Genomic DNA, 72,089 nt, shown 5'->3' on the forward strand with positions numbered 1-72,089 from the left:
GTTTGTACCAGGATAAACTGAAAAATTCGTGCAAGTCAAGTCATGCAAGTTCTTTGTAGCTTTTACTGAAAGTCAGCCACAATCCACTGCTTTTGACAGGCAATGTTTTGTATGCTCAGAAAGTTATATTTTCCTTTATAATTGCAGTGTCTGGGTGCATCTGCTAACCTGAGACATTACAATGCACATTGTTATTTTTGTAAACGTTCACAACACTGTTTTTCACCAACAGTGGATGACTTGAAGTAACTGGCACTTTCCCTCTTAGGTGTATCATGTGTAACTGACAGTACATGCAACCTGTAATCAGTTCCTATCTTAGGCAACATAAATTAGTTCCACAGCTAATTGAAACTGATGACAACGACTCACCAATGGAAAATACATACTTTTCAGAAGAGTAACCAAACAAGTACATGATCAGAAAAGAACATTTTGTAAGTTTCCTGTTTTTCTACACCACTCACTATCTTCCCTCCAACCGAGAAATACCATCTTCATGTATTTCAGCAAAAGTCAGCTCAGACTCCCTGATGTAATGTACAACACAAGCAACTTATGCCAAAAAGGCTTCCTACAAAATCTGCGGTCCGGCAGTATAAAACTCATTAAAGGAAAATATTTAGAGTCAGAGGATGAGAAAAGTATTTTTTCTGTGTGTAGTTTAATACTCAGATGGGGTGCTTTTCCCATTACCCAAATTGTTATGGAGACCCCTCAGCACTATACTGTGATTGAATGAAAGGAGGGCACTGAGGAGTGTAGAAAAATGGCTATACTCAAGGGAAAAGGAAAAAAGATGTAAAAGAAAAAAAAGTAAAAAAAGTGAGAAAACACATTCTTCAAGAAAAGTGCTATCTAAAGCTTGTCATGTAAAAGTCAAATGCTGTAATGTGTAGGCTCATAATAATCAGCACAGGATCACAAAATACTAGAAAGGTCCAGGAAAACTCTAGGGAAATCAAATCAGGTAGCTCCATGAAGCTCACAGAGAAACAGAAATGGGGTGGACGATAAATAAACCAGAGAAGGCTGTGAGACAGATAAATTTCCTGGGATATGGAGTTCCTGCTTGAGGACACTCATACTATGCAGTATCTGTGGGCTGCTTTCTGTTGAGGGAGATGTAGTGTTACGCATGCATGTGAAATGACAGAGTAACTGACATTTAAAAATATTCATGATAAGATGAGAGAAATTATGGATTTTCTGCGGAAAATGCCTTGTGGAGGAATCTAATCTAAAAGAACTAGATTTTGGCTGCACCTTGCATATAGGAAATAGTCTGGAAAAGGTGGACTTCATGGGAGGCCTACCCACTGCATCATGTAAACTAACTGAGGGATAATGGGAGGAAAAAAAAAAAACAACAGCAGAATTTGATGGGGTTTTGTATACATTTTACTGCTGGTACATCTGACTAAAAATCATGAAGAATACTAACAGGGATGCTTCTGGTACCATAGACCAATTGAATCCAATAGAAATAGACAATAGACAATAACGTGTTGTCTATATGTTAGACAGCTATTCTTGAGCAAAGCAATTGAAGTAGGCTTATGAACCTCAGCCTGAAAATCTCTGAAGGAAAAGTATTTTGCTCACTGCCAGGAGGCAAATGACTGGGTTCCAGTTATGAAAAACAGCCAGCAGCTCCTACTCAGGGCTATTGCACTGTCTCAAACCAGCAGTCACATCCACCTCCTTATGGTATTCTGTATACAAAGTAATTATATAGGATCTCCCAGTATGATAACAGATTTTGATGCACTTAATAGGGGACCTAACAGAGTAAAAATGCAGGTTTTAAACCAGCTGTTTTCACTTTTTACTCTTTCAGTTTTGATTTATTCTCTGGAGACTTTTGAGATACCTGGAAGGCACCTCTTAAGGACTCAAGTAATTTAACTTCTTCTGTCAAAGCTTATTGATAGACAATGCTGGGCTTTTATTTTACACAAAGATTATTTCATGTCAGGAAGTACTGGTCTAGTTCTCATGTAATCAGAGTACCATTTTTCTTCTTCCTTTCTGAGAACAAAGTATCTCTCTAAGAGTGTTTTTAGTTAGAAGGCAAGGTAAGTTCTCTAGCTGCAGGATGAATCCAGGACAGATTAGTAGCTAGCACCATTTCACATCATTTCCTGTGTCCAAGACATTTACTTGGAGATAGGACTATGAGACCACAGCCACCCTGTAGTGGAAGCTGGTAGAGAGGTGGCATCACAAAACAGACACCTGTATGAAGGCTCCTGAATCCCAGTCTCTACATCTTACCTATGACTCAAGGCACAGGAGTGAAATGAAGATCTTCAAATCAAGGCAAAGATAAACAGGACATGTGGTAGTGTCATGGCCCTATTTGAAGCTGATGAGCAGCAAACAAACAGTGATTCAAAAGGTGAATCTGCCTGACAAATTAGATGTCATTCTCACTGGCGTAACAAGAAGCATCAGGTTATCATTAGTGAGAGGGAAGATACTGACTTAGAGTTTTGCCACTTGAGTGCAGCCTAAATACTGTCTGTGGAAAAATAAATAAATAAAAAGAGAGAGAGAAAATGAAGGTAGATGTGTAAACAAAAGCAAGAAGTGAAAAGCCTTGACACCAAGAAGATACTGAAGCGATGAGGAAAATCTTGAATTTTTAATGCAATATGTACAGTGAGATAAGAGGGGGGAAAAATGCCAGCAAGATGCTTGCTTGTTTCAAACAGGGGAAAAAGAAAAAAAAAGAAAAGAAAAAAAAAAAAAGATATATATAGTTGTCTGAGTGCAGTATCTGCTTCTCTCCATGGGAGACTAAAAGCTGTCAGCTCAGGTGTCTAAGAGGATTAAGGGTTCTAAACCTATGGCATTTCAGTATGATGAAAAACTTACTTGCCTTAGACTTCTTGTGAACTCTGACTTCTAACTACACTGTTTGAGATATAGATAGTGCATATTTACAAAAATCACTATTCTACCTCTGACATATGCGTCCTCTTGCACTATGCCGTACTTTTAGAGGAAAACAAAATAACTACTGTGAAATAACCTTCCTGAATGTGGAAGCTGATTTTTAGTTAGTGTCTATGAAAAAAAATTGGTTTCCTCATTAATGCTGATTTTTAGCACTGTTTGATGTACTCTGGAGTTGTACAAATATTAGGAAGCAAAGAGAAATATATGTAATATATGCAGTTTTATAGGATACATTGCATTCTTTAGTGAGAAGCCTAAGATGAGTTCTGTGTGTACTTTTTTTTTTTCCAGAAATTCTGTAGTATTTGAATTTTCATGAAATATGGAATGTAACACTTATTTGCTCCTAACATCTTCATCTAATCTTTGTTATAAGACAAAATTTGTTCTAGCACTTTATGTTTGTCTTTTAAGTTTTGATTCATTCTGGAATTGCACAAACCTCTAGTTGTTAAAAGTCTGTGATTAAAACAAGGACAAGGAATTTGATAAGTTTCTATATGGTTCTTCCTCACTTTCAGAGAAACCCCATTGGATATCTTCTATGGAGTAACTAAGGAAACACCAAATATTTTTCCTTCTTTTTATCTATTCTCCAGACTTGAAATAATCTCAGCACTATTTCTCATCTCTATACTAACTGGCCTTACCTACCTGGTAGCTCACAAAGAGTCATTGCCAAAGTTCAAATAATTTAGCTTTGAACTCATTTTATTTTTGCTGAACTCATTTTATTCTCCACTCTTAAGAAGGTAATGGTATTTACCGAGCATAAGATCTGTGATATAGCAAATACAAGTAAAAGGCCGTAGCTTTGCACAGACTTGACAGAGCATAATCTCAGGTTATGTCTTGACCTCAGGTTTTTTTAATATTTGTCTACTGTTGAGGTGACTGTTGCCCCAGCTGTTTTAGCTTAAATCCTGTGAATGCCATATAGGTAAAAAGTTCATCTGAAATGAAGAGTCAGCAGGTAACAAACTGCAGCCCTTTAGGGGAGCAAAGGCTATGAGGTAGAAAAAAACATAAAAAGTTCTGCAAACCCAACACTAGTGTTTTAGCTTATTCTAGTCCACTTTTATATTGATTGAAGTTCTTCTCAGCATTTTTTTTTTAATGACTTTTCATATCTTTGTAATCCTTGCTACATATTGAGCATAAACTGAGCTTAGACTGCAATCTCAGCAAGGGTATGTGCGTTACGGATGTTACTGTTAAAAATGGAATGGAATGGAATGGAATGGAATCACAGATTTTTTAAGATTGCAAAAGACCACTAAGATCACCTAGTCCAGCCGTCAGCCCATTATACCATGGCCACTATCAATGTCCCCCAGTGCCATGTAGTACCAGAAAGAAAGAAGCCCTTGCACTCCTTGTACACAGAGCTGATGTTTGTGGAAACATTTAATTTCACCACACTACATAAGTTTGGAGAGTTTCAGCAAGATCTGTTGATAAACTCAAATAATACTATTTAAAATTTCTGCTTTTAACCATTTGTCACTAAATAATAGAGTATTAAATGACTACCAGACAGATACATGCTGAAATGACACTGCATTCCTTGGATGACATATATATCTGCAATGGCCACTTCTGAACTTTCTAGATGCCCAGGAGGCCTGAAAGCCTGAATAACTGTCCAAAGTGTAGGCGTACAATGCTTCTATGGACAGTAATCAAGCTCAGAAATCGTAGGCTACCTACCTTGCTCCAGTTCTGACTGGAGATATGTGGCTAAAAAAAAAGTCACTGTAAGAGGTATTTTATGTTCAGTCTAGATCAAGGATTTGGATGTATATACTTACAAGTATATGGTGATTTCAAGTATTTGAAGGAAGCAGAAAACTCCAATAAATGCCTCAATCTGAGATACATTCATCTAAAATTCTGTATGGAATTTTGAATGATTTTAACCATATCTGGAACAGTGGGAGGCAGTAAGCATCATTACAACACAGACTTCACTTACTATTCTTCCTTCCTTCAATAAATAAATAAATAAATAAAAAGGTCTGATAATATAATTTGTGGTATCATGAAAAAAATCACTATCATACAACTCCTGTTTATGAGTTCTGAATTGTGATATTTGAATAGAGGATTATATATGTATGTATATATATAGATGCTATTATATATATATATGTTCTCTTTTGCCATGACAATATTTTTTATATTATGTGTGTTTCTTTCAAATTATATTTTAATTTTTCATACTTTTTTATGGTGTATTTATTTTTACAATAAATTAGGTATTTTATTTTGTTCAAGTCCTTCTTACAGGAAAGCAGAAATCACAAAGAGTTCATGATATGAGATGCTACTAAAATCTTATTTGCATGCTTTATTATAGACCACTGAGGAATATTGTAAACTGTATTAACAGTACGTATAACAGAAAACAGGAGGTTCTCTGAGACAGGAATCATTACTTAGAATGCATTTGGTAACAGATATGTCCCAATGGAGATCAGTTGAGGCTTCCAGCACTGCCACCGCACAACAATACAAAACAGCTCCAAAAAAAATCATGTACTACATATACAAATGTTCATTCTGTATAAGTTCTGTACCTATCAAATTATAAACTGTACTTAACAAGCACTAAAATGTACTTGCTAAGAAAGGGAAGAGAATCAGTAATGAGAAAGACAGGGAGCTGTTGGAGAGGGTCCAGAGGAGGGCCACGAAGATGATCAGGGGACTGGAGCACCTCCCCTATGAAGACAGGCTGAACGAGCTGGGCTTGTTCAACCTGGAGAAAAGAAGGCTGCGGGGTGACCTCATTGCAGCCTTTCAGTACCTAAAGGGAGCCTACAAACAGGAGGGGAATCAACTCTTTGAAAGGGTGAGTGACAGCAGGACAAGGGGAAATGGTTTTAAGCTGAGGGAAGGGAGATTTAGGTTGGACGTCAGGGGGAAATTCTTTACAGAGAGAGTGGTGAGGTACTGGAACAGGCTGCCCAGGGAGGTTGTGGATGCCCCGTCCCTGGAGGTGTTCAAGGCCAGATTGGATGGGGCCCTGGGCAGCCTGGTCTAGCATTAGGTGGAATGGTTGGTGGCCCTGCGTGTGGCAGGGGGGTTGGAGATTCATGATCCTTGAGGTCCCTTCCAACCCTGGCAATTCTGTGATTCTGTGAGATATGGCATTACGGTCAAAAACGAAGCTAGCAGAAAGCTCTTTTGAAGCAAGCAGAAGGAAGCTCTGTTCAACCCTGTTCTGAACATCATCTTCCAGAATTTTTACTTTCCAGTGGTAAGAGTTTCACTTCATTCAACCTTCACATGATTCTGCTCAGATTCTTCTAGATGAAAGTTTATGGTCATTTTTCTCTATTTGGCTATAACCTGTACTCATGCTAAATGGCAACTATATTCGATTATATTAAGCTGTGCAGCTTGATTAACAGAAATGATGTTTTCAAAATGAAAAGGATGAACAAGCTAGTGAATGGCTGGTTGGCAAAGAAATAGACAGATTTTTTAAAAAGGAGTAAAATGTAAGTCATGGCATACATCTCAGAGCAAGTATTACTGCAGAGGAAAGTGAATTACGATTAGAATTGAAAACTGCTTGACCCTGGTATGGGAACTGCTGAATCACAGCCTGAACTTCTGATTGACCACCTGAGGCAAGCAATGAGTCAGCCACAGGAGCACAGGTGAAGGTAGTTCACCTGTGCTGCTGGAAGGGGTGGAGCCTGGCTCCACCTCTCCTAGACCCATTTAAGTGCTGACTGCCAGCAAGGAAGGATCTCTTCCTGGAGATCACTTCTTGGGGAGAATGTTGTAACCCTATGATATTGGTAAGTATTTTTCACTTTTTATCTTTCCATTGTGATAATTCTTCTTAGCCTAAAGCTCTATATGCTTATTGATCGTACAGCCCTGTGGAGATTTTTAATTTCCTTTTTTACTCTGTATTTTTGTATATATTCTAAGACCAAAATGAGACACCTTAAGAAAAGCAGCACCTGGGAAGCTGGAAAACAATTTTTTGTCCAAAAGATATTATTGATATTGCTTGAAAGAGAAGTAGGAATTTGGTTTGTCTATGCCTTACTTTTTCAGGAAACAGATTTGTCCATCTAGAAGAATCTTTCTATTATCTACTCTTTCTTGCAGAGTGATATTAATAGTTTGTATGAGAACAGTCATAAGCCATAATTCAGTCATAAGTCATAATTCTATTCTACCTTTCTAGGTAGAATAGAAAAATTTCATATAATATTCCTTATAGTTTTCCCTTGTAATTGGAAAGCACTTACTTCATCTCCTGTTTTCAAGTCATTTCCTCACTATTTCCTTTCTTCTGATGCTGCTAACTGAATATTCCAAAGACTGATCTCATCCTAAGCATCACAAGAAGATGAAAACTTAAGTTCCTATGCAAACTCACTATGTAATAAATCTTTCTCTTTGTGAATGGAAGAATATTTTTATCGCCTTCAGTTTGTGCTTTTTAGCAGTCTGTTCATCCAAACTGCTAAGATTGTACCTGAAAAATAATTTTCAACAAATGGAAGTTGCTATTTTTTGATAAACCACAGAACATGTTTTGGTTGCCAATAGCTGCGTTTTGAGTGGATTTTTCTTCTGCCAGAAATGTGGAAATAATGTCATTCATTTTTCCAAGCACTGAAGCAGTAGTTTAAAATTAATCAACTAAAATAAAGTATATGACCAAAGCAGGAACGGAGAGACGTAATTGTTGGACTTTAAGTTAAATTAAACTTAACTGGGAACTATTGATTATAACCTATCCCTAATAGTTGGATTATATAGTTGAATTTATGGGACTGCAAGAGTTCTGCTGGCAAATGCAGCAGACACAGCAGTGTGCACAAATTGATGGAGAAAAGGAGGCTGGAAATGGATGAAAGCAGGGAGGATCTACTACTATAATTGTGACAGCCTGAAATGCCACTACCCCAACACATCAGAGGCCTCAAATCAGAGCAAGATCTTGAGGGAAGCTGCAGATCTGCAGCTTAGTACCTGCTTGCCCAGAAGGTGCTAATGTTCGTGAATTCAATTTTAGAATCACAGATCCTCTCTGAAAATGGAGGAGTGCTGTGAAGGGGCAGGATCCACTCAACAAAGTCAACAAAGAGCATCTTTATTGACAGGCTGGATGGGCTGGTAAGGAGACAAGAGAACTACAGGCTGTTCAGCCTATCTTTGTTCCCTAGCAAAACTGTGGAGTGAAATCTTCTGTAGTGCATTTCAGAGGAGTTGAAGGAGAAGCAGCTAAGTGGGAATACACAGCAGAGATTGATATCTGTTGTAAGGGAACTGTTATGTCACAGCTGAACTGCTGATTGAGCACCTAGTGAAGGGGTGGTTGGCCCAGGAAGCACAGATGCAAGCAATTCACTTGTGCTTCTCACATGACCAGAAGAGGTGGACCCTGAGTCATTTACACCTCCACGGGGTGAGTGTCTCCTTAATGAAGGTTGTTTCCTGAGTATCTGTAGTCAGAGGCCCCATTGCCAGTTGGACGAGTTGACTTTTTCCTACATACAATCATTGATATTCCTAAGGGCATTTTATCATGAAAAACTTATCAGAAGCAATTTGCTATTTCCAAGGGCCACTGAATGTTCAAATGGATGACTTCCTCTGAGGAAGTAATTGGAAATGTGGGTGAAGGGAAGAGCAGCAAATTTGTTTTTATCTTACCTTTAGGCTTTAATGCTGTATCCCATAACTGTATATGAGTTGAGACATCGTGGTCAGGATTGGTGGATAGCAAGGTGGATTAAAATCCAGCTGGGTAACTGGTTTCAGGAAATAGAGGTTAATATGTAATGCTTAGTAACAAAGGCAGCAGCGTGGGGGTCTGCGCTGGGCCCTCTACTACTTAGGATCTCTATTAAGGACCTGGAGGAGGCAATGGATCACGCTGTCATCGACTGTAGGTAATACCAAACTGGGGCATGTGCCCCTGTATTTGAATTCCTCAGAGGAAGCTGAGCTGAGGAATTACCAAAATGAAAGAGGGGCAGAGAAGCTGGAGCACTTGTCTCTTCAGGGAGGAATTGGGCTGCTTTGTCCCTGAGAAAGAGCAGCTTCAGGTGGACCCACAAGCAAACTCCATTGTACCTATGAGGCATTCTACTGATCATTCTATTGATAGAGCAAGGCTGTTCACATTGAGGGAAGGAGACAATATCTTATAAGTGAGGTTCAGATGAAACATCAGGAAAACCTTTTTTCATCATGAGAACAGGAACTAGCCTGTGTTGTCTGGGAAGGCTGTGGAGTCCCCATCTGAGCATGAATGACAGGACAAAGCCCTCAGCAACCAGGTCTGGCCTCAAAACTGTCCTCCTAGCTATCAGCAGGTTTGGACTGGAGACCTCCTGACTGTCCTTCCAACCTGAGCATTCCCATGGTCTGTTACCCTGGAAAGCTGATATCCTATTTGGTTGCACCAGCAAATGCTGTACAGATACCTCATTCACGTTGCATTGCTGATTGAAGTATTCTATTTACATGAAATTTAATTGGCTTTTTGCTTTCAGATTTTTTTTATAAACAGCCTTGTTTAGCCAATCATCTCCTCTCGTGGTAGACCATTGTGCTCTGTCTCAGAGCTGTAGAAACAAACTGGGAACCTACTTTACCATGCCTCCTGTTCAGAATGGCAGCCCTGCCTGCATGATATTGCTCACTATGTCAGTCTAGCCCACTTATTGTTTCAGTCCATCATCCTGTCATTCTAACTGCAGTATAACAGTTTAAAAATACGGTTTTCTTTCATTGTGAACAATAGAACTACTTTCATCCTAAGAATTTCTTTTTTCTTGTTTAGAAAGCAAAGAAAAAGATTTTCTACTTGTATGCTTGGAAGCCCTTCTAGTTTCTAGTCTTATTCTCTCTCCAGGAGGCATTGGCCTCTCCATGTCTCACCTCTCATCTATTGTGTCAGGCCAGCAGAAAGGGAAAAATATGGTCACTCTTGTCAGATTTTTCAGCTTGAAGTTGTTTTATTAGAAGGGATTCTTAATGAAATTATGACTGCTGGGATAGCAATAAGCTATGAAATATTTACCAACAGAAAATAGCAATTAAAGGCAAGAAATTCAGTAAGCCAGTACTATCTTTTATTTTTTTAAAGGAAGTTTATTTTGGGGATAAAAAGTCACTTATCAAATGAATACAAATATAGCTGCTTTCTGTTCCTGTCACTGTTTAATTTGCTGGTTGACTGCGCACCTCCCCTGTATCTTAAAGATGCATCGATTAAAATGAAGTATTAATCCAGATGAAACCAGGGCCAGAAAAGCAAACAACAACAACAACAAAAAAAAAAAAAACAGTTGATATTTAGTCAATATTGGCAAAATATATAAATGTATGGCTGAGTTCGAGGAACACATTGCTGTAGTGAGGTAGCTACCAGTGCAAGTGTTCTGCAGAAGCACTGCTGATCTTTTCTGCTGAAAGTAAATATTTCAGCATATCAGAAGCAGTAACTCAAAATATTTATTGGAAGTTCAGTGATGGATGAGGTGTGAGGGAGCTCAGCAGGAAAGCAGTAGGCTGTCTGACTCATTGTGCTTTAATTCTGGTTGGGAGGTACAAAGATAAAGTCAGTATGAGCAAGTAAGAGGGTGAGAGTGTACACAACAAGTGAAAAGGGTCTGGTAAGCTCCCACCACTGGGAACTAAGCTGAAAGTCACCACTGCACAGCACTGTCCATAGCTGCATTCCTGAAAACAGCCATTTTAGTGGAAATAACAGTTTTTAAAGAGGAATGGTGGGAATTCTTCTGGTGAAGTTTGCTTCTCACATAGGAGTTCACTGATAAAAATTTGAGTGGATAGATCCTATTTATTTTGCCTTCCTTGTGATGGTACAATTGAAAGAGAAACTCAACGCTTGGTGTAGACAAGCTACCCAGAAGTGAATAAAACCTATGGACTCAGCATTGCACTTTCTTAGTGAATGGGGTGTGCAGCTAAAGGTTAAATGAGGCTGCTTCCTGCTCAGGTATTATGTATGTTTTCTGGTTCTCAACTTCTGTCTTTGTGTTTTCACAAGTATATTATCTTTTCCATGCCCTTTGCAGTAAGTTATTCCATGCTCATTTCCTCTAACTTAGAAGTGCTCCCAATGGTATTTTCTACCTTCATGTTTTCATGAGACTGCACAACGTATGGTGGATACAAATCCTGTGCAGCCCAAGGAGACCTGAGCAGAAGAGACTTATAAACATTGCAGATAGAGATGTCTAGAGAAAACATGCTCTTTTTCCCCACTGTAATAGAAGGCACTTTAAATGGATGGTAACAGCATCTCCAGTAAAAAGAAAAGAAATGTTCTCTGCATGTGAGAATCCTAGAAGAGCTATGGTTTACCCAGTAGAGACAGAAGTTGTATTCTGGCAGTGAAGTACTCCTCACCCCTTTGCATTCAGTCTACAGAAAACAGGATGAATGCACCATCCAGTAGGAAAAAAGGAAGAAATTATATAAAAAAACATGTTCATTTGAGGCTCCTGCTGGTAAACTGCACCTTTATCACTATAATTTGTTTAATATATATTTCAATTCATTTACTGTGTTTCATGACAGGAACACAGCTGCTGGGTGAAGACAGTTAAATATATATGTATATATCTATATTGTAAACTTCCCCCCTCTTTTTAAACACTGAAATTGGTCAGCAGGATTCCATGCAGGCTTAGCAAGTATCATCAAAACCTCTGATAAAATCCTGAGACTGTGCTTCTCAGTAGGCACCATGTGTGACATCAGTGGCTCTTAAGGTTGACACAAGTGCAGGCACTTGTAGAATCAGAGCCTTACAGTTCTATTTTTTCAAAACACTGCTTGAGCAAATTCACTCAGCTTTCTGCAAACCAGAAACAAGAGCAAGAAATAAAGTGTGAAGTCATTGCAATGCAGATACTTTACTCTTAGCCCTGACCATTTTTTCTAGTGATGTTCATAGGGGGCAGATCCTCAGTGGTGGAGGGAGGCAGCATCATCTGTGGCAATGTTCTTCCAGTGCTGGAAGAATTGGTGATGGCTAAAGGGATCACTGTGGTATTTTGGACTGTAGTGGGTTTTTTCTGCTTTCAGTGGTGTAGAGATCTACTGCACCAGACCCCCAAAAAAGCAATGTAATATTTAGTTTCTGTGCAAAGTTGTTACTATTTCTGTCTCCTTTGGGGGAAGAGGGAGGAGCAACCAAATTCTCCTGTTCTACATTTACTTCCATAAGTGATATTGCTTACTCCTAAAGAAGAAAAATTGTAAAAGGAAACACCTCTTTAAAAGGGATTGGATATACATCTTCATACCAGCAAAGATGTCTCTAACTGAAAAGTGATCTTATCTGTGGTGGTCCTTGAATGAAAGCTGAAGATCTTTCTTGTTGCCATTGAAGGACACAGAGAAATAGGCACATAGGAATTTGTTTTTGTCTTTGTGTGGTTAAACACTGTTTTCAAAGTTCTATATTTCTTTTTCTCCTAAACCAACCCCCAGACCTACTGAACAGTTACTTTGGAGATTCCTCTTTTGTTAAAGGAACTAAGGATGATGCCAATAGAAGATGAGTTAGAATTCTCATGCATGCGTGGCAGCTCCTCAATTGAAGAGATGCTTTCAATATTTCCAAGCATGCACACAAAAGCCAAAGACACAAGGTCTTAAATACGTTGTATCATTATCTTCAATTCCACTTCTTAACAATGGTCTCTTTTTTACTGTTCTTTAATACTTTCTTCCTTTACCCTGAATATCCTTTTTGTTAAAAGCTCAATAATAGAAAATGTTCCTGCATGAACCAAGAAGCATTAACAAAGTATTTTATACTTTTTCTAAATGTTTCAGGTTGGCTGTTCACATCTAGGTACCCACTACAGCCTATTGTAAAAAGTACACTGTCAAGTGAGTGATTTTTTTTTTTTAATCCATCTAGGGTTTTCAATAGTGCAGCTGCCTTGCTATCATTTCCAAGTAACTACTTTGAATGAAAATAAATCAAATGTGTGGAATAATGATAAGCATTATGATATAAGCATAATGATATAAGTATAAGCAAGAATACTATGCTTGCAAAAGTGCTAGAATATATGAAGGCCCTATTTCTACAGAATTCTTTGTAACAAATATACTTTCTCAATTTGAAATGGTTTTATCTTTCTCATTATTTTGCAAATGTAATCATATTTTTTTTTTTTTTACTTCAAATACTTCCTTAATGAAGAAAGAAAATACAATTGCAATGTGCTTCTGGGGAAATAGAAATGCCTAAACATTTGCCTATGAAGTGCGGCTCATTTCATTTCTGAGTAGTAATACAGTGAATCTATTTAGAATTTAACTTTTACCATTCCACAATTCATACAGGTCTTTGCAGCCCTGAACCAACCTGTATTTGAAGATCTGAGACAATGTCCTCCTCACTTGAATAAATTTTTCTGCTCTCCCTATATCCTACTGAACTAGATTCTTTTATTAGGTACTTTCACAACTTTTATTTCTTTTTTTAAATCCAAAAAGTTTTCCCTTTTACATTCTCTCTCTCTCTCTCTCTCTCCAGGCACACAAGCAGCTCTGACCCATCATTTTCAGTGCTTCCCTGACATTCTTGGTTAAATTTTTGACTTAGTATTGTTATACAAGCACTGTCACTGCTTTAATATGAAGGATATAAAATAATTATTGCACTGTTTATGTCAACTACATACAAATCATTTTAAGGTGGTCTTTGTATATTCATTTTTTTTATTTTCTTGACCAAGAAGACTATTTTAAATATTCAAATACTCCTGCATCTTGAGTTCTTTCATCCTTGGTGATCCCATATTGGACTCGGCATAATTCTCAATTAATTACCTGGAAATACAATAAATGAAAAAAGCATCTGAAGATGGAAAACTGGGAACAAATCATGGGATTGTAGATTCAAAACTAAAAACTAGCTTCATAAATGATCCCAAAATATTTGAATTGGTGTCAGTTTTTTTAATTGTATTTTCATTAGGGTACTTTGCATTCTGCCTTTCTTCATTTTGTGATAAGAAATGTTCAGAAGTTCCGAAGTGTAACAGCAAGATCTCAGGTGTGTTTGCTAAGTTCAGGTTTTGGTTTGAAGGGAGTGTGCAAAAATTGACATTAATTTCCAATCAGAACACCTACAGTTCTAGTTTTCAGTGCACAAATGCCTACCTGAACCCATCAAGATTATTTGTGAGAGTTTGGCTATAGAATTTCTGAATATCTGCAGTTGGGTGACAATTGAATCCAGTTCTGCCCTTTATTCCTGGATGCTGGCTGAACATTGCCACCTTATCTTTTCAACTTCCCACAAAGCTTTAGTGAGCTCATTCAGAGAACTCAACACTGGCACTATCAAAAAAGTGTACAATCAATGAATATACAGATGCTATGGTATAGCAGAGATCTTGGCTGTGTAGTTGAAAACAGAAAAGATAGGAACACTCACCTATAGCCTAGGCTCACTTAGGAAATGCCAGTGGAGTGGATCTCATCTCACACCAATTTATAGGAGGGAGGTGAGGTTCTTTTAATATCTGTATACCCGGTGTGAGATTAAGAAACAACGGTTCATATGTTAGTCCAACCAGTTTATTATAAATCCTAATTAGGGAGACGGGGAAGGGAAGGAGGGCGATAGAAAAGATAGGAAAGAAGCAAGAACGCCATAAAGCAGGGATAGTCACCACCAGGATCCAGCAGTGGTCCCGCTGCACACTGCTTCGAAGGTCCGAGGCAGAAGCAGCGGGGGGGAGAGCAGCCGCAGCGTGGCCGGTGTTGGGCAGCAAGCAGGTAGCAGGAGGCAGTCGCAGAGCCAATCCGAGAGGGGAAAGCAGGACTCAGGTAGCAGGGCCAGGAGAGTCCGTCAGCATGCAGGCATTCCATAGTGAGGAATCTGATGGCAGACACCTTTGTTCTTCTTCAGCATCATGGTAGAGCACAGAGAAAGTCCAGGAGGGAGAGAGTGCAGGTTGCAAGGCTTCTTCATGGCAGAAACCTCTTCTTCTTGATGAGGAATCTGTTGCGAGAAAACCTCTCGTTGTTCACAACTGTAGGTCCCCATTTTATCCTTCTTCTCTTGCTGCCTACCTGACATCCCTGGGTGCTTGAGCAGGAGTCATGTGAGTACCTCCTGAGATGGCCATCTTCCTCGAGATAGCCCACACAAAAGACTGCTTCACAGCCACTAAGCTGCAGCTTATCTCTCTCTCATTGCCCCTGGCCTTGTCCATCTGTGCCCCCTCAGGCAAAGGATTTCACAGCCCTTGCCCAGGACTTATCCACCAAAGTTCTCCAGACAAAGGATTTCTCAGCCTCTGCCCAGGACTTGCCTGAACTTGTTCATCTGTGTCCTCAGCAAGCCTTGAGACAATGATGTAAAAGAATAATCTCTTACACAACCCCATGACTCAAAGGTTGCTTTAAAATGGGACACAGATGATCCATGATGGTGAGAAAAAGATAGCAAGCATAGGGGAAAGAAGGGGGGGAGGGAGAGGGGCAGGGAATCAAAAGTTTCATACAATCATTACAACAGATTCAGTGTTGTTTACAAATGTTGCCCTGACCTGCTTGACTTCCCCATCAGTAGAGGAGGTTACAGAGTACATAGTTGATACAACACATCATACAAAACATGGAACCATACAAGAAAAAAACATAGAAGTTGCAACAGTACACAATATCAACTTGCCACAGACACCATGCCGTGACTCTACAGGACTGGTGACATGAATATTACATAATGAAAACGTAGAAAGTGAAAAGAGACGACCATACACTTGACAATAACCATACATTTAACAATAACCAATAACAAATAAATATTACAAATAGAAATACAACATTACCACCCACAACACAAAATACAGTACTTTTGCAACAAAAACACAAAATGTAATCAAAGGTATATTCAGCATTCTAGCATGCTTGAATTTTCAATATTTCTGTCACAAATTACACAAATTATTAGAATCCTTTCTGTGTTCAGTCAAGATCCACAGGAGTGTTCTGTAAAATAAAAACAAGACAACGACTTGCCCTTTTTGGGGGCTTTGTTAATATGGTTAAAAAATGAGGGATCAATCCAGCAATTGTTAATTAAAATTGTTAATCCAGCAATTAGAAGTGTTAATTTTATATTCCTTTTTGGGAGTGTTCTTAGCCTTCCAAGGATATTTGTTAAGGGTTAGGAAAACTGGCCTCGGGTTAGCTGAGCCAATCCATACAGGCTGGCCCGGGAGATAAGTGTTTCCCTTTGCTGTGAGCTTTCTAATGCATCCACCCTTCACCGCCCCCACCCCGTTCACTTGGGAGGGGCGAAGACATCAGGTTTCTGGCTTGGACAGCCATTCAGGTTCCCTGAGAGAGGCCCTAGGACCTGGCGTTTTGCTTTCCTCAAGATTCTCGAGCTTTTGTTCTGGCCACTACTTAACTAATTTCTCTAACCTGACTGTGGGTAATCCATTCATCAGATCTCATGGAACAGCCTTTAACCAGCCCAGTGTCCAGAGACAATGACGTTTATGATCAATGTTCCACCTACCAGTTTTTACTGGCATTGAGATCCTTCCAGACTCACTGAGCTTTGGGCTAGGAGGCCTGGGAGCAAGGCTGACCACTGCAAGCCTTACTTCTCTTGGTTCAAATTTACTAGAGGAAGAAGAAACCACCGGCCCATATTTTCTCCCATAGTTAATTAACTCTTGGGCTATCTCCCCCCACCTCCATACTTCGCATCCTGACTGCAGATGGTTGGGGGTTACAGTTTCCTCTAACACTGTCCGGGTTCTTTCTCCCTGAGGCATACAATTTCAAGCAAGGATACAAGCTGTGTCTATGGGTTTCAGTGATTCCGGAAGCCCTTTACTTAAAGGGGTCATCCTCTCAGGATCAACGGGCATCATCATGGGTGATTCATGATGTGGCTGCAGCTTTCTATCATACATCAGTTGGAAACAAGCAGCCTTTTGAACGCTCTCTACTAATTGGTCAGTTGTTCCAGTAATGGCAAGAGGGTCTCCCCTGTCTAAAGGGTTGAGATCACCTGCCCAATAGGCAGCCCTTTGTGTTAATGACCAGGGAGCACGATTGTTACCGGTAGTTAGAAATACTCCTGGTCCCCAATAACCTTCTGCTTCCTTTTCTGTCAATCGAATCTGATCGCCACCAGTGAGACTAACCCTCCATACATATTCTGTTTCTGATTCCTTTGGAGAGCGGCTAAAGTCCTTTTTCAATTTTGCTAGCTCGGTGGCTGAGAACGGAATTTCCTTAACATTCATTTGAGGATCTAGATCCTCGCCGTTATCAAAAGTATATTCGGTTTTTATCAAAGGATGCAATGGGGCTATTGGGGTTTCTAATTTGTCTAGTCTTTCCTTTATTTCTTGTAGTTTCTCCCGAGGAAATGTTTTTTTCTTGAGGCAAACTATGGGTGACAGTATGGCTAGTACCCTTACATGTTAACAGTTCCTTGAAAGCCATCTGCAACAAAGCCGAACTACGTTTCTCTCTAATTGTTCTTCGAGATTAACTACTTGATTCTACAGAGTTTTTACTAATTCCTGCAGTGCTTGTATGGTTTGGAGTTCTGCCGAATGCTTTTCATTTCGGAACTCCACAGCAGCTTTTAAAGCAGCCCCGAGTACGGCACAAATAAACGAGTTTCCTTTTCCAGCTCGCGTACGAGCCTCATTCTGTAAAACACTAATGCGGTCTGAAACACTGCAAATTATGCCAACTTTGGCTTGCCCAGTCCACCCCTGATAAAGAGGGACGAGCACCATGCTTTTCTAGAAGGTCAAATAACACATCTTCACTTTTCATACAGGCAATACTGTCACTCATTTCTTAATACAATGGAAGATCTACACTAAGGAGGAGGTACACGTGTTCAAAAGCTCACTTAATCCTTACCGCTCCTCCCAGGGAGCTACACTACACCTAAACAAACGCAAATGCTCCAATCACGCCTCCCTTTTGTTGAGGGGAGCACACAAAGACAAGAGGCTAAACCAACACCTATTAGGTTTCAATGTAAGGAAAAAAAAAAAATTGTAAACACCACACCTAAGTTACAGTTTCACTCCTTGGAGCTCCAGGAAGCACACACAACTCAAACCACTCCTCCCTTTCTTTGGGGGAAGCACAAAGATACGAAGAAGCTAAAGCAACACTTTCTAGGTTTCAGTAAAGCAAATAAAAACTTCTTGGAGAGGTACACACGTTTAAGTCACAAAATATCACTTCCTCGCTTCCCTAAGAGGCTCATACAAAAAAGGTTCAAATTTCGTAGTTTAATTACAAGATAACTACAGAGAGGTCTTCTCGAGGAGGCACACACGTGTTAAACAATATGCAAATAGTCAAAATACGTCCCCGAAAGGTACAAGCAAACAGCAAGATTCGGAATATGGAGCGGTCTTCTTGGAGAAGGTCTCACGTCTAAATTTTCAAGAAATCTCTCTCCTTGCAACTCCAGGAGGTGCACACAGAAAAGTTTCAAACTATATCTGGAAGGACCACACACTCACAGCGGGTATCCTGTCCAACTACGCAAAAATAAAATGCCTCGCTCCAATTAATAGGAGGGAGAGGAGGTTCTTTTAATATCTGTATACCCGGTGTGAGATTAAGAAACAACGGTTCATATGTTAGTCCAACCAGTTTATTATAAATCCTAATTAGGGAGACGGGGAAGGGAAGGAGGGCAATAGAAAAGATAGGAAAGAAGCAAGAATGCCGTAAAGCAGGGATAGTCACCACCAGGATCCAGCAGCGGTCTCGTTACATGTCGCTTCGAAGGTCTGAGGCAGAAGCACCGGGGGGGAAGCAGCAGCATGGCTGGCCTTGGGCAGCAAGCAGGTAGCAGGAGGCAGTCGCAGAGCCAATCCGAGAGGGGAAAGCAGCAGGACTCAGGTAGCGAGCCCAGGAGAGTCCGTCAGTACGCAGGCATTCCGTAGTGAGGAATCTGATGGCAGACACCTTTGTTCTTCTTCAGCATCATGGTAGAGCACAGAGAAAGTCCAGGAGGGAGAGAGTGCAGGTTGCGAGGCTTCCTCGTGGCTGAAACCTCTTCTTCTTGATGAGGAATCTGTTGCGAGAAAACCTCTCGTTGTTCACAACTGTAGGTCCCCATTTTATCCTTCTTCTCTTGCTGCCTACCTGACATCCCTGGGTGCTTGAGCAGGAGTCATGTGAGTACCTCCTGAGATGGCCATCTTCCTCGAGATAGCCCACACAAAAGACTGCTTCACAGCCACTAAGCTGCAGTTTATCTCTCTCTCATTGCCCCTGGCCTTGTCCATCTGTGCCCCTCAGACAAAGGATTTCACAGCCCCTGCCCAGGACTTATCCACCAAAGATCTCCAGACAAAGGATTTCTCAACCTCTGCCCAGGACTTGCCTGAACTTGTTCATCTGTGTCCTCAGCAAGCTTTGAGACAATGATGTAAAAGAATAATCTCTTACAGATCTCCAGAAGAGATGCTTTCCTACTGGCAGTCAGCTCTTAAATGGGTCTAGGAGAGATGCAGCCAGGCTCCACCCCTTCCAGCAGCATAGGTGAATTGCCTTCACCTGTGCTCCCAGGGCTGATTCATTGCTCGCCTCAGGTGGTCAATCAGAGGTTCTGGCAGTGATTTAGCAGTTCCCATACAGACATGCAAGAGTGTTACTCTACAAGAATGAGTGCAGGAATATTTGGATTAGTGAAGGAGAGCTAAGTGAGAACACGGCAGCCCAAAAATAGGTTGGTTTCAACTGCTAGAAAAACTTGCAAGATATGCATGCCAACAGAAAATTTCAGGTATCTAAATAAAAATATCCCAATAGAATGTGAAAAGCCATACTACTCCACAATGTTATACAGCTTGGAGAAACTGTTCCGGTAACAGATGTTATCAGCTATACATGACATAAAATAGTTTAAGTTGTAATTCCTGGGAAATTGAGAGTCAGTGTTCTGGTAATATGTGGTTTTAAAAGGTTTTGCAGCTAGAAAACACTGAATTAATATTCATATATATATTAATATATGTCATGATTTGTACACTGGAGATGTGTTTGTGAACAGAAATAAAATGATAAAAATATAGGAGTTCTAGCAAAATGCAAAAGAGAATATTTTTCTGGTGTCCATATTCTTGCAGTTACAAAGAAAGATTTCACAGGTGCAAAGGACATCTGAAATTTGGACTAGGGGCAGGATATTTTCTTCCCATTATTTCTGCAATAAGATGGTTTCAGTCTACCAGTGCTTTCTTTGGCTAAAATTAGTTGGATGCAACTTACAGCCTTTTGATTTTGCACATCTTTCTATACTTTTACTCATACAACTTTTTTTTTTTTTTTTTTTTTACTTCTCTAACGTTTCTTAAAAGAGTTGTTGTAAGCAACTGTGTCTCATGTTTGTTTGCAGACAATCTCTTCATTCTCCTGATCATCCTCAAAAATTACAACAGCAAATGAAGTCTACCAGTGGTCTAGAGTCACATATCATACGCAAATCTGTGGGGAAACAGATCATTTCTGGATATTTTCATGTTAAAAAAAAAAAAAAAATCACTACTTGCAAAGTGCTCAATCACATCGTTGAAAGGAATGCTTTGGTTTTGAGGAAAGCATCCTAAACTTAGCTCTGATGAAAGAAATGATTGCTTTGTTTCTGAAGGTGTATGTGTTATCTCGGAAGTGCATATATCTTTTAGTGTATGTATATTAATTATCCTATGTTACAGTACATGAGTACTGAGTTTCCTTTTGACATGGGAGGGAAGGAAAGGAATAGTACCAATAGTTCCATGTTGCATATCAGAAATTTAGTGGAAATGTTGTAATCTCCAGAAAATGTCACCTAAACATCCAGGAAGAAATACCTTATACCCTATATATATGATATACCTTGATGAATATACCGTACCTGGGAGGGTTCTCATTACTAGTGTTTGAGCACTATGCAGGAAACCTGTTATCTAAACTTTCATGCATAAAGAATGAGGATGATTCATGCTGCCAACCTGTAGAAAACAGGAACTTCGAAAATCAATTCACTAAAAAAATGGTCTTTTCTCTCTGACGATGAGAATACAAGTAGTTAATATTCTCTGCTTTCATCACCTTCCTGTAAGGCTTCCAGCCCTGGGAATTGCTTTCATGGTGGTTTTTTCTTTGTTTTTGTGTTTGTTTATTTTTAATTTTGGTTTTTAATAATTTCCAAAAGCTCTGCCCTCAGAAACTAATAAATACATTCTCTTGGGTAATTAGTTATTTACTATTTTTTTCAAATGTGTGGTTTTGAATTACTTCTCCTGGGCAAAAATCAAAAGGTTTTGAAAGTGCAAGCTACTCTTATGAATACATTATGGGCTCAATGCATTCCATGTCATCTTATCATGTTTTTTTTTTTCAGTTTCATTTTCAAGAGATCAGGGCATTTTTTGTTTTGTACGAGGTTTTATTTTGGAGAGAAGTCAAGTTTCTGCATATACCCATAGTCAAGGGACTCTTAGATATCGCTGACTGCAGGGATATTTAATATTGAGACCAAATCATCAGACTGGTTTTGCAACTGATCTTCAAAATAATAGGCAAAAAAATTTAATGAATATAGATCATCATGCACTTTGCTTCATAGCCTTAGAAGGGTAGTTTTCTGAGTCAATCTTGAAACTGACATCTTTTTTATGTTTACCAGTAGTTAGGAAATGCAGCATTAAGATGCTTGGTAACAGGTTCAGGATGAGGTTGTTTGGGTTGTTTTGATATTATTTTTTTCTGAAGAAAATATAATGGAAGATTATATCAGAATAATAAATCCCTGAAGGAGAAGAAAATTACATATAGTGGGGCACTTTCCTTAGAAAAGAGAGACTTGGAAGTAATTCTCTAAAGGAACTAGGGAACTAGAAATAGTAATTTGGAAGGAGACACCAGCAACTATTTAACATTGGAAAGTTTTCATTATCCTGTTGGTAATAACAGCCAGACTTGAGGAAGAGATTAAACTCCAACAGCTGGTTGGTTTTTTTTGTTGTGGGTTTTTGGGTTTTTTTTTTTTTTTTTTTTGGTCATTAGTTGAAGATAAACAGAAGAGTCAACAGAATGAAGAATGAAAGACAAGACGGTGCTAAATCCACTTTCTGTGTAATTCTTTTTTTTACTCTCCATTTGTAAAGCATCAGATATCAACGAAGAATGCCATGAAGTAAAATTTCAGTGTTCTTCATATGTAAAAAATTCTCAACTAAAATCATAAGAAGAAACTGTATGTTTCTCTTTTGAGATAGAGTTTAAAATATGAGTGCTGACCTGCAATGTTTTCTATTTTATGTTTGCTCACAACATCAGAGGCAGATGTTGGTGGTATGGCAGTGGAGTTTGAATTTCCCACCTACATTTTATTACATTTTGTTGCCATGTAATAACAGCAGAGGGGCAATCTGACAGAATGGCATCTGATATGGAAACGCAGATGAAGCAAAGGGGTAGAATTGATTTCTCCATGGGAAAAAAATGGCACCCACTGACACTTGATGAACATTTATGAAGACCAAACATTGAATGTGAGCAGAGAGGTGGTGGATAGTACATTTCAGCAGTGGCCACAGTGATGTGAAAGACGAGCTATGTTCCAGATGGCCAAGCAGATTTTTATGAGCATGGCATGCAGGCTCTATGTTTCACTATGTTGAAAAACAGTGTTTTGTAATTGAGAATTTGCTCTATCCAGTAGTGTTATTGTGCTCTTTGTATCTGTTGTAGTTTCTGGGAATAAATAGGAGGCTATAAATAGGAGTTATTTGGAGTTTGGAAGCTTGACATGCATTTAATAGTATGTGGTGGAAAAATGAATAACCTTAAAAAGTACTATTTGAAAGCTAGCTCTCATTAGAAATTTGGTGTATCTGTCCTTTTAGCACACACACAGAATACAATGCATACTATATGAACACTTTAAAGCTGAAGAGTGGAAAAAATCAGTTTTTTTTCTTTGCAAAACCTCTCCACAAATCTATCAATGAACAGTCTTACCTTCCAAGCCAGAAAACCATTGGAGCCTTTGGACACACAGCTGAAAGTTATCCCTCATTATAGTCAAAATGAAAGCTGTAGCTTGTACCCAAACAACTACAAATAATGTAGTCAACACACAAAATGCCTATTTCCCCAAAGTTCTTGCCCTTTGCTGTACTTTTCTACCGTTTTTCCTAGCTAAGTTAGACAACAACATACAGACCTTAACTAACCTTTTGATTTGATTTTTGTTCTCTCTGAAATAAGATCTCTAGGAATATGCATATTTCTTTTTTACTTTTGAGAAGTAGTAGTAACAAGAAATCACACAGTTTCTCAACCGTTATTACCAGGAGTCTGAGCTATTGAGGAAAATAATAGTGTCATGAAATTTATTCTCTCTATCATTATATACGCAACTACTGCCTGGAAAAGAAAGTTCTATTTCAAGCATCTGATGAATACACCCAGACATTTTTTAGATAGTCACATATTCTCCAGTCCCTGGAAGGCTTACTGTTCAGTGACATTAAAGAAAAGTAAGATAACATACAATAGAAGATAGGAAAAGTGAAAAGGCATTCATTTTATTTTGAGTTTTTTCCTCAGAATCACAGAATCACAGAATGGCCCAGGTTGGAAGGGACCTCATGGATCATGAATCTCCAACCCCCCTGCCACATCAGGGCCACCAACCTCCACATTTAATACTAGACCAGGCTGCCCAGGGCCCCATCCAATCTGGCCTTGAAAGCACCTAGAGACGGGGCATCCACAACCTCTCTGGGCAGCCTGTTCCAGCACCTCACCACTCTCTCCGTAAAGACCTTCCCCCTGACATCCAGCCTAAATCTTCCCTCCCTCAACTTAAAAACATTTCCCCCCGTCCTGCAGTTATCTACCCTTTCAAAGAGTTGATTCCCCTCCCCTCTGTAGACTCCCTTTAGGTACTGAAAGGCTGCAATGAGGTCACCCTGCAGCCTTCTTTTCTCCAGGCTGAACAAGCCCAGCTCCCTCAGCCTGTCTTCATAGGGGAGGTGCTCCAGTCCCCTGACCATCTTCGAGGCTGTCCTCTGGACCCTCTCCAACAGTTCCCTGTCTTTCTTGTACTGGGGGCTCCAGACCTGGACACAGTACTCCAGATGGGGCCTCACAAGAGCAGAGCAGAGGGGAACAATCACCTCCCTGTCCCTGCTGGCCTCCCCTCTTCTGATGGAGCCCAGGATTCCATTTGCTTTCTGAGCTGCAGGTGCACACTGCTGGCTCATGTTAAGCTTTTCATCCATCAAAACCCCCAGGTCCTTCTCTGCAGAACTACTCTCAAGGACCACTCCTTCCAGTCTGTAGGGATGCTTGGGATTCCTCTGGCCCAAGTGCAAAACCTTGCACTCAGCTTGGTGTCATCAGCAAACTTGCTGAGGGTGCACTCGATTCCGTCATTGATGTCATTGATAAAGATGTTAAAGAGCACCAGTCCCAAGACAGGTCTCTGGGGGACACTGCTTGTTACCGGCCTCCACCTGGACATAGAACCATTGATGACCACCCTCTGTCTGCAGCCTTTCAACAAATGTCTTATCCATCGAATGGTCCACCAATCAAATCCACATCCCTCCAGTTTGGAGAGAAGGATGTGGTAGGGGACCATGTCAAATGCCTTGCTCAAGTCCAGGTAAATGACATCAGTCGCCTAACCCTTGTCCACCGATGCCGTCACTCCATCACAGAAGGCCACCAGATTGGTTAAGCATGACCTTCCCCTGGTGAAGCCGTGCTGGCTGTCTCAGATCACACACTTATTCCTCATGTGATTAAGCATGTCATCCAGGAGGATCTGTTCCATGATCTTCCCAGGCACAGAGATGGGATCACTGACCTGTATTTCCCCAGATCCTCCTTGCTCCCTTTCTGGTAAATGGGAGTGACGTGACCCTTCCTCCAGTCATCCGGGACCTCACCTGACAGCCACAACTTTTCAAATATGATGGAGAGCAGCTCAGCAATCACCTCAGCCAGCTCCTTCAGAACCCTTGGATGCATGCCATTTGACCCTATAGACTTGTACACATTCAGTTTCATGAGGCGGTCTCGGACTTGCTCTGCCCTTACAGCGGGGGGGGGTTTACCACCCTGGTTCCCGCCTAGAGGTTTAGGGATGCAGGGCTCAGGGATGTGAGAAATGCTAGAATCCTGGCCATCAGTGAAGATTGAGGCAAAAAACTCATTCAGTACCTCACCTTCTCTTTGGCCGTTGAAGCCAGTTTTACACTTACCAAAGGAAGTACACTTGCTTTGGCCTTTCTCTTCTGGCCAGTGTACCTGTTGAATGTCTTCCTATTGTTTTTCACGTCCCTCCTCTTAACACTTCTTGCTTGCAGTGAGGAATGGTTGAATCATAAAGAGGAAATGTGATGTCTGTTAGTGCATCTCATTCTAGTATTTAAAGTGATTAAGGATTTTATTAATAAGTATTTTGACACTGTAACAAATCAGTTACATTCAGAAATTGAAGAACTACTTATTAATAAAATTTAAATAGCTATTTTTCAAAAGTGCTACTCAGTGAAAGAGGTATCCCATTCATTTTCTGTTCTTGGGTTGTATTTGAACATGCCACGATACCTACTGCTGTCCAGGGTTTCAGTTTTGTTTGTACTTCAAGCACATGTTTTTAATCCCAGTGTTAGAACAAATTCTGCATATTCCCTTTATTACCCTGTTATTCTTCAGTTACATGGCAGTTCGCAATGTGATGAGTGAGTGCTCTTCTCAGGAGTGGCGTCCTTGGTGTTCTCTGATCTTCTTCTGTAATGTTGCTGCAGCTGTATTTGAAGATGTAGTAAATGTTGTAAAAGAACCACATCTTCAAGGATTCAGCTGAATGCCTCAGATTCCACAGCAGCTGATAAAATCAAAGAAAGGATGTATGAGTTGAGCTCTTCCTCTGACAATACGATAAATCATTCAACACTACTACAGTGAATAACATTTCAGATGAATGATAAATTTTAGACTACTTAGAAATATTTCCATTATAAAAAGACCAGTCTTTACTAATTCTTTCTTTAAAAGAAGGTATGTATATGCCCAAAGAAATATATTTCAAATGTAGCATCATATAGTTAGCTGACATACCCTGAGGAGAAAGTGAGAAGATAAATAGCAAAAGTACAATTGGTGTTTTGTGCTTGGCTTTCATTTTCAGAGCATAAAAGTTCATCTGAAAGGATTCTGGGTTAAGGAAAAGAAAATTCAGTACAGCAAATTAAAGGAATACTCTAGTTTACTAATTTTGCTCTATCAGAATAAATCCCGTAAAGCCTTGATTCTGTTAACACAGGAAAACACAGGAAAAGCATTTATCTCCTCTCTCCCTCCTGGGTCGTACTCTGGCAGCCTTCCTGTAAGAGAGGAATGTATGGCATTTTTTCAGAAGAATGTTAGTTTCCACATGTGAGGATTCTAATGCATTTTAGTGCTTTTGAAGAACAGTTGCTATCTCTGTAATTTGTGATGACTTTTGCCCCATGAGAGAATGGGAAGTGCTTTCTTCTACAACATTTTTATATCTTTCACTGGATTTTAAATGCAAAGGGATTTACACTCCCCCTTGGCTTTAGATGTTTCTAAGTTTCAATTAAATTTCACAAAACAAAATTTTTCGTATCATGTATTAAAAAAATCTAAATGTCTAGAAACAGCAAGTCCTACAGATATTGGACACAGCTTTCAATTTCTGTGTTCCCTGATCTTTCTCAAACTTAGTTTTGGCGGCTTCAGTGACTTGGGAAAAACATTTTCTTCTAGGTTTGAAACCAATGTAGATTAATAATGACTGAACCTCCTTTAAATCAAACAGCTGTTCAGTGACCTGTATGAAATGGGTTGGTGGTGTCAAAGCATCTTCCTCCTGGAGAAGCTGTCATCAGTGTTGTCACTAATTGGTAGCGTTGGTCACATTCTCAGCAGAAACCAAGTACTGAATAGATGGAGATGTGCTAGGGCAGTTTGCCTGTGAATCTCTATGTGCAGAGGCAGCAGAACAATGACAGTTGTATGGAACAACCTAAAGTTCTTATAATCCTATTTGGTTTCAATAAGGGTATTAAGTAAGTCAAAAGTAGCAGAGATAACATTAAAAAATGTGACTGTGAAGCTGTTTTGTGGATTTTTTTCAACTCTGGTGGCTACAGTGGACTGAGCTTTGGGGTTGAGTTTTAGTTAAGCTCTTTGCATCCCTGAAATACAGAGAGATGCAGAGACAGAAAAAATTAAGGTAACTTAATGAGAAAAAGTCCTTCTTTTGGATAATGCAAACACCTATTTCTTTACCATATGTTTCCAGATTTTAGTTCCAAAAGCCTTATTATGAGTGGAAGAGATGCATGTTGTAAACATACTTCAGTGAATTTCTTGATGTGCTTTTCTTTACTATTTCTAAGTAAACAGAAGAATGGAAGTGAGTTAAATGTGAGGAATACATGATAGTTCAAATGTGGAATTGACAGAACTTGAATGAAATAGCACCTGATTGAATTGCACTTGAATGCAACACTGGCATTTAAATGAAGGAAGACAAGTGAAAACAAAAACAAAAAACTGTTTTTGCACAGTCCTTATCAGTCCCCACTGCCACAGGTTTCTAACTTGTTGTAGACAAATAATAATTCACCATCCATCTTCTTTTTCTAATCTATGTCTTTTAACTAAACATTATAATGCTGGGTTCATTGCAAAGTGGTTCTTATCTTGCAAATATAAATTTAATGTGTTTATCAAAGCCAAATATTTTGTTAAAAAGTTTTCTGAAATCTTCCATTTAAAGGTTGAATTCATTATGCTCAGAAAATGTTTAAAAGAACATGGAAATAGGAAATAATTGTGCTTGAAATTATGAATTTTGTGCATTTTCCTCATTCTCGTTTAAATTTTGAAGAGTTTTTATTGTATTTGCTATCTACAACTCCCTGAAAGGAGTTTGTAGTGAGGTGGATATTCTCCCAGATAACAGCAATAGGATGAGAAATAATAACCTTAAGTTGCACCAGGGGAGATTCAGGTTGGATATTATGAAAAATTTATTCTCAGAAGGAGTGGTGAGGAATTGGAACAGGCTGCCTAACAAGGTGGTGGAGTCACCACCCCTGGAGGTGTTCCAGAAATATGTGGATGTGACACTGAGGGACATTGTAAATGGGCAATATTGGTGGAAGGTGGATGGTTAGACTAGATGATCTTAGAGGTTTTTTCCAGCCTTAATTATTCTATGGTTCTATGACTTTGATTGCATATTCTTGACACATGGGAATAAAACTTCAGTCTGAGGTTAGTAAAAAGGGTGATACCTCATTGGTGAACCTATGTTGACTTGATAACTAACATTTTCCTGTGTAAAAATTTAGTAAAATTAGGACAGACATGAATTACACCATCTTAGTTGAGAAACTCGTACAGAGAAGATACCTTGAGAATCTGCTCTTCATTCACCTTTTCCTCCACAAGACATTTTGTTTCCCTGAGGATGGAGAATGGTGTTTAGCAATCAGTGTCATTGTTCAGGTTGCTATCGGAAGCAGAAGTAAGCAAAAAAGTAATAATAACAATGTAAATTTATGTATTTACACTGTATCTGAACCTCAGTAAATCTCTTTAACTTGCCAGAGAAATTGAAAAAATCAGTGCAAAGCAAAATATTTAATGAATGATTATGCATTATTTGAGCTTCAGTAAAGTCTCTCTAACTTGCCAAAAAAGCTGAAAATGTCAGGGCTAAGTTGTTTAATTTTTCTAAATATTCACTCCTTGCAACCTGAAGTCTTAAGACTGACTTCTCCAACAAAAGATGAAACAAATGATAGAATAGGAGCAAGTTACTTGCTGCCATTCTATGGAAAGTAAGAAAATACAATTGCATGTTAAACAAGTCCTGATGACGTTTATTACATCAAAACTTCCAGATCATTGCCTGCAGAGAGCTTCAAGTTTGAAATTGAAAATAAGAATATATTTTTTATATTTATCTTTTATAAAAGAATTTTGTCATCTGATACAGTTGAAGTGACAGTAGCAAAATTGAAAAGACAATAAAGCACCTTCTCTTTCCTGAGGGTAACATTTTCCATTTCTTTATCCCAATTTTAGATAACGAAGTAATTCACCTACAGTATCAGTTGTTAGAACAGTATTTTCGATTAAATGAATTAAAACCACATTGTTTAAACAAGATGTAAAAAAAACAGAAATATTTATCAAACTATGTTTCATCCCCCTCTCCTAAAAAAAAAAAAAAAAAAAAAAAAAAAAAAAGATCATATAGATGAGAAGAATATTCCTTCACAAAGTCTATCTGGCGTAGGAGAGTCCATGTCAGATAGCAAGAGGAAAATCAAATTACATTAAATTATTATAAGCATCATGTACTATGAAATACAACAATCAAAAATAATTTCACCTGTTTACAAAAATCCCCAAGTTGCCCCCATATATATAACTCATAAAAGACAGATTAAATTCATGTAACATAATCATTTTATGTAAAATTCTTGGGCTAAATTCTTGTTCTTCATCTCCCAGTTACACTCACCACCAAACATTTCTAAGTCTCTCAGGATTATTCAGTACAGGCAAAAAGCTTTAAGCTACTAGTTTTTCTTTATGAATTTTCTTTTATGTCTCATCAGAGTTCCATATTCAACTGCTACATTATATTTGATTTTATGAATCTATGGAAATGCTGCTTGGGATTTGTCCTTTTGGTTGCAGACAAATCTTTTCTCAACACTAATAACAGATACAGCAAATCCTTTAAATATCACAACCCTTTCGGTCCCTTTTAACTTTTTTTTTTTTTTTTAATGAAGAGAATGAAGATGCAGATTTCTGTCTCTCTGCTGACTTGGTGGGAGAGCACATTGATTGTGATATGACTCAGATTAAGCCCTGTAGATCTGTTCCCTGGCCCACAGTTGATCAGTGCTAAAATTGCAAAGCAGATTTCCCAGGTCATGGGCAAGTGCTGTAAGTTCTAAGCTATCAGTTCTTTTCTTCCATGAATAGAATAAGAAATAAAGAGCAAGTATGAGCTCCTCAAGAAGCTAAATCTGGTCCCTGCACACCATTTTTCTTCTATTCAGAGGCTCTCTCCTAACTATCATTCAGATTAGGTGGTTTCCTCCCTAGATGTTTTTTTACACTTTGTTTTAAAATCTCATTTACTGTGGCAATACTGAGCCACCATCTTCCACTGCTCTTATAGAGAAAAGGCTTTCATTTGCACATGCCGCTTCACAGGTTGCACAGACAATCCTGCACTCTGGGGACACTCCAATATTACCACATACATTCAGTGAGTTCCCTCTCAGTGCACAGTGGAACCTGTGATACTCCAGGTAGTGCATGCAGTGTGCACAGAGTCTGTCATGAGCACACACTGTGAACTAGTGCTGAGATGTGAATATACTATGGCATGGTCATGCTGTAACGAGAGAAATGCTCTGTGGGAACCTGCTCTTGCTCACACTGAGCAAATTTGAAATTTCAGATGTGTTTTATGTGTTTCTGTATCCATTTTTGTTTTGTTTTAGTGGAAAGGAAGAACCTCCAGCCGGAGTCTTGGGTATGACTGACTCACTGAAAAGCATACATTGTTATGAAAAGGACAAGACAGTTACAAGCAATACAGTTTCACTCATCTTTTGCAATGAAAGGTAGTAGGAGAAATCATTTTTAAGTACCAGGTTTAGTCTCCTGTTTAAAAAGTGTGAAATGGGACAGGATAACTTGCAGTGATCTCTGCAAGAATTAAAGCAACTTTCTTACGCATTAATCAAAGGATAAATGTTGCTTTTCTATAAAATTAATGTCTGAAAAATTAGACAGTAGCATTTTCTGTTCAAATTGTCTTTGTCTTTTTGAGACAGATCTTGTAATAGCAAGTGGAAGTGTAGAGGCAGAGGAGGTTGCTTTTTTATTTTTTTTATTCTAGGTAAGACCAAAATGTGTCATTAGTTTCCTGGGATAGTCTAAAATATGTTAATGCCTTCCTGAAACCACTGGTGACAGTCATGGCAGCATCACACTCAGCTCCATCCATTACACTGTCAAAGACTGTGTAAAAAAACTGTCATCAAATATGTGGTCCTGTTTGGCAAACAGGTGTGGAAGGGAAAATGAAGCCAACACACTCATGTGAGCACGGTGAAAAGGTCAGGGCAGAGATTTTTTGTGTGCTCTATTTCTTGTACACCTAGTCTTCAAGTAAGCATGTTTTTAGACCTCAAGAAATATTTAGCACCTCTCATACTGAAATGATCTTTGTCATATATCTGTGTACAGATTTCCACATGCATCATAACTGTTCCTAAATATGCTATTGAATACTGAGAAGTTTGCACTCCCTTGAAGCAAACTATACCATATTACCATGGAAATTGCCACCTAAGATTACAGCAGGTTCTGATTCAGTATCTTTGTTTATAAATTAAATCATCATAATAAAAGTCATGAAGGGAGAGCTTCCAGTAGAGAAATATATTCTCTGAGAAAACAGAGAATAACATGCCTATCAATTTAATTTACATAATCAAACGAGATTACTCAGAGGCACCCTCTATTCAGAACATATTCAAATAAGTGAGATTACCTTAGTAAAAACTTAGAAGAAATCATAAGAATCATAAAATCACTCATATATATATATATATATGTATCTATGTATGTATATAAAAAAAAGTGATTGTTGGGTTGTTTCTCAAGTGAAAGGGAAAATTAAAGCTTCCAGAAAATAAGTTTTTTTTGCTAGTTGCCATTAACTGGAATCCTCAAAGGAGTCTCCACCTGAAGACAAAAAGCCTGCTCCTAGCTCTTTGTAAAGACAAGTTTATTTTGCAAAAGGACAAGCTTTCTCATACCTCACTTGTTAATGAGAAGCCTTGAACAGTACATTTTGTAGTTATTAACAAATAGCTTTCTCAGATCTCTGGGGGCTTTTAATAAGATGACTGCTTCTTTTGAAACATGATTGAATTTCCCAACAATTGCTTTGCAGTAGTCTTCTGGTTTTGGCAACCATTAATATTTGCTAACCTGAGAAGAAATCAGGAAAGTACTCTTTCTCAGAAATTTGTTTTTAAAATATGAAAAGTCTACTCCAATTATTTTTTTCCTGAGCTTTCAAGAGTTTAAATAATTTCCAGCTGAAGTGTCAGCTTTTTCTAACTATTAGAATTGCCAAATTGTAGAATAAATTAGGTTGGAAGAGACCTCTGGAGATCAACCGGACCAATTTCCTGCTCAAAAGAGGCTTAATTATAGTGGATTGCCCAGTAACTTGTTGGGTTTGGGATATCTACAGTGATGGTGTCTCACTCCAATTTATAGGAGGGAGAGGAAGTTCTTTTAATATCTGTATACCTGGTGTGAGATTAAGAAGCAACGGTTCAAATGTCGGTCCAACCAGTTTATTACAGATCTTAATCAGGGAGATGGGGAAGGGGAGGATGAAGAATTAGGGTAATGGGGAAGGGAAGGAGGGCGATAGAAAAGATAGGAAAGAAGAAGCAAGGTGTCTTTATAGGAAGCAAGAGTGAGATAGTCATCTATGGTCTCTGAGAAAACAAATATCCAATCATCATGGATCCAGCATGGTTCGTAGTTCAGTCACTGATCTTCAGTAGTGGTGGGTCATCAGGCATCGTTATTCTGTTGATGACGATGGTGACCATGGCAATGATGGCCCCTTTTCAATGGTCCCAAAGTGGTCGAGTCAGCTCTCTTTGGAGTGACAGCTCAAATGATCAAATGATGTCAATTGTCACACAGTAGCACCCATCACTTGCCTCCTCAATAAATCAGTCTTATCACACGAAATACCTCAGGAAGCAAGCTTTGAGCCTAAAAAACAAAGAAGGATTCTCACAGATAGCAGTCCTGAAGACCTTTCTAGACCTGTGTTCCAGTGGCTAAATTGTCTTCATGGCAAGAAAAGTTTTGTATTTGCATAAGCAGAATTTTCACTCTTTCAGCTTGTGTTTCTTGCCTCTTATCCAGTCTCTCTGGACTTCCAAGGAGCCTGGCTCTGTTTTCTTTACAGTAACCCACTGAGAAGTTACATACAACTGTCAGGACCTTGAAGGCACTTAGGCCTTTGTTGCCCGAAGACCTTACCTAGGATGCTCCCTCATGTCTTGCCTACTTACAGTAATCAGGAAGTTTTGCATATCCAAATCTGCTTACTTTCCAAAGGTGACTGAGAGCAAATTTACAGTAAGACCAGTCAGTTCCCCCAGCCCATTTGGTCCTGTAGGTGTATGTCCATCTTTCTCCTTGGTGTTTCTTTAGTATAGGTTCAAGTTCCGTCCCCTAGACAATCAGATCCATGTTCTTTCTTTATGAGATGTTCGAGGGCAGATTACACCTCAAAAAATGGGAGCAACAAAAACATTGAAAACTTCAGCCTTTTTCATCTCCTTTGTCATCAGACCTCCCATCCCTCTGGGCAGAGGGCTCATTTTATTTTGGTCTTCCTTTCTCTGTCAAATAGTTCATAGTAGCATTATTTCTCTTTCTTTCTCATCTCTCCTAACTTCAACTCTCCCTGAGCTTTAGCTTTCCTAACTCCATTCCTGCACACTCAGACAGTGTCACTGACTTCCTTCCCACTTCTACATTTTACATAATTATTTTTTTCATCTGAGCTCCGTCAATAGTTTCTGGTTCATCCAAGCTAGGTTCTACTATATCTGCCTGACTGTCTGCGTATCAGTATGCACTGGTTTTGTTCTTTGCAGAATTTATCTTTGAAATCAGCTAATTCTCCTAGGATCTTTTGCTGTCATGCAACAAAGTTCAATGTAAAAATATCCATTTGATTTTATTGATGATCAATTGAGAGATTTTGTATTCAAAACAGTTTTGTGAATAAAGTTATACATATACACTGCTTCTGTGTGTATGTGTGTCTGTGATACACTTGCTAATCTGCAAAGCTTTCTGATGTTTATAGAGATGGAAATAATTCTTGATGTTGTTGTTAGTTCCATATTCAAAAGCACTGGTCCCATGTAGATGGAGATGATGATGTCTAACACTCAAGTTGAAAACAATCCTTCCACTGATTCTAAAAGCTTGTAATCAATGAACCTTGGGCAGAAAGCAATGATTGTCTTTTGCAGGAATGTTCAAGCTTAGAATAATCTTGCTTTGGTTTACTTGTTTGAGTATTTCAGTTTGTTTGTTTCTATGTTATGAGGAAAACAAAGACCTGATTATTCTACAAAAAATTCTTGTTTATATAACAGCATATTCTACATGGGAACAGTCTACTGACCAAACCCCTAGGAGTAGTTTCTGTTTTTGGTAAGAAAGAGCTAATTTTCTTCACAGAGGCCTGTAAGATGCTGTATTTTGGATCTATGACAAAACAGTGTCAGTAACACACCGATGTTTTAGTTGCAGCTGTACCATTCTTATGCAGTGTCAAAGCCTTTTCTGTTTCTCACAATGATTCACAATCAGTGAAGCTGCACTGAAAATTTTGGGGAGCACACAGCCAGAATAGCTGACCCACACTCAAAGGGATGTTTCATATGGTAGAACATCATGCACAGCAATAAAAGCTAGTTTAAATGCAAGAAAACTTGGCTCTACTTCTCATCAATGCAGGCATACTGTATTTTGATTGTGCTGAGCTCTGGCTGGCATTTAAGGGTTATGTAATCTGAAGTAATTTAACAAAGCTCTAACAAAAGGAAAAGAAGGGGAAAGTCTCCATTTCTTGTTTCTTATCATTTTTGCTATTTTACTGTTAAATGCAAGTATTATTAAAATGAATATGATAAGAGATACGTACAAGAGACTGAAATACATTTCTACACTGATAGAAGTCAAGAATTTTCTTTCCTGTTAGCAGTTACTTATTAATCATATATAATTCTGAAAATGTCAAATGAATTTTTTTGAAAGATAACTGTGGAGGAATACAAGGGGTATTGAATGAAGAGCTTTCTGTCAGAAACTGACAGAGAAACAACTTTCAAAAAAGTTGTTCTAAAAAAAACAAAACTTTTTACAGGCAGAACTGTTATCTACTTTAAATAAATGGCTAATACACAAGGATTTGGGTCCTAAACAGCTTCTCTGAGAGCTATGCAAAAAAAAAAAAAAATAGATCATCTGCTTTTTGTGGTTTCATCTCATTATGTCAGAGGTGATGCTCAAGATGAGGCACTCTAATGAATCAAGGCCAACAGAAGTTTCTCAGTGACCATTGCCAGTGACATCTTAAGCCACTGGACATCCAGCCTATTACTCAGGTCCAGAGTCCTCAGCGATCTTAATCTATGCATCTATGCACTTAAATGTTTTAGCCCATGTAACAAGCATGCAGTTTTGTGCACTTGCTTTCAGTTTTTATGTGCTTTTCTATTTAAAAATGTCTGAGCTGTCTAATATGGAGGACAGATTGCACTTCTCCAAACAGATACGAATTTGGCAACCCCAAAAAGTTATATGTTCTCGGTACAGTAAAAGATACCACAACAAAAGATTCCACCATCAGCTTTAAATATAAACTATCAATCTCTAAATAACAGTACAGCAACAAACACAAATCAGCAGCCAGGATGAGTTGGCTCCCACCAGAAGGTAAGTCCCCACTCAGTTGTTTGCTTGCTGACCCCCAAAGGGGTGGCAGATCTTGCTGCTCAACAATAGCTAAAACTCTCTGGTATTTCCACCCTGTTTTGGTCTCAAATCCAAAGCACAGCACCATATACATTGCTATGAAGAAAATTAACTTCACACCAGCTAGGCCCAGTACAGCACTACATTTATCTGAATAGTTCCAGTAGCTCAATTATCTGGGTTAAAACAACAGCAAATCCCATATTTCGCCAGTCCTGTGCTAAACAGCTCACAGGGGCTTAAAAACTTGCATAGATATAGTTATCAGGCAGACCAACAGGCTCAGAACACTGTAGATTCCCGGATGAGACTCCTCTGGAGGACTGTCCCCTCAGCAGGGAAGAGGTCTGTAATGTCACCAGTGAGATTTCGGGATAAGATATGCAGATGACAACAGCTGAGAGCTACTTTTGAGAAAAGTAACACAGCAGAGAGCTTATGTTGTAGCTGGAGCAGTTTGTGAAGTGTTTGGGCACCCAAAGAAGTCTAAATACCCAATTGGAAAGCAAGATTCAAGTAAATAGCTTCTGCATCAAGGAGAATGTGGCCAGAGAAGAGACCTTTCTCAGTACTTCTTCATCTTGATCTGTATCACTCAAAAGTACTGAACAACTTCTGCTTAAAAAATACTTTCTATTATTAATTAAAGTTATTTTTTATGTAGCTCACATACAGCTGTGAGGATAAGAAACCTTTTCATAATTTCTCATCTTTCACTTTGAAAGTACATAGAGGAAGATCCACCACAGGGATCTTCAGACACTATCCCACTGTTCAGGTCCTGGTTTGGTTGCACAGTGTGAAACCCTTTGAAGTACTGAAGGGATTTGCAAGTTTCAGAGTCATTGTTCTGACCTCTACCATTGCAGATGGTTAAGGATTCCTGCAAAGCATGAGCTTCACAACTGCAAACAGTTCTAAGTCAGCTACTTCACCCTTTGCCATTAGATGGTATTTCAAGAAATCAAAAATTTCAATATTTGATCTCCAAAACAGCAACATTAAGGCTACCATTAGCTATTTATTTTCTCATTTGGAAGATCGCACTTCACAGAGTAGGTTGAAACTAGAAAGTGTCTGCTACTGTTTACCAAAATTACAAATTTCTCCAAATAAAGAAAAAAAAAAAAAAAAAAGTGATGTTTAATTCCTAACATCACTTACATTTGATATGGTACAAAATGTGCAGTGACATGAAACTGCCAGCCTCAAAAAGCAGAAAAAACACATACATGCATGTACCTCTGGGATGATGTCCAAATCTTGTGACGAAATAAATACAAAGTAATCTTCTGTGCTTTTTCAAACTAATATATACTAATATATTCATGTTCCACTGTTTTTAAAGGTATATTTTCAGGACAGAGAGAAACATTCCCTTTGAAGGTAAAGCTTTAAAATTAAGAAGGAATATCAATTTGAAAATACTTTGAATTGATATTATTGGTTAAAGACATCTCTTTGAGACCACCTCCGAAAAACTTAACACTGTACAGTGAAGAGAGAAGAAACTTTGGACAAAAAATTCTGAAGGGGGGAGCAGAAAGCATGGCCTCACCAAAAGAGAAGGCAAGGTCTGCTGGCAGAATTGCTTCATGTCTTGCATAGAAAATGGTTTAAGATATTTCTTCACATCCTTAATAATCAAAACACTTCACAGAGTAAACAGCAGAGGCTGAACCACAAATTTGTTTTAATTTCTTCTTTATTTGAAAGGTGAAAAATACACCTACTTTGGTGTCTCTAAAGTGAAGCAGAAGACTCCATGAAGAAATCTTAGAAAGAAGTCTATGAAAGGCTGAGCACCCTTCCACAACTAGGAAAATGACAAGCCTTATGTTTTAGCTTTTCATATGGTATTGTAACAAAGACAGCTACACTGACAAATGGTGCTATCAGCTGATGATAAATATATTGCACAGGGACAAAGATAGATTTTGTTGGGAACTTTCAACACAACCAGAAGATCTTCCTAACATGATGACATAGAAATAAAGTCATATTCACCCTTTAAAGCAGTTAAACCATCAATTTCAGTAAGATTGCTTACCTGATATTCAGGATGAAAGTCCCCCATAATAATCCCTGTGGTCATTTGACAGACCCAAAAAAAGTTTTACGAGCTGGAAAAGGTATTTATTTGCACTTTCATTCCTGCCTTATAATGAAGCTATGAAACATAAATCAGGATTTTGCCATATTAAGTATGTAACAGCTCTGATATGTTTGTCCTTGAGGATATTAATTTGTGCTTTCACTTCTATTTGTCTTTCAGTTATAGTTATAGAAGAGAAAATTTATATTCATGGCCAAGTGCAAACAATAGAGCAATACTTAGATGCCCAAAGCCTTGCTGCATAGCTACTTCATAATCTCTCTGTAACTATTCCACATGAAAACCAGTATAAAGAGAAAGGAAGTATGGATAAAGTAAAAAGGGCTGAAGAAAGTAAGGACTACAGACTGTAGTTCACCATTAAAAAAAAAAAAAAAACGAAAATAAAACCTTAATAGAATGTCAAGATATATCCCAAACCTGTAGTTGAATATGCTTTACATTATTATCTAAAATAGAGATCTTCTGGTGCTGCAGAGCTGACCAGATACATCCCAGAGACATTTATTTTTTTAACAAGATAGAGACAATGTACACATACATTACTTTTCCATTATTTGAACTGCTGTGAAGGTATATTGTGTAACAAGTTGTCCAAGTCCTCCTGCTAAAATTCAGGGATGTTAATTATGCATCTAAGTGTCTACAGGGATGAGAATTTAAATCTCAGCTGAGCAGCTAGTCAGCTCATCAGAAATGAACATTAGTTTCAAAGAAGAAAGATCAGCACTATGGGTTTTGAGTGCTTACCAGATAAAAGTTCTCTCCTTAAGCATGAACAACACTCAGTTTGAAGATAGTTATGTTCGTCAGCACCTGAACTTAATAACTGTCATTATTCTTGACTCTCATTTTCTCTCATTCATCTAAAAACAAGCTCAATTAAAGTGTTGCACTGTAGCTCTCCTTGGGGATTTCACTGGCTGCCTCAGTGGGAGTTTGGAAATCAGGCTGTGCATGAAAGGGTGCATGTAGGAGAAAGACACTGTGTCATTCAGAAACTAATGACAATTTTATTATTTTCCACACATAAATTGCTGCAGTGCATTCATTCTAAGGTCAAGGGAAAAGCTGCCAAAAATATTCTATGTTGAATCATCGATTCATATGCCCTTTAGATTCATTTAAGCCACGTAGGATCTTATTCTTGTGAAATTAATGTTTTCTCAAAAAAAAAAAAAAAAAAAAAAAAAAAAAAAGTGTGCAAATAGTTATTGCCCAAAATTTTGGAAAAGCCAAGCATGCTACACTGTGGAAAAACTTATTTTTGACATGCCAGTTACCATTATATTTATTCAGTTCATTGTCCTCCAGCCATCCTACCAGTGCCATATTTTATATAAGGTACACTAATAAACCTAGTTTATTTTCTCTCATAAAAATTATCATCATTCTGACCCGCATCACATACCTATAGAGTAGGTTGCAGTTTATGAAGCAGAGGGTTTTTTTTTATTGAAAAGAGGCTGTCAACAAAGGTCGTACTGGTCTAACACATTATGAACAAGATATAACATCCTTGCTGTTGTGAATACAGAGAATACAGTAATTACAGATACGTTTTTTTTCCCTCACTTTACAGGAAAGCTGTAGAGGAAAGATGTGGAAGTTTGATGAAACCTTGGGTCTTCACTTACCAAAAGAACAACTTTCTAATTGTTTGTTGCAGTCATCCTGCCATCCTGTAGGGCCTTTGCTGCTTTGTAACAATATGGAACAGGAAGAGAAGAATTGAAGCAAGAGACCACCAATATTTACGTCTTCAACGTGCTCAATGAGTTCTCTAGTTGACAGAAAATTGTCATATTCACGGCAGATGGGTGTGTGCCTGATATCTGATTAATTTTATCCCTTTCTTATTTATTATGTTATATCCTTTTCATGTTATTATTAAGCATTCATTGCAATTACATTGGTTCCTATGCTTTTTTATAAAAAAACAGTCTTGTCAAAGAAAGGGTTCAAATTAAGGAAATGTTTCAAAGGAAAAACTGACACAAGTAATATTACTTTAATCACTAAAATATTCAGAAATTTTATTGTTTCCTGAAGGTAATTTGGAAACGAAGGGTGCATATTTCTAAATACACTCCAATTCACTTATTTTTTCTTACACTGACTATGAAAATGAGTTTGTTTTCAAACTGCCTCCATACCTGAGAATATACACTGAAACTCTGAGAGGGAGAAAAATTATTTTCAGTCCTCATGGGTAATTATCAGGAAAAATAAGCAAGCAAATAAGCTCAAAAATCTCCAAAGAGTCCGTAAGTACAGACAATAAGAAGGCAAAAGAAGCAGTCTGGGAAAAAAACTGAAAAGCTCTGTCCCCTTTCAGCTACTCTCTGGAAAGAATGTGTGGTCCATATTTAAGACATTTTTTTTTCTTAATTATTCAATATTCATATACAAAACTGGGACATCAAAGCAGCACGAGTAAAATAAAGCAGGAATTAGACCTTAGACAGGTTGGGTAGACAGTGGGACGAAGATAAACACTGGGGCACTGAAAGGGAAAGAAGAACATCACAGGCAAACTAGCAGTATTTTCTGGTAATGTCTGTGTGTAAATATTTCAGTGGTGGAGGCAACAGGCCATTGGTTATTGGAATACAGTAGAGGAGTCTACACTTGTCACAAATATGAACTATGTTGGCAGGTGTGAGAAAATCATCTAATCACAAGAATTCTAAAAATTTGTAATAGTATGGGGAGATAGAGAGGATTATGGATGAGTTATTAAGAACATAAAGATGAAATGGCATTTTTATAGCATCAGTTAAAACAAAAATGTAAGATGGTATACAATTCATACAGTTCTTTTTTCTAAAGAATAAGAAGTTATTTCTATAGTCAACAATTTCATTATTGCAAAAAATGAAAAAAAAAAAAAAGAGTAAACATATTCATATTGATACAATTGCAATTAGTTTTTGGTGAACAGAATATTTATCAGTTAAGCATTCCATTACCCTAAAAATTTTCCTTTTACCATTTTGAAACCAGTGTGAAAATAGAAACGTGAAGTGACTTGCAATTAGTGACAGATCCTATGTACTGCATTTATGTAATGAGGGAAAAGTTTATTTCACTTCTGTTTTGACCAGAACTGGACAAAACAAAAGATCATTTCAAATATCTTTCTGCAGCATGTCTAATCTTCTTCAAAAAACTGTCTTCTTTTCTGTCTAGACAGTCTACATGAAAAAATCGTTTTTCTTCACTTAAGTCCTTGATATTTCAACTTAAGGCTTTCCAATCTTTGGAAGAAGAAATATTTTCTGCTTTCTGTTTACAGCTTTGGATTTTCTATCCAGCTTTCAAATTCCTCTCTTGTTTATGGAGCTGAGGAGGTGACTCTTTTTCAAGCTTTTCCTGCAAAAGTAAAGAAACTGAAAAGTTCATTTGATTTAATTTAGAAATATCCTACAGAGACGATTCACAACCCTTTAGGAAAGAGTCTTTACCAAAAAAAAAAAACAAAAAAAACAAAAAAAAAACAGAAAAAAAAAAAAGATTTATAACAGTGTAATTTTTATTACAATGAAAGCTGTCACAGCAATGTTCTGCAGAGGACAATATAACTGAACTCGTTATCTCTAACCCTGTCAATCTCATTTGTTGTTGCTATTCCCTGTGGTAGCATTATTGCCAGAAAAATTTGCTAGGAAACCTGCATACAATTAAATTAGCATCAGAATAGAAAAATGAGAAAGAAAATGATCTATTCAGATCTCACATTTTTAAGACAGTATGCTTGCGTGAGTTGACATCTTCAGACGTAAAGCATCTTTGGAGCTGGACTTAGCTATGCATCACTTGCTACTTCTTTGACATAATGAGGATACGCCTGAAACATGAAGGGAGCTCAGTTGTTTGATTCTGGTCTGTCTGCAGCAGACCTTCTGTTAATGTCATCCTAATGCAAACATAAGATCACATCCTCACTAACTCATACTGAAGCAGCTCATAGGATCACTGTCAATAATCTGCGTTTCAGAGTTCCCTGAGATTGTTTTCATTGATTTAACTTCATGTCACGTGCTTTATGGAGCAAGTTTAATGACACTGAGAAATGGTAGAAGAAACTCTTACTAGGCCTTTAGGATTGCTGTCATAGTATTATAATGCAGAATAAAACTAAATAATATCTGCATTTTGATCACCTGAAATTTGGTCTTCTGAAGATGTGATCACAATGATTACTTTTATAAGGATAAAAAAACAATGTGAGGTCTCTCAGAAAGCTTTTACTGATTTTTCTTGACTTTACTGCTCTCAGAAGTATACTTCAGTAATACCTAAAACACCTTTCCTTCTTCTTTAGTCCTCATGGGTAATTATCCTTCTTCTCCCCAGATACAAACATTTCCTTTATTTCCTGCTAGTCCTCACCTGCTGAAGTTCAAAATTTTGAGCAAATACCTATTTTGGACATGTTCCTTTGAGAGGTCCATACTGAAGTACATTTATTTTAAAGATGCCAACCTCATAATGTTGTTACTTATCCTTTGGTATCTACTTTCAGTCTCACTGACCTCATTTTCTAGCATTTTCCAATTGCAAGATTGAGAGTTTCAGTAGTCCAGCTAGAGACTGTTGACCTGTGAGGGCAACACTGTTCATCACGGAGGCCAGTGCTACAAATAATTTTCAAGGATGCTGCTGTGGAAGGAGACAGACCTGACAAGATGGGTCCCATAATGTTCTTCCATTGAGCTAATGTCACATTCCCACATATGAAGCAGGGGTGGGCTTGCTGTAAACCACCTTTTCATGTCTAGGTACAGAGACTTAAATGGTTTAACACTGGTGATGATGCATTTCAGAAACCTCAGAGATGAATGAAAGTCTGATGGGAGGGGAGTTTTGTGCTAAATATGGATGGAAACTTGAGAAATGAAGTTTGTTCCTACAAGCAACTCAATCAAAAAGCGTTGAGTTTTCTTGTCATGAACTGGACTTAGTAACTGAATTGTCTCTCAGGTTTATTTTAATCAGACAAGAAAACAAGCAGCAAAACAGCTTAGCGTGACATATTTGTCTATACTTGAATGAGGGTGCCATTCCTGCTGGCCTCCAGCAGCAGCATGACCCATCATCCTCTCCTTGTAGCTCTGGGCTCCTGAAATAGCTGAGAGATTTCCTGCCAGTTGCCATCCATAATCATTACACTCAATTAGGCCCAGAGCTACAGAAGGAGAGGGCGCACTCTGGCTCATACAGGAAAAAAAGGAGAAAAAGAACAAACAACACTAATATATTATTATGCAAGGTATAATATTCAGCAGAGAAACATGGACACTCTTTTCTGAAGATAAAAGCTGCCAGTATTTTCGTGCCCAAAATAGCTGCTATTTTAACACCTGCAAGGTCCTTATTTTTTGCTACTGCTTCTGTTCACTCATATTCCCACTTGCCAAAAATAAAGTCCAGTTATAACAATGGATTTCATCTTCCTAAAAGCTACAGCAGAAAAGAGAGAAGGAAGAGGAATGTCTTTTCCTCTTCCTAACTGCTAAACTCTCCATTTGATGATTACCAGCTTCATAAATAATATTATTTCCCATAGGCCCACACAAAACCACATTGTATAATCCATCAGATAACATAGGTGATGGGGGTACTATCCACCTGAACATGAGCCAGTGCTATGCCCAGGTGACCAAGAAGGTCAATGGCATCCTGGTTTATATCAGAAATAGATTTGCCAGCAGGAGCAGGGAGGCAATCATCTCTCTGTACTCAGCACTAGTAGGGACATATCTTGAGTTCTGTGTTCAGTTTTAGGCCTCTCACTACAAGAAAGACATTGAGGCGCTGGAGCATGTCCAGACAAGGGCAACAAAGCTGTGACAGATCTCGAGCATAAGTCTTATGGGGAGCCACTGGCTGGGAGTGTTTAGTCCGGATGAGAGAAGGCTCAGGGGAGATCTTTTTGCTCTCTACAACAGCCTGAAGGGAGGTTGCAGTGAAGTGGTGGTTGTGATTGTTTCCCCGGTAATAGCAATAGGATGAGAAGGAATGGCCTCAAGTTATGCCAAGGGAGGTTCAAGCTGGATATTAGGAAAAATGTCTTCTCAGAAAGAGTGGTGAGGCATCGGAACAAGCTCTGAAGGAAAATGGAAGAATCATTGTCCCTAGTGATTTTCAAGAAACATTTTGATGTGGCACTGAGGGACATGGTTTAGAGGGCATGGTGATGATAAGCTGACAATGGGACTAGATAATATGATAATATGATCATATATAATATGATAATATGAAATCTTTTCCAGCCATAATGATTCTATGACACTATGACTGCATGGCATCTGCTTTTGATAAGTAGTCACTTAGATGGGATCTTCCTACAAAATTAGAAATAGTTAAAGAATAAAAATTGTTTATCTCCTATCATTTTTTCTTATCACTGACCCACTACATGCAGTTTTGTAGCAGTGTTAATGATTACTGTCACTTTTCACAAGGTTTATTGTAACTGATATTATCAAGGATAGTATGATTGAACAAGGTAAGAAAAGTCAGTCTCACAAGATCTTGTCAGTTTCTGGTCTAAAACCAGTTCTATGAAGTTGTCTTTTCCAAACTGAACTTAAGGTGACATTTTCAAGTCAACTGATATTCCTTGGAATATTCATTCTTCTATCAAGGGACCAAGTGCTGTGAACAGTGAAGTACATTTAGTATGGAATAACTTCTTCATTGCTTTAGTGCATGATAGAGATGTCTGCAAAAGTTAAATTAGTTAAAGTGATCTCAGTCATGCTATTAAGGCAATTTTCTGATGCACTGGCAAAGGAGCATCTCATTAAAAGGATTAAATCTAATTAAAGACTTCTGCTTTCTTGACTGAAATACAGGGTGAAAGGAGCAAAAATGAACTCCAAACAACTGCAACACAAACTATTAAAGTTCAAAAGGCTTTTTTTCTGTACTCAGAAAAGTTGTGTTTTACGTCATATGTTTTTTCTTTCACTGAATATTTCTTTTTCTTAATAACACTCTGATCTAGCCTCTGCACACAACATGTGTGCCCACAGACCTTATCTGTCCTTGTCTCCCATTCCTTTTCAATCCCACCTGCACATGTCCCCAGCTATGGATACATTATGAGAGGATATCTGACTTTACAGACTTAATATAAGAGCTGCAGCTCTTTTATCACTTTTATCACAGCCTATTGACCTCCACAGCCACCTGAGGTGCCAGCATGGCCTCAAGTTGCTGACAGGCATCTCAGCTCGGGTGTTATCAAAATCAGCTAATTTCAACCTCACCCTGCTTAAGCACATCTATATCATATATATATGATAACCCTCTTTAGACATACCTGTATGTGAACATTCCCTCTAACACCATCAAGGGTGTGTGAAGGATGCATGATCCCCTGCAATTACCACACTTGTAGCCTTCAGTAGCATACTCAGAAAATAAATTTCCTGCTGGTAGTGATGGATATGACACCCCTCATTAGACATTTTGACTGTAAAAATGTAAAATTTGTGATTTCTTCACTTTCCATTCTGTATTTCAAGTCTAGGGTATAAATTTTGAAAGTTTAGGTCATGTTCTGGCATTCTCACCTGATTTTGGCACAACTTCTGGAAACATTTTGTCACGCTGTATAGGTGTTAGATACAGAATAAGGTTCTATTAACAGTGACCATCATGATAGGATTTAAGCCTTGTCAAAATGACCCTAAAATTGATGCACTTGCAACTGCATTTCAGTTCATTGTACTTAAATTGCTTTATAAATATTAATTAAAGCAAAAACTCTGCTGACATAGCAGCATATTCTGAGTTCTGGAAACATGCCGTTATATCATGCTGCTATGACTTTAATGCAATTTAAATATAGATTAAATTATATAAGTAATATAATGCAAATGGACATATGTATGCACACATTAAAATTTATTTAATATAAAGTGGATAACGTGATATTTGTTGAATATCATTTTTGGATGCAGAGCTCCTGAGCAATATACCAGATGTTCAACTGTCCATCAGTTCCCCACAATGTCATCCCCTCAAATGCAATTTTGTGGAGTTATGTATCAAATGCAAGTTAAAGATAAGAAACTCCTTTTTATACATAATGCAGAATATTGTAAGGGAATACTGTAAAGGCAAACATCTCTGTTCTTTGCTGGTAGTCTCTGCTTACATAGAAATCAGGAAAATACATCTTTGTATTGCAGTTCCAGTTATTTCTACAAATTCCTAATTTTAGCAGATTAAAAATTCATATGAAATGGGAAAAAAAAATGAATTCCCATTTAAATATCTATGTCGTTAATTATCAAGATAACAATGGTTAAGAAATTTATACTGTATCCAAATCCTTTCCTGTTATGTAATTTGGATCCTGCTAATACTGTACATGGAAGTAACCAAAATATTGTTCTCCTCCTTACCCCTAGACAATGCATAAAAAGAAACTAGAAAGAAACTCACATAAAGAAATTCAAGAACTTTGAAATCCCTGTTCTCAAATACCTAAATTTGATAGTGAAGCTATGGTGGAGTGATTTAATGTCTTGGAAAGTACTCCTCAAGCTTAGTGTTTACATGTCCCTTGAGAAGATAATACCCCTAGAAGGGAAGAGGTTCTATGTAACTCATTTTTTGTGTACCTACACACTTGTTCTCAGCAAAGTGCAAGCAAACATTCATTGAGTCTTTGTTTTCCCATGTCTTATCTGAGTATGTAAGGAGAAAAGATGGCTTGTGCTCATCTAATTGCCCTCTCTCATCCTACTACCAGTTCTCCCCATGCAAAAACAAATCCGGGTTTCTGCTTGACTGGATAAGGAATTAGCTCCCTTGGGAGACAGGTGAGCACTAGAATGTGTGGGTGGGAACTGAGGAGGAGGAAGACAGGGAAGTTGCTTTGCAGGACCGGCTAGTAGCTAGACTGGCTCCATGTCTCAGCACACCACCACTTTGGAGAGAGCAGTAGTCTTCTCAGAAAGTCTGGTGATGGCTGTGTCATTATATTGTAGCAACATCATAGGAACAAGTCATGTACATAATCTGTAATAACTACTTTGATGATAGGTTGCCCAGAGAGGTGATGAATATCTCACCCTTGGAGACAATCAAGGTCAGACTGGAGCAAACTGAGCAACCTAATCTAGCTGTAGGTGTCCATGTTCACTGGAGGGTAGTTGGACAGATCCCTTCCAACTCAAATAATTCTGATTCTATGATTATTATTTTAATTGTCCAGAGTTCTTAACTAAATAATGGAAAACATTAATTCCCTCTCTATGAATTATAAAAGCAACTTTATCAAGAAAATCTTGGCTTCATAGATGTCATAGTAGATTCCTAAATGTTTTCTCACCTTTTATCTCTTTCCCTTCCTTACTCTGCAAACCAGTAACAGTTTTTTGTTTGTTTGTTTGTTTTTCAAAAAGAAAAAGCACCATCCAGATGTGCTCTGCTGGAGACTGAAATGCCTTTGATGTCATATGACAGCTGACAGAAAAGTATTAAAGGAAATGGTTTATTTGCCAAATATAAATTCTAGTTTTCTACAGGCAACTGCTTATGCAACACAGACATATTCCACTAAGATGCATTCAAAAGAAGGTCCCTTTGCTTTGATTTACTGAACTGTTTGGACTGCATGGAATATTAGATTCTATTGATTTTTTATATTTCATTGTATTTTATTTTTAAGATGAGCAAGTCATCAGCTAACTGCAATACCCAAATTTTATTCATTACCTAGATTCTCATTCTTATATTCACTTTATTGAGATATCCTTAAATATTTGAATAGTAAGTGAGTACTGTTCCTTAAAGTTCACCTTTTGACTCCTTCCCAATGGTTGCTAAATATCTTCTTATTAAGCTCCTCCTTGAAGACATGCACGCTGCTGTAAGAGTACAAGTATATGTGATTATTATATTAAATTATATGAATTAATTATATTAATGAAGTATTAACTATATAACTATAATATCTTCGGAATCAGAAACAATTTTGCCACTGCAGAGCAAAGCTCTGCCTGAGTTACATTATAAAACAAAGAAACATCACTGTACTCCAGTCTGATCTGGCAAGCTCATTTCAGAATAGCTGATGCAGCATCACTTCAGGAAAACTTGTTTGTCTTCCGTGCCATAGTGTCGCTTAATACATGCCCCTGTAATGTCCTTGCACTGGGAGAAGCGTGTAGCATACTCATGACTGCCATAAAGGTGTTTAATATCTTAACCTCATTGCATATCTAATAAACTTTGCACTCCAAAGAAAATCCATCCGTATGCAACAACCCTGCTTATAGAGTACAGCTAGAGGTTTTTATGTGTTCACTGTTGTGCATTTTCCTGCGCAGCAAATACTCTTTCAATATTTTTCCATGCATATAGGTGAAATTGCAACTCCAAACTGCATAGAGGCAGTTTGTTTCTAAGCATCATGGCTGGAGAATTACCATGGAGTGGCCAAGGGAATTGTCTGAATTTTTCTGTGGAAGAAAAAAAAGTATTCCTCTTCTCCCATGTTATTTCCTGTGAGGTCGAGCCATTGACTTCTAACTCTGTGATTAAGGCTCATTTGATCAGAGGCTCATGTTGCCATGACAACATGGAGGGATCAAACTCAGCTCTGTAAAAGACAACCCAGCTGATGCCAGCTGCCTCCTGCACAACTTTCACAGTGCCTCCAGCAGTCCTTCACCACTGAGAGTGCATCTAGTCTATGCCAGCACTCCCACACCTGCTGCAAGGGCAGATCAGTCCTCCCAGGCTCCCGTCCCAAGTAGCACTGGATGAAAGAAATCTCAGGCAAATGGGAACAAAGGACTGTGTGACATTTCCTGCGTCTCATGTTCATAGTTTGTATTTATTAATTTATCTCTAAACTTCTTGGGGTGTGTGTGAGTCACTTTCCATTTGTATTTTAAAATGGGTGGTCAATGTACTCACCAATCTCTAATGACAAACACTTTATGAGAATACTCTACTTCATAGCTTCTTTCTGAGGTCACTGTATCCACTTTTCATATCACATGCAAGATAACCGTGGATACTGAAATTTAATGCACATAAATGTTTTATCAAGAAACTGCTACCTTGTTGTCCTAGAAAAAAAGGTGGAAGAACAATAGCAGCCTCTGGCACATTTTGAATGTATTTTCCTAACCCCAGCTTGCAGCTGGTATAAGACTAATTAGTTGCACTCTGTAATATAATAGAAATAACATAATGCTTTTGTTTAATTAAATAAGGAAAAATTAAAAATTTACTGAAGAAATTATTCAGTATGATATTTCTAGACATAGAATTTCTAAACTCGTTTGTTGAAATTAAAATCTTAATCCAGAGTAAAATAAAAATAGCAGATCTCTGATGGGTCCAGTTTTTTTTCTTAATGATAAACATTTAATTTATAAGTAACATTATAGATGATTTTATGTAATAATTCTTTACTGCATTTCTGAATCCAAGTATGTCTTATTTGTCGGAAGGTTCAGCTCTAGAGTCCTTAACCCAGAAAATGCTCATAAATGCATTCCTAAAAGCTATTCTCACCTTGTTTATGCAGTATTTGAGTTATGTTTATGCCCTATAAACTCCTTTTTGAAAAGCTGGACCATTATGGTAACAGTGATTTTATAGAAAGTTTTACAGAGACTGACCAGAGGGTGCCAGTGGACAAGAAGCTGACCACAACCAGCAATGCACTCTCATGTCAAAAAAGGCCAACAGCCTCCTGGACTGGTCCAGGAAGAGCACTGCCAGCAGGTGGAGTGAGATAATCCTGCCCCTCCATTTAGCACTGGACCTGGAGTGTTTGGGAGGGAGGGAGGGAGGGAAGGAAGAGAGGGAGGCAAAGAAGGAAGGAAGGGAGGGAAGGAAGGAAGAGAGGAAGGGAGGGATGGAGGGATGGAGGAAGGGAGGAAGGGAGGAAGGGAGGAAAGGAGGGAGAGAGAGAGGGAGGGAAGGAGGAAGGGAGAGAGGGAGGGAGGAAGGGAGCGAGGGAGGGAGGGAGGGAGGGAGGAAGGAAGGAAGGAAGGAAGGAAGGAAGGAAGGAAGGAAGGAAGGAAGGAAGGAAGGAAGGAAGGAAGGAAGGAAGGAAGGAAGGAAGGAAGGAAGGAAGGAAGGAAGGAATCAGAATGACTTGGATTGGAAGAGACCCCAAGGTTCATCAAGTTCCAATTGCCCCATCCATCCTGGTCTTGAACACCTCCAGGGACGGAGCACCCACAGCCTCCCTGGGCAGCCTGTTCCAACACCTCACCACTCTCTGTAAAGAATTTTCCCCTAACATCCAATCTAAACCTTCCCTCTTTAATCAGATTTCAGGATCCAAAAAGATCTAGCAGGAAATGTTAACATGAGTATGTTTCCAAAACTGGTTGCTACAATGGTGATGAGCTGCTAGCAAATGCCTCTTCTTCCTGGGGCCCCACAGCTCCAAGGCAGACACTCACAAGTGTTCCCTCCCTTATAGTCTATTATTCTATTGTTACTAGTAAAACCAGACAAGCCAAATGTCCCAAAGTTGTCTAGTTCCCATGTCTTGAGTACAAAGCTCCTCCTGAGATATGAAGCGAACTGTTTACTCCAAAACAATTTATCTGAAAAATGTTCTTGTTTTGGAAAAGTGTTTTGAAGATATTCTAATGAGTTTTTGTGCACTAGTCTAATTGCAGCAAAAAGACTTAACCACCTGTTGTGATTTCTGCACATTAGTAGTATTTATTTGAGGAAGTTGTTCAGCTGTTTCTACTTTAGTGGTTTGGATCCCAGCAGAAAACGTACATTATCTCTGACACACCACAATGCAGAGCACTGGTGTTCATGTGTATGTCCTCCTGGGCTGCTGTGGTGTACAGCTCTCCTACACCATCCAGCTCTTTTCACTTAAATTCTTTAAACCAGGGACAAGAGACTCTTTGCAAGGCACGAGGAACTACATTAAAGCAACTAGTTAGAATAAAATGTTGCTCCTTTTTTTTCTTAAATTTTCTAGTAATCAGGAAAACAAACAATCATGATGATGCTGAATGTATCATTACTTTTGGACATCAGGGGGAAATTCTTTACAGAGAGAGTGGTGAGGTACTGGAACAGGCTGCCCAGAGAGGTTGTGGATGCCCTGTCCCTGGAGGTGTTCAAGGCCAGATTAGATGGGGCCCTGGGCACCCTGGTCTAGCATTAGATGGGAAGGTTGGTGGTCCTGTATGTGGCAGGGGGGGTTGGAGATTCATGATCCTTGAGGTCCCTTCCAACCCTGGCAATTCTGTGATTCTGTGTGATTCTGTGTGTGGTCTCAAAACTGGTACACAACTAAGTTTATAGGTCACTTTACAGCACACATCCATTTTCAGACCTAAAGCAGTATTAAGGAAAGGGCGTGTGATCCGTGACAGCCAGCACAGCTTCACCAGAGGAAGGTCATGCTTGACCAATCTGCTGGCCTTTTATGATGGAGTGACGGCATTGGTGGACAAGGGAAAGGCGACCGATGTCACTTACCTGGACTTGAGCAAGGCCTTTGACACGGTCCCCCACCACATCCTTCTCTCCAAACTGGAGGGATGTGGATTTGATGGGTGGACCATTCGATGGATGAGAAACTGGTTGAAAGGCCGCAGACAGAGGGTCGTCATCAATGGCTCTATGTCCAGGTGGAGGCTGGTAACGAGCGGCGTCCCCCAGGGATCTGTCTTGGGACTGGTGCTCTTTAACATCTTTATCAATGACATCAATGACGGAATCGAGTGCACCCTCAGCAAGTTTGCTGACGACACCAAGCTGAGTGGTGTGGTTGACACGGTTGAAGGACGGGATGCCATTCAGAGGGACCTCGAGAGGCTAGAAAGGTGGGCCCGGGTGAACCTAATAAGGTTCAACACGGCAAAGTGCAGAGTTTTGCACTTGGGCCGGAGGAATCCCAAGCATCCCTACAGACTGGAAGGAGAGGTCCTTGAGAGCAGCCCTGTGGAGAAGGACCTGGGGGCCTTGGTAGACGAAAAACTTAACATGAGCCAGCAGTGTGCCCTTGCAGCTCGGAAGGCAAATGGGATCCTGGGCTCCATCAGAAGAGGGGTGGCCAGCAGGGACAGAGAGGTCATTGTTCCCCTCTACTCTGCTCTTGTGAGGCCCCATCTGGAGTACTGTGTCTAGGTCTGGAGCCCCCAGTACAAGAAAGACAGGGAACTGTTGGAGAGGGTCCAGAGGACAGCCTCGAAGATGGTCAGGGGACTGGAGCACCTCCCCTATGAAGACAGGCTGAGGGAGCTGGGCTTGTTCAGCCTGGAGAACAGAAGGCTGCGGGGTGACCTCATTGCAGCCTTTCAGTACCTAAAGGGAGCCTACAAACAGGAGGGGAATCAACTCTTTGAAAGGGTGAGTGACAGCAGGACAAGGGGAAATGGTTTTAAGCTGAGGGAAGGGAGATTTAGGTTGGACGTCAGGGGGAAATTCTTTACGGAGAGAGTGGTGAGGTACTGGAACAGGCTGCCCAGGGTGGTTGTGGATGCCCCGTCCCTGGAGGTGTTCAAGGCCAGATTGGATGGGGCCCTGGGCAGCCTGGTCTAGCATTAGGTGGAATGGTTGGTGGCCCTGCATGTGGCAGGGGGGTTGGAGATTCATGATCCTTGAGGTCCCTTCCAACCCTGGCAATTCTGTGATTCTGTGATTCTGTGATTATCAACCAAATCGTAACATTCAGTTACTGTTAGTCAAGTTTTTGAGGTTTTCTACATAACTGTGAGAGAACAATCTTTGAAAGTAGCAGTGAAGACAGGAATAAATATTGCTCCAGGGGTATTTCTATGCACATTATCAGTCCTCCCCAGTATATGCACACATGCACTAAAGTTGCATTTACCTTCAGCATGTCAGTTTACAAAGGCTGAACTAGGTGAAAAGTAGAGAGCCATCGTATATGTGAAGAGCATGATTTAATTACTTTGGGTTTTGTTTTTTTTTGGTTTTGTTTATTTGTTTGTTTTTTGGAGGTTTTTCTCTATTAGATGGGAGACAAAGTAGGATATATTCATAAATATCTTTGCATATTTGTGGGGGGAAAAATGAATAGAAAGCCATGCTTCACTGGACACATTAGAGATAAATGGCTGGTAAAGCCATAATCTTCATTCATATGCCATTACAGGGAATCCTGCATCAAAACGATGAGCATTTGTGCTGCTTCTGCTAACACCTGCATTTTAAGTTCAGAAAACCCTGCACTATTTAGATCTTCTTTGTCCTGCCACCACATGCCTCAAGCACTTTCCTCCAAGTTTCTTTCCCATTGCTAAATCAAGAAGCTTAACTGCTCCTTCTGTTACAACTGAAAGTTCATTTGTTACTTTTGTTCATTTTATGAATGTGATTCTTTCTAGCTGAAAACGATATGCTAGTATCCATTAACTATTTTTAAGCATAAGCTGTTTTGTTCAATATTTTTTCTCTCATATAGTAATCGTAGTGAAGTCTGATTTAAACTATTCCCATTAAGCTATTCCAAGTAAGTAATTTATAGCATGCAGAGAAGCCCACTGCCTGATTTCTTCATGGTAGGAGAGCACTCCATTAAATGGGCACAATTTAGTCTCTTGAAAAAAAACGAAATAGGCTTTTCATAACACATTCATGAAACAAACCAAGTTTTTCTGGGTATGAAAAGTTAGCAATCATTGCAACTGCAGCCATCTTGCACTAAGGCTTTTCATTTTTTTCCTCTGAGGTTTACTTCTATCATATATATTAGATTTCAATAATGATGCGATCCAAAATAGGATTTTGCAGGAAGAGGAAAAAAGAACCAAAATGATTTTTAAAGCAGTAATGTATGGATAGGTTGACATGTAAACACAGAACATACAAGAATTTAAAACCAGTGAAAGGACTTTTTTGATGTGTAAATTTCCTCACTATCAAGGCTCAAGTTGAGCAAATGCCTTAACAATAACAACAAACACATTTCAATTTTAATCTATTGGACAACTTCATACTTTTTCTCTTTTTTAACTAGATATTAATCCTTAAAGGTTTGTAATACGTGTTTGCATGAGGTGGGCTGAGTCCAATGTACCCTATACCATCCTAACTCACTTTCCTTTTGGCACAATTCCTTAAAACTTGTAGGGTTTCATAAATGGACATGGAAGAAGGCATGACCCTTCATGGCAGTGCATGAAGATTCAGAATAGCAGGAGGATAAGCTAGAAATGCAATCTTAGCAGCACACTTTCAGTCACTGCTTAGTGATGTGCAATTTTTCTGCTAACTTTTACTAGCTCTTCCCTCCATCTAGTTTTTAGTCTTATTTCAGTCCTATTTTCTTTCTTTAAAAGTGGACATTAAATATTTACAGAAATGTTTTGTTCTACATAGACTTAATATGTAAACCAGTGTTTGCCCAATAAGTCTCTTGTAAGTCTCTTTCCTCTTCCACAGGTGTTTCATCATCCATGACATCAGGGCAACACATTGAAGCAGGCCTATTTAGGAACTGTGAAGGCTTGACCAAAAATTAACATTACTCTGATTGGATAGTAGATACTGAGACCAAAGAATGACCAAGACAGAGCTATGCTAAGTGAAGATATCCTTTTCAAAACTTTTACTAAGAGAGTTTTAACACAGTATTGGTAACAAACTTCAGTTTTTTTCATTTTCAGAAGAAGAAAACTTCTGTATTCCCCTGGGGCTGAATTAAATATTAGGTTAGGAATTAAGTCCTCCAGGTAGAGCAACTGCAATTATATTACTCACAGAAGCATATTTTAATTAAAAGCCATGACTATTTAATGATATCTAATAGTTTGCATTTAACATCAATCTTTTTGTTATTTCTGAAAGATCCTTCTCTTGATAGTACAAAAGTAAGTATACTTACATCCTCCCAATTTTGTACCATATAATATTCTATGCTAATGGCTGTGTACAATCATTAATTAACTTTTGTTTTTATGAAAGTACAGGAAATTTCTATTCATAGTTCTTCCATTAGATACTCCACAGTCAAAAGTAAAGCATCAAGAGTGGCTTTCAAAAATAATCTCCTACTGCCAATGTGTGTGCAGATTTTTTCTAAGCACGAAGAGAGTAGACCACTATGACGTGACACTATTCTTAATGTATCTCACTAGGACCTCTGAATAACATAGTATTATACCTCCCAAAAGAAGAAAAATGGAGAATTTATAATCTGCAGTGTATACCTAGCATGCTAGTTTTTCCTTCTTCCTTCCCCCACAATTAGCTTTTTAAATACACTTTTATTCCAATATTTTTTTGCATATGGCTTTCTCAATTTTTATTTTTTTTTTCATTCTGAGCTCTCACGGACAGTGTCTATTCATATTTGTGCTTCACAGGATCCCAGACTCACTCTTCACAAATAACAAAAAGCAGCACACCAGCTGTCTGCCTTTCTGTAATGGGAAGTAGCTGATATGTCCTCTTGCATTGTGATTATTCTGTTCTGCAAGACTTCATTTGCGCATTTTAAAAAGCAAGCTTGAACTGATTGATAATCAAGATCTGGGTCACAGCATTTCTGTGAGACCAGTGTATTTCTACGCATCTGAATCTTAAGAACAAAGGAGAAACACCTAAACTTTTTAAAAAATCATCTATAACTGGATATTGGAGTGTAAGTTAAAATGATATATTTTCTAGGACTAGATTCAATGATTGTCTATGTGATTATCACAATGGGTAAAAATTACCTACTTTTTTAATGCCACTTGAAAATTGCATAGTTAGTTAATCACGCAATGAGAGAATGACAGTAATATATAAAGGAGGCAATGCACTTGAAAATTAAGATTTAGGATAATTTCCATTTAAAGACATGGAAGAGCTAGCTGGAAAGTCCGCTCAAGAGGATCTGTAGTAACAATTCTCATAAAAAGAGCAACAACCTGTTAGTCTAGGCTCAGATGTAGCACGTTGACTGAAAACTTGCAGAGGGAGCAAATTCAAAAGGTTTCTTAACACCAGCATGGCCTTTGCCGAGGCATCTCTTGAAGAAATTAAATTTGTCATTTATTAGCAATGTAAAACACAACCTGGTTTCTCCTTGGAAGTAAGGACTAGTGCACACAGAAGTACAGCAGCCTGACAGCTCGTAGCAGAAGCCAGTGATTGCAGAAGATGTTTGGAAATGTACTTTCACTCAGGTTTTTATGCCTGAAGATATAAATCCTCTCTTGCCATTTTTATATACAAGTAATGGGAAAGAAGCACTTACAGTTTGAGACATGTCCCATCTGCAGTCTCTGAAAGTCACCCAGTGTCTCCTGAATGTGTATAGTTTAAATAGATACTGATATCTTCTGACAGTCCCTAGCACTGCCAGTTCTCACATCCTTCTACCAGGCTACACAGTACTGGCAAACATTCCACACATGGAGTTGTTGCAGGAGAAGTGCTGATTTTTCTATCCCTAACTAGTTTATTTTGCTAAATCCAGCCTGAGATTACCTTTCATATATTTAAAGGATGACCACTATATTTCTTCACTGCTGACACATAACTTAAATATTTTAATGCCAAAGTATAAATTGTGTTCTTGTAGTTGGAATCAAGGATTGAGTTCAAATTCTCATTATTGCTTGTAAGGATTTTTTTTTTTAAAACAAAGATCAAAACTGGCAGTTATCGCAAAGTGATAAATTACAATGCATTGCAAACATCTGTGCTGGCATGGTTAAGCACAGATAATTCCTTGTTGCTTGAAGGTTCCTTTAGTCTATTACTTCTCTACTAGAGTTAGAGAGAATAGCTACCAGACAATGGAGCAGGGCTGCTTTACTACTTTTTTTAACTCTTCTGAATGATATTCCGCAAAATGAGGATCCTGTGAATATTTACATTTTGCTCAGAGATCCAACACCATGCTGACCACTGGTCTGGTGAGGCCAGCAGCTGCAGTAAAGATTTTGCTGAGAGAGAATCAGGCTAGAAATAACTCACATTCTCTGTGTTAAGAATCGTTAACATTGTTAGGCTTTTGGGACATGGAAGTGACAAACAATGGGCCCAACCCCTCACCTCTTTTACTTTGTTTCACTTTGGCAATATTCCCAGTTTGATTAGTCACTTTTGCAACAGAAGGCCAGATTTTGAGATCCTTGTTCTGTCCTTTTCAGGTGAATGCTAACGGAACTGCACCAATAAAGAAGAGACCACAGAATTAGATCTGATCCTGAAGACAGTCTCTGGTTTGATGTGCTTCATCTTTAGCACTGTCAGGTTTGTTCTTACAATGAAGTCATTTGAGCTGTTGTTTTGAAATAATTGTGGAACATATGCCTCCTTTCACAGACCCCAGGTCTGGCAGTGTCCTTCAGAAGCTGAGCTGGGTCCTTGAGTGAGTACAAGCAGGTTATGGCTACAAGTTTTCTAACATCAGTACAATCTTTTACTAATATGCATGATAAGAATAAAGTCTCTTATATAAGTGTAATGAACAGCTGTTGTCTTTGTGTTCTTATTATTCCTGGCAGTAAGGTCAAGCTAATGAGTCCATAAAGGAAAAGTACATGCTTGGCTTTTTCTAGTGAATGTATTACCCATAGACAAAAAATATTCCACTTCTGGTCAGGAAGAAGTAATTTATAATTTTTCAGTTTTAACATTTGAGATTTTGATGTCAGAAAACAATGCCAATTGTGTTCATTCAGCTAAAACATAATATGCAAGAGAACAGATTCTGTGAAGAATGAAGCAAGGACCATAACAAAAAGAATTAAGAGTCATGCATAATAATTTTCCTATACTCCTCTACATAGCAGAGATCAGATTCATGGTTGCTCTACCCTGCTGGTTCTCCACATCTTCACCATCTTCATGATGGTGTGGTATCTAGAAACGCCCCATAAGAGCTGGTTTTCAGGCTCCCTTAAATAAGATAGTCAATTTTGTGGAAGGAAAAATCATGGAATGGATTAAGTTGGAAGACATCATCCAGTTCCATCCCACTACCATGGACAAGGTTGTCAACCACCAGTTCAGATGCCCAGGACCCTACCCAACCTGGCCTTGAATGTATCCACTTCTATGGGCAGCCTGTACATGTGCCTCACAGTCTCCTAATTTTTTTACTAATATCTTACGTAAATTTCCCCTCCTTTAGTTTCAAGCCATTCCCCCTCATTCTACCAGTATCAGAACATGTAAAAAATTGGTTACCCTCTTGCTTATGAGCTCTCTTCAAGTCACGATGAGGTCTCCCCAGAGCCTTTTCTTCTCTAAAATAACAAGCCCAATTCCTTCAACCTATCTTCCTAGTAGAGGTGCTTCAGCCCTTTGATCATCTTCATAGCCCTTCTCTGGATCTTCTCCAACAGCTCCACATCTTTCCTCTGCTGAGAGCCCCAGGTCTGAACACAGTACTCCAGATGATGCCTCATGAGGGCAGAGTAGAAAGGGACAATCACTTCCTTTTTCATGCTGCCTGGACATTGTATTAAAACAATAAAATATACAACAAACAGCATAAAGTAGTAAGTGTGATGGGATTTTTTTTAAGAGTTTAACTGCATTCATTTTCAGAGGATAATTTTAATTTAGGCTAGGAGGGAACTCAAAATGTCAGCTCGATACCCTCTTCTGCTAGAGTTTTACACCTAAGGATCAAGATCTAAATCCATATTGTGCTGCTCTGTAAACATCAGGCACTTCCAGCTTAAAAAAAAAAAAGTCAATATAAGACTAGAAAATACTTTTCCTTGTGTCATCACCACAGTCCAATATACATCTTAAGTTACATGGTCCAGAAGTTTCATGAAGAAAGATCGGAAGTGTGATGAAGAAGGCCCTTTTCTGGGATGATAATTTTCAAGGAAGTTCCAAATAATTTTCTAATGTTTTGTTCAATTTTGAATCCAAATTGACTCAAGCTCTCTATCTTCCCCCTTACATAGATGTAATTAGTGCTCTTCCTCACACCTCTCTTCCCTGTAAGGGCTGTATCAGTGTATGATTTACACCATTGGATAAGTAACAGAAACTGCACTTGAAGCCAAAAAATACCATTCATTTCTTTTGCTTCTGCCATCATTTCTGCTCAGTGCCTATGGAAACAGAAATATTGGGGATGCATATCTAGGGAATTTGATTCTTTGTGAAACAGCTGCACTGAGCTCCCCTCTCTTGCAGCAATACTGCTCACTCTGTGGTAATGACTCAATGTCACTGTGATCTTGTCCACTGTGACACTGCAGTGACACCATTGCCACTGTGGTATTCTCCCCTGTAAAGAAGTGTCTGTACTCCTTTAACAACAGGGCTTCCCTTTCTTTCCCTTTTGGGCAGCTTGGTTGGGCAGAGCTGCTGCCATGATGGGCAGCAGCAGGAGATGGGGCTGCACCTCTTCCCACTGCGACAAAGCACTGTCATGACTGCCACTGCACACCTTCCCAATGTGTTAAGGCTGTTATTGCATGTCTTCCCACTGCGTCACAGAACTGCCTGGCAAAGAAGCATCTGTGAAGCAGCACCTAAAATTCATTGCCTCTGAGAAGCCTTTTTTAACTACTCAAAATGTTGAATGGATTCTGCAAGCAGTAATACCTGTTTCATAGTTAAGTTCACCTTGGTTTAATTCTATCTACCTCAAAAGCTCTGTTGCTGAGGATTTTCTGTTCAGTAATTTGTTTCCCCACAGGATTTCTAGTTAAAGACCGTACATATATTTTCTCATACTGAGTCAACTGCAATATTGATAGATACTGTTGCTATGCTGCTACATCTAATAACCATGACAAAAAATAATGCATTTTGCAAAACAACAGCTTCTTCCCATGCAGCAACTAATTACAATTTTGAAAAAGATTATCAGCTTGTGAAGACTAATTCATAAAAATGAACATAGCAGGAATAAGTCAAAGCCATTTGGAGTTCAGAGGTAAACAACTGGGAGGAAAAGTACCTTAAGGGTACAATAATATGTTAATTTTTATCTTTCATTGTTTTTGTGTCAAGAGCTCTATGAACTTAAGTGTGATACATTGAATATATTAAAAGGAAATAATTGGATTCCAGTTTTCATCAGTTTCAATTGTCAGCTCAATGTAGGAAAATATGGTTTGTGAACAACACAGATTTTTTTTTTCTTACCCTGTACTCCTTTCCTTGTTGGGAAATATCCAAGGCCAAATTACCTAGAAGCACGGACTGGCCGTTTTGTCAGCCATAGCTGATGTTCAACTGTTTGTGTTGGGTATGTATGTATCCTATAGAATGATTATACTAGTTGTTGGTGTCTGTTTCTCTTCCTCAATTGACAGGGTGTATGTACGTGTTAAGAGTTTTATTGGCATCAAAGTGTGCCCACACAGAAGTAGAACAGTTTTTATACAATACGTTTATACATGTATTATTACTGAAAGAAGAAACAAATAAATTACTCTGAGCCTGGCCATGAAGGGACCTAATAAGGGAGGATTTGGGGAAGAGGTGCAGTGATGAGTAGAAAATAAGATTTATCTGGAAGTTGTACTTCTCCAGTGAGATACCAGGCTGGGAAAGGGAAAAATTCAAAGTCTGTGAGTTCTTGTGCTCTTTCTGAAAGGGATGATAATACTGACATAGCACCAGTTTGCATATTAAAACTGTGAAAGGCTACTTCTTGTTGCTGAAAATACTAAGAGATTCTTCATTCAGGTTTGATGGCTAAGAAAAATAAATGATTTAGAAGTACTAACTCTTTTAACTCATAGAATCATAGAATCTGTTTACCTGCATGTTATAGTTTAGTATGATGAGCACCATTGGCACTGTCTTCTGACCCCAAAATCTCAAATGCTAAAAGAAAAAGGATTGGGTAATTATAAATTGCCAGTTACCCTGGTCTTCCTTTCTCCCCTAAAAGCAGAAGTGGTATTTCCCTTTTTCCAGTAACCAAGGGCTTTGCCTGACAGCTGTGACTTTTCAAATGTGACAGAGAGCAGCCTGACAACCACAGCAGCCAGCTCCCTTAGGACCCTTGATGCTTGTTGTCTGGCCTCATAAAGCTGTACACACTTAACCTCATGAGGAAATTTCTGATTTGTTCTCCTCCTACTGGGGGAGGGATTTTTCTTCCCCTGCCCGTTCCTAGAGGCTTTAGGAATATAAGAGGTAGGAGAAGCCTGGCTGCCAGTGAAGATCAAAGCAAAGAACTTACTGAGTATCTCCATCTTCTCCAAGTCTGTTGAAGTCACTTCACCCTTCTCATTTATCAGAGGAGGTACACTCTCTTAGACCTTTCTGTTTTAACAATGTACTTATTCTGTTTTAACAATGTACTTATAGCATGATATTTTTCACATCCCTCAGAAAGTTCAATTCTTTCTGCACCTTGGCTTTCCTAATCAATCTCTATATGTCCCAACAGTATCCCTGTATTCCTTCCAGGCACATGTCCCTGTTTCCACTGGCTGGACATGTCCTTCTCTTCACTCAGTTTGACCAGCAGGTCCTTGCTCAGCCATGCCAGTTTCCTGCCTTTCTTTTTTTCTTATGCTGGAGGATGGAGAACTCATGGGGTTCTGGTACAGTGGGAACAGTTCTGAATACAAATGTGCAATAAACTGCCAATTATGAAAAGTTGTTTTGCATACATATTCTTTAATATGCATTTGAAGAATCAGAAAAAGGTAATTGTGGAGATGACAGGAGGGAGGATTTTTTCTTACTCTCAAAAGCAAAGGAAAGCCAAAAGCTTTGTGGTACATTTGGCTCACAGTAATGGGAATAGGGGAAGGAAGGAAAAATAGAAAGATAATAATAAAGCTGCACTATAATTAGAAATGTCAGCAGGAACTGCAAATTAAGCCAGCATTACAGTATGAACAAACTTTTCAGTGACTGTATGCTTCATTTTCAATCAGAAAAGGGCCCCTGGTTTGGGTTCACTAAGTTTATATTGGAATCTGAATTATTACTGTATCTTGGTGGACCTGTAGAATTGGAAACAGCAAGGGTCCTTATTCATTTATTGAATTAATTTTTTTTTTTTTTTTTTTTTTTTTTTTTTTTTTTTGTCTAGATATAATCATTCTTAGGCAACAGTTACAGAATTATGAAAATCTAGTTTGAATATTTCTTTTTAATGATGTATAATCTTACCCAGGTACATTATAAAATTTCTTCTCTAACAGTTTTCCTGCAGTGTTTCTGTTCTCATCAGTTTCTTGCCTAATAGTCATCTCATTTTTTAACTTTACATACTGAATACCTTTCTATCAACATTACCTATTGTCTTTCTTTTCTCCTTTTGTTTTAGTTTCTTTGATAGGTCTGTAAATATATCTGGATTTAATCTGTATTATGGAATTTACTGTAGGTATTTGGAGCAGCTTATGAGGAGTTCATGGAAAAGAGAGAACAAAATTAAGCAGTCACCTAACTTATTTGCATGCTTGGGCCATTGATACTCCTGTGTCTGTTAACTCTCATGCATACACTGTTGGGACAATAGAAACTGTTTACTTTATTTATCACTGTGGCTAGGCAAGCAATCACTAAATACTCAATAGCACTAACAGAAAAAAAAGATAGCAAAATTACTGCATTTAATGTCTGACAGCTCAGACATTGGGAGAACAGGGATATGCTGTTTCTCCCAAATTTAAAGGCACCTGTGTAGTTTTTCCTTTAGTGAAGTGACAAATGTTCTATCATCTCTATTTTCAGTAATGATTTCTATGCCAGAATAATCTGGTTTCCTGACTCTGGAGGGACTGGATAACTGGCTCACTAAATCCTTTTAAGAGATAATTAAGTTAGCATTAGGGGCTGTATAAAATACTGTGTTTATTTAGTTTCTTTAAATATTTATAACAAGGAGCTGAGAGTTTCTGATTTAGAAGTATCATCACAGAACTATAGAATGCCTTAGGCTAGGAGAAATCTTAAAGGCCATCAGCCTAGCATCTAACCTAAACCCCCTCTCTTACAGTTCAAAGCCATTCCCTCTCATTCTGTTATTCACTGTAAAGTAGTGTAAAAAGACAGTCTTCCACCTGTTTATAAACTACTCTCAAGTACTAGAAGGCCACAGTGAGATCTCCCCGGAGTCATCTCTTCTACAGGCTCAACAGCTTCAACCGTCTCAGCCTCCCTTCTGAGAGGAGCTCCAGCACTCTGATCATCCTCATGTCCCTCCTTTGGACCTGCTCCAAAAGTTCCATGCCTTTCCTGTGCTGGACAACCCAGGACAAAGGATTCCAGATGGGGCTTTATGTGGCCAGTAGGGGGGTACAATCACCTCTCACCCTGCTGGCCACCCTCTTTTAATGCAGCCCTGGATACTGTTGGCATCTTTTTTGTTGGGCTGCAAGAGCACACTGCTGGCTCATGTCCAGCTTCAAAGTCCTTCTCTGCAGGGCTGCTCTCAATGAGTTCTTCTACCAGCCTGTATGCATATACAGGATTGCTCCAACCCAGTGCAATACTTTGCACTTGGTTTTGTTGAACCTCATTCAGTTCCTGCAAAAGCACTTTTCAAGTTTGTTAAGAATGACATTCCTTCCTTCTGTCATACCAACAGCTGAAATTCTACACTACAGTACATATGTTTTAGAATAAGAGAAAAGGCAACGAAAATTTGCAAACAAAAACTACACTAAATGAACTACAGCTGTGAGAAATGAATTTAACTTGCAACTTGACAGGTGAGTCTGAAAATAAAAATGCTTCACAGATTTTCCCAGTTACTGAAAAGGTATACTAGGAAAGGGATAACATTAAGTTAATTCAATGCTGTCAGCTTCTCTAGATCCTGCAGGAATTCTTGAGAAAAGACCAGATATGCAGGACAGAGCCTTTTTGTATTATTTTGTAGGTGACCCGATAAATGTATAGGGGTAGATTTAATTGTTAGAAGTCAAGTTAGTAGCCAACACAATGCCAATGCAAGTGGATGAACCCAATGGCCATGGGGATGAGAGAATTATATAAGAAATAAATGGAAAAGAAAAAGAATGATCAAAATCAAAATACATTTTCCTCTACATTGAAGTCATTATTTCATTGGAAGCAGAATTTCTAGCTCTTGTAAAACCATTTCCTCAAGACCTAGAGTAGCTAAATAATGTTCTCTCTTAATCAAGATGTTGTAACATGATAGAATAATTAGACAAAGTTTTCTAAATTTGTTCATTTCTTAAACACCTCAGAGCAATGAAATAGAGAGGAAGGCAGCAGAGAATACAAAGCAGTGCTGATATGATGCTAAGCACCATAAAGAAAGTAATAGTTTTAAATTCAAATAAATATACCCCTAGAAAAAGGTAAAGAACTGCTGAAGCAGCAAGGTTTTTAATAAGCCAGGAATCATACTAAAATATTTTTATTGTCTTCTACCTACCTGGTAGCTGTGCTGGGTTTTCTTCAGCACATTTTTTCATGGTGATTAAAGTCTATCTTTAGCAATTCTCTGCTGACTTAGTTCAAGGCCAGCTTGCAATGAAGGTTGCATAAAGACAGCAGCTAGAAGTGTGGTCCCCAGATACTAGACAGTACAGAAAGATGCTGAAATTGCCCTCAAATTATATAGGAGGCAATCAGAATACCAGTGCTCTACAGAGAAAAGCATGCCCAAAGTAAATGTCAAAAGCAACTTTCTTTAAATTTTCTTGCATGATCTGCTCTCTTCATTGTTCAATAGGCACTTGTGAAACTAGAGCTTAAGGACAGAATTTATCTCTTCTTGTCTAAATGCCATGTTCTCACATAGAAAATATGTATCTTTCACCTTAGGTGATATGAGCATGAAAACAGAAATAACCCAGATAATAACCCTTCTTGGGTAGAGAGAATCAGGCAGAGAAAGATGCCAAACCAATTAACTCGGTCAGAAAAAGTCTTACTGAAGAGGCTAACGTGTCCAGTAACACAACTGTGGATACTAAAAACTTTCTACACAAAGCTTTAGGCATTTATAAGTTTGAAAGCACCATGTATTTCCTTGCAATAATTTTCTGACTACAAGCTCTTTAATGCCATTTCCAGAAGTTAACTGGTTTCTTTAATGATAGTTCCTAAGCTTGGTTAATGGATTTGGCTCACTGTTTTGCCCTGGAAGTAAAACATCTAGAATTTTTTTCTATGAAGGCATTCTGCCCTCTGTGGTATATATTTTTTTTATAAACGAGTACCATCAGGCTGAAGACAAAAGGGTACAATTGGCTTTTAAATCCTTCACCCATCTGAGTTTCCTACAACAGTTCCATGCAAAATGTGTTTTGCTCTTCCACCTCTTTCCCAGCATTTTTTGTTTTATTGTTAAAACAGAGAAATGCATAGTTGTACAGTATAGGTGCACTACCTAAAAAGGTCATACATAATCTCAATTCTTTTTATTTGATGGTATTTTGGGATGTTAGGAGACAGTCTGACCCATTATTATGATGTACATTGTCAAAAACTCAAGAAGAAAAACAGCTTGTATATTATACAGTCCATTTCTATCAGAGAAAAACAGGCTGGTAGGAATTCTGTGGAGTATAAAATACATGGGGGAAAAAAAAGTAAAAATAGACATAAAAAAAATAAATAAAGCTTAATATTGTTTAGATTATAGAGGAGACATACAAGGAAGCAGTGATAAAGTCATGCTGAATAAGCAGTAGAACCAACAAGGTAAATCAAAGCTTTCTTCAATGAATAGTCTACAAAGTGCATACATGGATATATTTTTTGTTCATTGTGCAGTTTATCTAAACATTAGGAAGGTAAACATATACAAAACAAGAATGTGAGAATGTGCATGAGTATAATTCAACTTCCCTCCAAAAGTAATTAAAAATCTGAGTTATTGAGTTATTCATCACATTTAAGATTTTGCCTCCCTTTTCTTTTTCTTATTTTTCCTTTGTAAGAAAGCAAGGAAAAATTGCTTCCCTTTCAAAGTGATAAAGCCTCTGGAGAACAAGTTTTTATCTAATTGGCCATTTAGAGAAGAATTCTCTCTTATTCTTAGATCTTTAACACTGGCATCTGTCGTGGAGAGAATAAAGGATTGTTCTGATATAAGAGATTATTCCTGTTTTCCTAAAAATGCACCCATTGTTGTAACAAAGTAAGAACAATAGACAACTTTTATTTATATTTTTATTTCATAGCACTTCAACATAGAATATTCCATCTGTCACTCACCAAATAATTCATAAATCACAGAATGGTTTGAGTTGGAAGAGACCTTAAAAGACCATCCAATTCCAATCCTCCTGCCATGCACAGGAACATCTACCACTAGACCAGGTCATCCAAATCACCCCCCAACCTGGCACTGAACATTTTCAGGGATGGGGCATCCACAGCTTCTCCAGACAGCCTATTCCAGTGCCTCACTGCCCTTATAGTAAGAAATTTCTTCCTGAAGTCCAACCTAAGTCTACCTTCTTTAAGCTTAATGCTGTTAACTCTTGTCTGTCACTTCCTGATAAAGACTCTCTCCCTATCTTTCCTGTAAGCCCCTTTAGGTACTTAAGGGACTCGGTGAGGTATGTCCGGAACCTTCTCCAGGTTGAACAAGTCCAACTCAGCTTCCTTTCATGAGAGGTGCTCCAGCCCTCTGATCATCCTCAAGGCCTTCCTCCAGACCCACTCTAACAGCTCTCATCTTTCTTGTTTTAGGAGCCCCAGAGATGAACCCAATACACTACCTAGGGTCTCATGAGAGTGAAGTAGAGCAGCACAGTCACCTCCCTCGACCTGCTGGTCATGCTTTTGATTCAAGACTAGGACACAGTTGTCCTTTTGGGCTGCAAGCACACACTGCGGGCTTATGTTCAGTTTTACATTGACCCCTCCCAAGCTCTCCACAGGGCTGTTCTCTATCCATAGGCCAGCCTGCATTCGTGTTCAGGATTGATTAAAGGTCTGGAGCATCTCTTCTACGAGGCAAAGCTGAGAGAACTGGCCCTGTTTATCCTGGAGAAGACTGAGAGGGCATCTTATTAACGTGTACAAATATCTTAAGGGAGAGAATCAACATCACAAGCAGGCAACAGAACAAGAGGCAACAGGCTCAAATTGAAACATGGGAAGTTTCATCTGCACATGAGAAAAAGCTTCTTCACTGTGAGGGTAACAGTGCACTGGAGCAGGCTGCCCAGGGGGGTTGAAGAGTCTCTTTGTTAGGAGATACTGGAAACCCGCTTGGACGTGATGCTGGACAATGTGCTCTAGGTGACCCTGTTTGAAGTAGATAGGTTGGACTAGGTGATCACAAGAGGTTCCTTTCAACCATAACCGTTCTTTGGTTCTGTAACCTGTAAGCAGAACCTTGTAGTTGGCATAGTTGAATGTCTTGAAGTTTTCACAGGACCACCACTCGAGCCTGTAAAGGTCCACCTGGATGTCATCCCTTCCCTCCAGCATATTGACAGCATCACCGAGCTAGGTGTCATCTGCAAACTTGCTGAAGGAATATATCAGAACATAAAATCTCACTCTATAGACAAGACTGGATTACAAAGATGAAGAAATACACAATGCCCTTATGCTGAACAATATTACAGCAGTAATGCAAATGGGGTACTTCTTTAAAAATACAACCAAGAAAATATTTGGTTCCCATTCATTGTCTAAGCATATTTTCACCATAAATATAGATTCCACCTCTGTCTCCAAGGAGCAGACAAAATTTTTAAAAACTGTGTTTCTTTGAATTTTTGAAGAATTGCAGAATTGCTTTTGATGTCTAAACAGAAGCATTGGATTCAGTTCTCAACGAATGGAAAGCATGAGAAAAGTGACAGTAAAACATTCCATGTAAAAGAATTTTTGAGATCCAGGGAAAACCTGTATTGCCAAAATGCTTTTACCGCTTCTGTCATCAGGACATTCTGGTTTCTGCAGAGTAACCCTAGACCTCCACTTTCTAGGTTTAAGTTAAATCCTTTTTAGATGGCTGCAATTCCCTTTTACTTGTTTTAACGGTGGATTTACAAACTTAAACACTTGAAGGCTAGAGGAGATTAAACTTTTAAAGGTTTCTATTTGCTCATGATACAGTTGATAGGTAGTCACTACTGAAGAAAGAATTACCATATTACTGCTAAAATGTAAGATTTCACCGAAGATTAAAGGTAATCTTTCTTTTCCATGTTCTTTGAAATGCTGGGAGAGAATAGAAGTATGTGGAAATAGCCTTAGGACTAGTAGCTTCAAAATAAAAACTTTCAGCAAAGATGTTTACTGAGTATAATTGTTTTCATCAGTTTACATTTCACCTTCTTATACTTAAAATCTATTGGGTGTTTTTAAGCAGGACTGAATTCCATTGATACTGCAACTTAAATAAGATAATAAGACATTCATTTCCTAGCAGTTTTCATATTTGATTGCAATTAGCACAGACAAAAGACTGTAAACAGGAGTTCTTTCAACAATAAAACCAGGCTTTTCATAATACAACCCCTAAGATGTTAGTAATGTACAATTACACACAGAGAAATGTGTAATTTGTTTGGAATAAATAGCTGAGGTGTGAGACTAATCTTGTTGAGAAAAAAAAGAAAAAAAAGAAAAAAAAAAGAAAATTGCCAACTAAATTGCACCTTTTCTTCTGCTGCAGCCTTTGACTGATTTTTTAGATACAAAAACCTACAGTGTTGCTCAGATGACAAGCACTGAGCAATCCAGAGTTCCACAATTGCAGTTCTCATGACTGAAACAGGATTCCTGAGACCTGACACTTTGCAGAGTCTTGGGAAGATTTATGGACTTTAGACCCGTAGCAGAAGCAGACTTACAAATATACAAATACACAGAAATACAGAAAAAGCTTGAACGGGAGCATCAGTGCAGTAACTGCCTTTAAATCACTTCCATAAAATAGAACCAATACAAAATTACATCTATAAGCATAAATAAAGGGAGGAAGGAAGCTTGGCTGCAACAGAGCCACCTCTGTCTTAATTATTATTATAGTCTTTGTTGAACTTTGGACAGTGAAAATTAGCAGTATAATTCTCAGACATGTTCTGTGCCAATAATGATTGCCAAGATCTGACTCTGATTTACAGGGTCAAGAAGCTTAATTAAGAGCACTCATTAATTGTGGAGCATGCCATGTCAATCAGTGTTAGAAACAGACAGTTCTACACCTAATTAATTTACTAGTGTAGACACATACTGGCAGGCTTAGAGAAGAATGAAGAATGAAGCACTTGGGGAATGGACTTCATTGACACCATGTGGTAAGTTCTGAATGGGGATTCAAAACACAGTATACTCTGAGTTCAGATTGGTCAGAGTCTAAACTTGTACTAGTCCCCAGCACAGAGCACAAAACCTTCCATCCTGCTAATTTTTCTATCTTGCTTTCTCACATACAAAAAATCATTCCTGTGTTACTGAATTATTACTAATAATATCACCAGCATTAGGAATTTCCAGAGCTGGCTGCCACTGTTTGAGCAAACACTGACTAAATATTAACATGTCCTGTTGTGCATTTCTAGGGCTTCCAGCCTGCCCAGGGAGTTGAAATCTACTACCAGAAAATAAGAAGCTTGAGTAAGTACAGAAGATTAGCTTTAATCCTTGCAAAAAAGGAGCTTATAATCAGGAGGGAGACAGACTTTTTACACAGTCTGATAGTGATAGGACAAGTGGGAATGGCTTTAAACTAAAACAGGGGAGATTGGGTTAGTTGTTAAGCAGAAATTCTTTGCTCATAGGCTGTTGGATCACTGGCACAGGCTGCCTGGAGAAGCTGTGAATCTAGTGCCAGATCCAGTGGTTGGCAACCCCACTCATGCAGGGGATTGGAACTAGATGGTCTTTAAAGTCCATTCTATCCTAAACCATTCTTATGATTCTAAATCTCACTGTGTAATACTGTGCATTTGCAACATTCTTAATGAGAAAATACAGGATTACAAGGTGTGTAATTGGCATTAGATGGAAAAGTAGGATGCAAGTTTGCTTTAGATACAGTGAAAAAGCATTTCATATCAGGTCTCTTTGTTAAAATAATAGAATGCTATATAGACATAAAAATGCAAGCCTGAATAAAGTTTAACTTTTATTTCATTTCTTAAATGAAATAAGCTGGTAGAATAAAGTTATGGAAAAAATAGTTAAGGAAAAAAATTGACAATTTTTTTCAGACAAATAGGAATAGTATTTGCAACTATCTCTAAATAAAAATGAATACTCAAAAGTAGCTTTTTAAGTAAGGAGAGAATCAGTATGACACCATAGCCTTTTCTATTGCACTCGTTTAAATTGGCTCATGAAACAAGGACGAGAGAAATCAGGAAACTTCTTTTATACACCAAAACATCTCTTTTAAAACCATTTCTTCAAACATCAGGCTATAGTACAAAGTGACCATCAGACTCAACATTCACATTACACCCCAGTAGATATGATTTTGCTGTTGCTAGTAAATGTCTCTTAGTGATTTGATGCTGCAAGGTTTCAGGACTTATCAGGACTGGTTTTGACCTGAGAAAATTTGGGTTGTTTAACTGTTATAGCAATTGCTTGTCAGTCAAGTAACCCTTTACTGAATTTGCTTTAGATCTCGTTTAATCTACAGCAACACAAAGCAGATAGTCTGTGGAACTGAAACTAAGATTATAGAAGACAACATAGTGGCAAAGAATGCAGAAATATGTGATGTCAGGAAGTCCCAAACTGCAAACATCAACTGCAGTGGTCACATCACAGTCACTACAGGAGTGCAGCCTTGTGAATTAGTTGCAACTGGTTTTAGAGACAACAGGGAGAACAGAAAACTGATCAACTGGGAACCAGTGAAAATAGAGAGCATGTAAGGTGCCAGTCTTAAGAAAAAAAAAAAAAAGACAAGCATGGTAGAAAATCAATCCGTGAACACTGTATTTATCCCCAAGAGGAAGCCAAGACACTGCCAGCCTTTAGGAAAACATTTATCCTGGTTTTGCTGGGAAAGGCAGAAGCATCAACCTTGGGATCCAAAGCAACATTAGAAGGCTAGCTGAATAGAATGCGATGATGCTAGGATGTTTTGGGATAATGTTTTATGTTATATTACTAATTAGACCTTTCTGAATTAATTTGAAATTTGAGTTTTAGCACCAGTAACAGTACTAATGGTAACTCTTCATTCTAACTTGACTACATTGTTAAGATTTAAGTAATACCATCATCACATCTCAACTCCCCACATGAGATTTATTCACTTCTGTCTGTACCAAGATTTTAACAGTATCAAGATGGACTTTGATAGTGAATATGTAGGGTTGATGATAACTGCTTCTGGAAAGCTACAGGGGCTATGAAACCAATAGAGAAAAATTGAAAATACATACACTAAAAAAAGTTGAAATAGAAAAAACTTAGATATGGTATGTTTAACTTCCACCATTTTCCAGTAAAGTAGTAAAGACGTAATTGGAAAATTGAGGGCCAACCTCAACCATTCTGTGATATCCATAAACATAAAAGTAATAATCAGATCATGTCCATTAAAAAGAAACAAAGATGGAAATTCATTATCACTAATGTGATAATGTGTACTTTTAGGAACAAAGGCCAGAGGAGATGTAACTGACAGGACAAGCTGTTCTTATGTAAAATATTTGAAATTATGAAAATTTGACATAACCAATCACCACATATTTCTCATATTACCAGTGTTGATGACTGAGCTAGGCCTACAGTCTTTCAAAATCAGTAAACAATGGCACATATTGAACTGTTCTGTATAGAAAAATAATATATAAATCACTGTTCTGCAAGGTCTGCCAAATGAACCAAACGTTAGGTTGGAACTGCAGGCACATACTGATGCTTCAGTGAATCAGTGAATCATTTAACTAGAAATGCCTCAGAGACTAATGATAAAGCAAGTTTGATTTAACATCTTAACCAGTTATCAAAAAGTAGAAAACAGCTCATTAACTGGAAATAAAAAAATAAGAAGAAAGAGAGCAAGAAAGAGAGCCAATTTCAGCTTGAAACCATGAAATGGAAAAATAAAGAAGCTTTCTTTTACACTGTTATATTATGCCAAGATCACATGTGGTCATAATCTTTATACTCTTATGCACAGATGTTCAACCTCTTGGCTTGCCTGTGCCACATTCAGTGAATAGAAATTGTCCTGGGCTGCATATGGGTTGGTCTCTCCAAACGTAATACCTCCTGTTTATTTCCATGGAAATGATAACGGATATAAAGAGCACAATAACATTGTTTGATAGACCAAATTCTCAGCTACAAAAGCCTATTTTAAACACTATTTTTTCAACATAGTTACCACCATTAGCTTTGCATTTTCACCAGTGATGAACAAGAGTCTGCATGCCGCTCT

At 38.4% G+C, this 72,089-nt stretch overlaps 1 long non-coding RNA gene and 1 pseudogene across 1 annotated transcript; one reads left to right on the top strand and one right to left on the bottom strand.

The window, feature by feature from the left end:
- The first annotated feature begins 6,718 nt into the window (after nt 1-6,718).
- Nucleotides 6,719-13,866, top strand: LOC116226521 (uncharacterized). Its single transcript, XR_004166335.2, has 4 exons — nt 6,719-6,776; nt 12,820-12,876; nt 13,339-13,450; nt 13,532-13,866. It is a non-coding gene; the product is annotated as an uncharacterized LOC116226521 (long non-coding RNA).
- Nucleotides 13,867-16,466: 2,600 nt separating this feature from the next.
- LOC116226498 (uncharacterized) lies at nt 16,467-17,817 on the bottom strand (annotated as a pseudogene).
- Nucleotides 17,818-72,089: the final 54,272 nt, after the last annotated feature.

Source organism: Phasianus colchicus, chromosome 3 (genome assembly GCF_987193195.1).
Source record: "Phasianus colchicus chromosome 3, bPhaCol1.hap1.1, whole genome shotgun sequence".
NCBI classification, from domain to species: Eukaryota; Metazoa; Chordata; class Aves; order Galliformes; family Phasianidae; genus Phasianus; species Phasianus colchicus.